Raw genomic sequence first — 72,089 nt, forward strand, 5'->3', positions numbered from 1 at the left:
GGCTTTATTTTAGTTTTATTCTTTTTAGATTGTTTATTATATATCAGCTTAGAGAAAATTAAGGATAATAATGATGTGTAATGTAAAATAAAATAGGTGGAAAGCTGAAAATGGAAACAATAGGGGATAAAGAATTGAAAATTTATGTGTGGATGAAATGATGTTGATATTGAATTAATGAATTGAAATATGAAATGGAAACTTATTTAAAGATGGGTGAAATAGATAATGATATGAGATGATATTATATAAGATTGATGGAAATCAAAGTATGACTATGTAAGTGTTATAATCCGGAATCATGTTGCTCACGTGAAGAGATGTGTAAAAATAAAATAAAAAATAAAAAACTTTTTGAAAAAAAAGAAAAGAAATTAGGACACTGGTCTAAAAGTCAGCGAGAGAACGTTGGCTATTCTGAGGCAGAAGCGTTGTTTCATTGAAATCATGCAAGATAGGGGAATGAGGGAAGCCAACTTTAATTGGATGAAGTAGGAAATTATTATCCCAGCTCAGAGAGAAAAATAGATTCTGCAACTGAAGCTCTTTCCAGATTGATGTAGAAATAAATTCAAAAGAAATGGAATCATACAGAGAAGGCTCATTGCAAGATCTTTCAACATTACGACGGTACAGTACATGCCAATTCTTAAGTAACCAGGACATCTCCTTTTTAAGGCGTGATTGCTTAATCTTTGTTCCCTGCTGGCCAATTTCTTCCTCAAACTATATTTGCCACATGACAAAGCTATACAATACATTCAATACACAGCATAGAAATGTCATTCTTCTTCTTTTAATACTAGTGGGATACTAATGGAATACTAACTGAGGTAATATGTTGGCGTAGTAATTGTGACTGAGATTGTTTGTCTTCTACAGAAAACTCTAGTGCAAATCTGAGAATTTAAAATATGGCCAAGGCATGGCTAAAAAATCTAAATGTAGACTTTCCTCATTTCTCAGGGTGGGACCAATCCGGGAACTGTAACTTAGGGACCTTCCTAAATTGCAGTTATATGACTATTTGCCAAGTGATTTGGGGGGGGGGGGAGTCAGGGAAAAAAATTATACCAAAACACAGAGATTTATAAAATAAAAAAACTATCTATCTATCTATCTATCTATCTATCTATCTATCTATCTATCTATCTATCTATCTATCTATCTATCTATCTATCTATCTATCTATCATTTATCTATTATCTATCATCTATCTATCTTTAAAGACTTAGTAAGACCACGCCTAGAGTACTGCATCCAGTTTTGGTCACCACATTATAAAAAGATGTTGAGACTCTAGAAAAAGTGCGGAGAAGACCAACCCGGATGATTAGAGGAGTGGAGACTAAAACATACAATGAATGGTTGCAGGAACTGGCTAGTCTAGTGAAGAGAAGGACCAGTGAAGACCTGATAGCAGTTTTCCAATATTTGAGGGGCTGCCACAGAGAGGAAGGGATCAAGTTATTTTCCAAAGCACCTAAAGGTCAGACAAGGAATAATGGATGGAAACTGGACAAGGAGAGATTCAACCTGGAAATAAGGAAAAATTTTCTGACAGTGAGAACCATCAACCAATGAAACCAATTCTGACAGTGAGAACAATCAACCAATGGAACAGCTTGCCTTCAAAAGTTGTGGGAGCTTCATCACTGGAGACTTTCAAGAAGACACTGGACTGCCATCCATCAGAAATGGTAGGGTCTGCTTGGGCAGGATGGTTGGACTATATGACCTACAAGGTACCTTCCAACTCTGTTAATCTCTGTCTGTCTGTCTGTCTGTCTGTCGGTCTATCTATCTGTCTATCTATCTATCATCACATTACCTTGACTGCCATCTCGCACAAAGTAACAGGGTAGCAATGAACAGTTGAATAAAACTGCAAATAGAGAAAGGACAAGCATTATAAAAATATAAAAAGTCATTATTAAAATGAGATTATCAATTTTTTAAAAAAATATACAAACCCAATGGAGAGAGCAAGAAGAATATTAACCAGAGTAGAGCCATCTAAGAATGTCTCCATTCCCAAGACCCCCAGGCCTGATGACATATATGCCTTAGGCAAACTTGCAAAAATAAGTGAATATGCTTAGAGGAATGTGCATCAGAATTATACACATGATTTTAAGTTAATGAGTCATATATTTGCAAAAACAAGATACTGGGAAAAAGTGAAGTAGACAGAATTGCAGAAAGGTAAACCTAGGAGAAGGAAAAAGGTGGATTTGAGAAATTGCTTCCCAGAAAGTTTCACCTGTTACCTGCACTGCTGAGACTAATACCTTCTTTAATATTCTCCAACCTGAGTTTGAAGGCAATATTTTATGATCAATCTCCTCTTTACTAATTATGAATAACCTCCAGATTTAGTCATCTCAGAATATTAAAATGTTGGAATTACACCCAGCATGAATAATGGATGTATTTGGATCTTATTTAAGGAAAAGTAGTCTTGAAAAAAATAACCCTCTTATTTATATTTTGGTTTCTTGATTTTATGACTAATTACATCATTTTTCTTTCTTAAAAATAATTACGTGGTGCCTATATAACAAAGAAGGGAGGGTGGGAGGGAAAGAGGAGGAACAATAAGATGGGGAAGGAAGGAAGGAAGGAAGGAAGGAAGGAGAATGTTATAGGGATATGCATATTATGAGTTTTTATTTTAAAATTAAATTTGGAAACCTCCTCTAGTCTATCGGTAGCCAAGTCATAAAATAAGAATCTACAAAAATTGCCCAGCAAATTTCAATATTTGAATTGTTTGGAGGCCCCGTAATATTTGCAAACCTCAGCTGGCCTAACCTTTTCCCTAGTAACATGCTTGTGCCTGAGAGAGCCGATCTCTGAAAGAATCTGGCTGTTTTCAACACCCATTGGCTGCTATACAAACAGCATGAAGAAGAACTCCCACAATGGGCAGAAGAAGAAAAAAATAAGTGTGTTATTATTATCCTCAAACCAGGACCAGATATAATTTCCTTCCCTATCTTTTGGATATGTGTAGTTTAATGAAAAGAAGGGCCAGGGGTGACATGATAGCAGTCTTCCAATATAGCAGGGGCTGCCACAAAGAAGAGGGAGTCAAGCTATTCTCCAAAGCTATTCCCCACTGATGGAAACTAATCAAGGAGAGAAGTAACCTAGAACTAAGGAGAAATTTCCTGTTAGTTAGAACAATGAATCAGTGGAACAACTTGCCTCCAGAAGTTGTGGATGCTCCAACACTGGAAGTTTTTGAAAAGATGTTGGATAACCATTTGTCTGAAGTGGTGTAGGGTTTCCTGCCTAGGCAGGGGACTGGAGTAGAAGACCTCCAAGGTCCCTTCCAACTCAGTTATTCTGTTAATTTTGGGGAGGGGAGTTCTATGTTAATAAGTCTGTCTTTAATTAAAGAAATCCTTTTCTAGTGTCAGAGTGTTCCAACATTGGAATGCTTTATTTTCATTTTTCAAAACCTGATACTTCTAAGCCAGCTGGGCAAAAATTAGAAGAGGGGGAATATTTCTGTCTTTCTAATTTGTTTTTCTTCCTCTTTAACTCTTTTGCTCTATTTGCATGTAATCCGAAGGAATGTATTTGGGCCAGCACTTGAAAGAAATTTCAAGTTATCAAGAAAAAATTAGAGATCCATTTATCTGGGATGATATATGGACTTTTGCCTTGGGCAGGGGGTTGGACTAGATGACCTCCACAGTCCCTTCCAGCACTAAGACTGAAATAGTTATCTGAGTGGATTGTACAAGACAACTGGAAACAGCTTCTGCTGCAGAAAAAAAGCAGAATTTGTTGCTGATATTAAATGGGTTCCGAACTATACTGTATGAGTATAGCCCCCACCAATTAAAATATACCCATGAGTGTAATATTTTCAAGTTGGGCTCCATCAGTTAAGCTCAGCTTTAATTGAGTAATATATTGCTTAACTAGAATAAAGTTCACAGCCCTGATTCTTATAAAAGAACTTTGCCAATGTTATCAAGTATCTGGCTGAAACTGATGGACTATTCATTAAAAAAAATATTTGCAATATGTCTGGGCCACGTAAGGAGGGATTCCTTAAAGAATAAAATACAGCACAGATAGGATATGACATCATTGCCAAATGTCATTTTCCCCCCATAATGGTTAGGTTACTCGAATTCTATTAGTCAAAGAGCAGAGCTGAAAATGTCTACTTGCATGAGGGAAAAAAATGCCGCCCATTTATTTTATATCAATTCTCCAATGGATCTGGCAGATTTGGGATTCTCAGAATTAAGACGGGGAATTACTTCAGTCGGAATATCTGATGAAACTCTATTTTAATATGGAATTTTGGCTAAGTTGAGCCATTTTGTAACTGAAGTTGATGGACAGGCCTTGGATCTCTTACAGCAGGGAGAATTCCATGGAAAAATAATAATAATGAATGGGTCAAAATTGTGTAAGGGCTGGTATGAAGGAAGAATAACGAGAGAGGCAATCAACTCTTCCGGCCATTCACTTTTAGGATACGCAGGACCAAATTCACGTCACATTTTCCTCTACTTTTCTTTGGCCGGTAATGAGACGAGCCAAGTAAGATCACGCTAAGATGATATGCTTTGGGATGAATAAGTCATGAAAAGCTTTAAAAGCACATACAAGATGTTTGTGCAGGATTCATAGCCCTCTGAACGATTACCAAAATATGTCTTTTAAAGCCGAGGGCAAGAGAGATTTAAAAGAGAGAGAGAGAGAGAGAGAGAGAGAGAGAGAGAGAGACCAAGAAAATTATCATCTCTTAACCAGCAGGCATGACTATAACCTTGGTGATACTTCATCACACCAGCTAGTTCAAGTTTTATTTTTGGTCATTAAGCTGCAGATCAGACGGAAACTGAGACAGCAGAGGTACCATTTACAGCCAGGCTGCTGAGTGTTCGCACGGGTTTGGGCGATCCTCTAACTAAGATTCTGTGCAGTTCGGCGAACCCGCAAATCCCACCCCTGGCTGGCCCTGCCCAACCTACCCTGCCCCTCCCAGGAGTCCCCACGTGGCCCATTTTGGATGCGAGGTAAGTACAGGGCTAGCACGGAGGCTCAGGGAGGGCAAAAAACAGGCCTCCCGGAAGTTCAGGAAGGCCAGAAACAGGCCTGTTTCTGGCCTCCAGAGGGCCTCCAGAGCCCGCGGGAGGCTGTTTTCGCCCTCTCAGAGGCTCAAGGAAGCCCCTGGAGCTCAGGGAAGGCAAAAACGCCACCTACGTTGTGGTGCAGGAGGTCGGCTAGGCCACGCCCACCATTACCATGCCCACCCTGCTTACATCCTTTCATTTAGTGACTGTTCGGACTTACAACAGCACTGAAAAAAGTGACTTATGACCGTTTCTCACATTTACGACCATTGTAGCAGCACCACAGTCACGTGTTCAAAATTCAGAGGCTCGGCAATTGGCTCATATTTATGATGGTGGCAGTGTAACATGCAAAATCAATTTATAGGGCGTGTCAAGTTTTTCAACTTTCAATTTCCAAACGTTAGGGCTGCTCAAAAGTTTGGGGGATGGTAAATATATGTTGGTTACTTTAATATAATATATTAATTATAACATTCATGATTTTTAATATAATTAATGTGAATATAATCTAGGTGTGCTTGGTAAGTAACTACATAAATAGTGTAACTTTTTTAACCTTTTGTTTCATGGGAAGCCAGAGTCCCTTAACCACCTTGTGACTAACTTAACAATGGCAGGGATTCCCTCAACAAGGTCATAAAATGGGGCAAAACTCACTTCACAACTGTCTTGCTTAGCAGTGGAAATTTTGGGCTAGTTGCAGTCATAACTTGAGGAGTACCTGCGTAGTCTCTTTCAAACTGGAACACCGGTAGTCCTTCATATAACCAGAGCTGGGGATATCTGTTGCTAAGCAACATGGTTATGAAGTGACTTGCAGCTGATTTTTCAACCTTTTCTGCCGCAGTTGTTAAGTGAATCATGAAGTTGTTGAGCGAATCCAGTCTCCCTCATTGACTTTGTTCGCTGGAAGCCAGGTGGGAAGGCCACAAATGGTGATTGCTTGACACCAGGACTCTACAATTATTGTAAATATATGTCACAAGCCCCCAAATTTTGATCACATGGCCATGGGGATGTTGTGTCATACAGTAAGTCATTTTTTTTCAATGCTATGGTGTATTCAAACTTGTTGCTAAATGAACGTTAAGGACTATGAGCTGTGGTGGCGCAGTGGTTAGAATGCAGTATTGCAGGCTAATTCTGCCGACTGCCATCAGTTCGATCCTGACCAGTTCAAGGTTGGCTCAGCCTTCCATCCTTCCGAGGTGGGTCAAATGAGGACCCAGATTGTTGGGGGCAATAGGCTGACTCTGTAAACAGCTTAGAGAGGGCTGTAAAGCACCGTGAAGCAATATATAAGTCTAAGCGCTATTGATATGTGAAATGCACTTCTCCAAAATATCCGATTTGCCCTTTCTTCTTTCCTGATCCAATTTAGCTATAAATTGTTCCTGGTCAAAACTGGATCTCTGGATCACATTGTAATATAGATCTTATCTTTTCTGGGCTCTTATGAATGTCTCTGACTACAAATGCTCAGGGAATCCAGATAGGAGGGAGCAAATCAGAATACAGAACAAATCAGCACCCACAATGTCTAAAGGCAAATGGTTCCACTGGTTAATTGTTCCCACTGTTAGGTAGTTTCTCCTTAATTCCAGGTTGCTTCTCTCCTTGATTAGTTTCCATCCATTTTTTTGGCCCTTTAGTAAAGTTACTGATCAGATCTTCGGACGGTCTTCTTATTGGATTAACCCTTCTTCTTCTTTTTTTTTTTTTAGACTCTTACAAAACACCAAACCATAAACTAAACAAGTACATTCGTGCATCATGCTAGCTTGCAAAAAAAAAAAAAAAATCACACTAGGATGTTTTTTTTTTTTTATGTGAGATTTATTCCTCACCTTTCTTTCAGGACCTCAAAGCAGCATCTTGCCCAAACCTATCTCCTGGGTTTTTAACTGCACCTTGTTTGGCACATGTGAAGATGGCCCAGTCTGTTGTACAAATCAAGGCAGTATAATAAGCTGTTGCACAGTGTAATTGAAATTTTTTCAACCCAAATGCATCATCTTGAGTGATGATGTCTACATTATACCAAGGAGATGGGTCGGGAGTCTAACCAGTGTCAAAATAAGTTTACTGTTGAGCTGAACTCAGTTTTTGATGACTTCAGCTTATAGTATGTACCCATCATTTTGTTGGCAACCATACAAAAGTACTTTGTCCTTGCTTTCTTCTGGGAGCTAGTAGAGGACATCCTCATATTAATGTGCGGCAGGGTTTCAGATTTAACAGGTATTAGTATTTTGAAGTGGATCTGGGTATTCACCTAGGCCTACAATCCTACAATCATTGAGGCAATGCTGGTTGCAGAGTCAACAGAAGGACAAGGTTCAGAAAGCATCCTGCAGAAAACACAGTTCCAACTTCTCAATCAGAGCTGAAGAAGCTTCTTGGATGAGAAACGAAACATCTTCAAAGAAAAACCAGGAAGTCCAGTTGCCTCTTGAAAAAAGCACTTTTGGGACAACCATGATCTGGATGACTGAGAAACTCCACAGATATCTGCCTGTTTCCAGGTTCACTATGAGAGTCATACTAGTGAGAAGAGGACTTTTGTGACTTGTGGACTTCAACTCCCAGAATTCCTGAGCTGGCCTGAGCTACAAGAACAGAGGAATCCTTCTTTAATATGCCCAGGTGAAAGGAGGAGGGTTCATGATGGCCAGGATTAAGTGAGGGGAGAAATCAGTTTATACAGCAAGAGCTACACAAGAAGCACTTCATGACCATACACCTAGATGTTGTCCTCTGAAAAACAAGCAAGTGAGGGAACACATATTACTGAACCCATAGTTTGGAACAAATTTATTCCTGCAAACCAGACCTAGGAATGGCAGTGCAGCCAGTTCGCTGCTTGGAAAGCTTGTAATGAAAAATGCACGTTATGATAATCACATTCTTGTGTGATTCAGTCACAATAGGCAAGGATGGGGTCCAGAAACTCCTTACTTTGATGTGTACAGTTTTTTAAAAAAAAAATTTTAAAAACTCAAAAGCTGTGTGCAAACTATATTTAGCTTCAGTTCACTTGCGGAGTCAGGCTTTCCTGCTGAGGCGCTACGTCTTGGCAGCCTGGCAAGATCTAATTATGGCTTGCAAAAATCTGGCTGTGGAAAAGCAATAGTACTATCCTTTTATTCATGGCTAAACAAGGACCTTCTGTTGTCCACAAGGCATGTCTGAAATGAAACCAGCGTGGGCTGGACTGTGGAAAAGAGCGCCTGGCTACCAATCAGCTGGTGTAGAATTACGAGGGAGAGGAGAGGGAGAGAGGGAGAGGGAGGGGGAGAGAGAGAGGGAGAGAGAGAGAAATGAAATGCGTCAGAAGGATTAGGATCCAGGTCTATAGCCTTCGGGACTCTTCGGGGTGGACAGGCAAGGAAAGTCCTTCCCTGAAATGCTCTTCCATTTGTGAGAATTAATTCATAAATAGAATCATGAACCTACTAGAATAGAATAGAATTCTTCATTGGCCAAGTGTGATTGGACACACAAGGAATTTGTCTTGGTGCAAATGCTCTCAGTATACATAAAAGAAAAGATACATTCATCAAGAATCATAAGGTACAACACTTAATGTTAGTCATAGGGTACAATAAGCAATTAAATCATACTAGGAAACAGTCAATATAAATCGTAAGGAAACAAGTGACAAAGTTACAGTCATACCGTAGAATAGAATAGAATAGAATAGAATAGAAAATAGAATAGAATAGAATAGAATAGAATAGAATTGAATTGAATTGAATTGAATTGAATTGAATTGAATTGAATTGAATTCTTTATTGGCCAAGTATGATTGGACATACAATGAATTTGACTTGGTGCAAATGCTCTCAGTGTACATAAAAGAAAAGATACATTCATCAAGAATCAAGAATCATCAGGTACAACACTTAATGATAGTCATAGGGTACAATAAGCAATCAAATCATACTAGGGAACAGTCAATATAAATCGTAAGGATACAAGTGACAAAGTTACAGTCATAGAATAGAATAGAATAGAATAGAATAGAATAGAATAGAATAGAATAGAATAGAATAGAATAGAATAGAATAGAATAGAATAGAATTCTTTATTGGCAAGTGTGATTGGACACACAAGGAATTTGTCTTAGTGCAAATGCTCTCAGTGTACATAAAAGAAAAGATACATTCATCAAGAATCAAGAATCATCAGGTACAACACTTAATGATAGTCATAGGGTACAATAAGCAATCAAATCATACTAGGAAACAGTCCATATAAATCATAAGGATACAAGCGACAAAGTTAGAGTCATACAGTCACAAGTGGGAGGGGGTTGGGTGATAAGGAGTGGCGAGAAGTTTAATAGTAATAGTAATGCAGACTTTATAAATATTTGGACAGTGTTGAGGGAATTATTTGTTTAGCAGAGTGATGGCATTCGGGAAACAACTGTCCTTGTGTCTAGCTGTTCTGGTGTGCAGTGCTCTATATTATCATTTTGAGGGTAGGACTTGAAACAGTTTATGTCCGGGATGTGAGGGGACTGTAAATATTTTCACAGCCTTCTTTTTGATTCATGCAGTATACAGGTCCTCAATGGAAGTCAGGTTGGTAGAAATTATACTACTTGATAAGATAGAAAATTGTGGGTTAGACCGCATCACCACCCGATGGATTCGTAACTGGCTGACCAACCGCACTCAACGCATGTAATCCTCAATGAAACTGCATCTACACAGAGGGAAGTATGCAGTGGGGTACCCCAAGGCTCTGTTTTAGGCCCAGTACTCTTCAACATCTTCATCAATGATTTGGACAAGGGGATAGATGGGGAACTCTATCTTCTACTCTTCCTGCAGCCTGTCAAAAGGAAGGCTGAGCAGAAGACAGCGTAACCCAGAGCCAAGTTAGACCTGATATATACCTACTCTCTCCTGCTCTGCAAAGTCCAGAGAGTAAGACTACAAGCAAAGGGTATAAAAAGCAAAAGAGCAGATGTTCCATGAACCTTCTGAGATACTTCCTACAGCTGTTTGACTGGAGGTGACCGGTTTTCCTTTGCTATCTGTATTGAAATAGAAGCTACACCATCAGCTGTCAGACCAGCTGCAGTTACGCCCTGCAGGTCTTGCCTTCAGAATTGGATCCCCTCCAAGCTTTTACCTAGTATGTGATTTTATGAAAATGTAGAGTAGAGGTATGGAACAATGAGCACATTTTGAGATCCTTAGCACATAATACAGGGATTGTTCTTTATGGCTTGTGAATGCCTCCCTCTTCTTTCCCAATCTGAAACTGCTTCTATCCGTAGGGGAAAATCCTCTACTGACCTCAATGGAGAATTTGCCTGCTGAAGAGAATGCTGACTGCAAGGTACGTATGTTAGATGACATGTTTTTATTACATAATTCCTTAGATCTATAATCTACCTGTCTTCCAGGACCTGAAGACAGTGGCCAGGGTGCTGCCTAAAACTACAATCCTATTGGGTTAGATGGTGTCAGGCACAAAGAATCGGGGCCACACATTAAGCTCCAGTTAAGCTATTTTATTATCCGTGCCTATACACAAGAATCTAGTCAACTAATATTTAGCACTAAATTGGCATTAGATAATGGAATTCAAGAGGGGTTGGATTTAGATTTGTGGGGACGTAATGATTCTAGGCTGATTACTTCCTTGGCTCTATCCACAGTTCGGCCTCTCCTTCTCCTACAGATGGATTGAAAAAAAAGTCACTGTCCCAAAATCACCCAATTTTCATAGCTGAGGAAGCACTTAAACCTGGTTTCCTCAGTTCTGCTCAGATACCTTACTCCAAATACTGTGGAATGGGTATGTTTTTAAATCACCTCTGTAACTTAGACATTGGTTTCAATTATTCTTTCGGTTTGAAGGTGTATCAACTTAGACGTGGAAATTATTTTCATATAACTTTGTGTGGTGTACCTTTTCCTGGATTGTGAGGTCCTATGCTCTGTCAATCACAGACTGGCCCAGAATAGGGAGCCCTAAGCTCATGTAATACCACGGCTGTGTGAACTGCACCACTTGCCAGTTTGCTTCTGGGTCTAATTCAAGATGTTGGTTATCACCTTCCACCCTTTATGGAAATAGGTCCAGGATATCTGAGGAACTATCTTACCCCAATAGGATTGGTCTATCCCATTTGCTCCAGCAGAAGAGATATGCAGTCTGTGTGGGTACACCATGCTCCCACCTTTTTCGACATCCTTCTTCTCCATCCGAAATGGCCTGAAGTCTTGGCTCTGCCAATTAGCCTGGGGTCCCAATGGAGTGTGATTTGTCAATGAGCAAAAGATCCCACCTCTGCCCTATTCATGTATTGGTCTCTTTTTTCTAATCTCTTGTTCATCTTCAGTGTTTTAGTTTTAATGATGAATATTTTTAATTTTAACATTTTAAAACTTTTTTAATGTTTTTAGTGCTCTCATTGTTTTAGGTTGTGCTTTTAAGATGTTGTAAGTTGCCCAGAGTCGCTAGACAGAGAAATGGGTGACATTTAAATGAAGTAAATAAATTTATAAATAAATAAATAATAAACAAATGGGCACCGTCATTTACAGGCTTGCCTAGTGGTGTCCCTCAGGCATTCACTCAAAGGGAAAAGAATAAGAAAGGAAGAAAACCCTATTTTGTTTCTGTCTCAAATTCCTTCTAGAAATAAGTCCAATAGATTATCAGTTCACTTGGTAGAAATGCGAGTTTCTTAAGATGAGCGTAACCCCTGGAATGGGTTGTACAAGGATTCTATTTCAAGCAAAAATTGTGATAAAGTTCATCATTGCTTAAGGACCAGTGGAAAGACTGAAGAGGTGGTTTCCAGCACTTTCAACAATTGTATAAACTTTCAACATCCCCAACCATGGTAGAAAAACTGAGTAACAATTAAAATGTTAATAGCTCAAGGGTTGGGTAAATTCTCAATAGTCAAAATGAGAACAGCACCGAGAAACCCTCGGAAAGAATGTCACACAGGAAGAGCAAACGAAAAGGAAATAGCTTTGGTTAAAAAAATTATAATTATATATATATATATTTAATGGGCTGAGCTTGCCATGCTTGTGACTTGAATCAGCTGGAAGAAGCTCATGATGAAAGTGGGATTCTGATTAGCAACTTCCTGGTTGGCATGTTAGTTCATAAAACATGCAAGTTTGGGCTAAATGGGGTTGAATGGTTACAGTTCAGTGGTGAGATTCAAAAAAAATTTACTAGCAGTTCTGTGAGCGTGGCTTGGTGGGCATGGCTTGGTAGGCATGGCAGGGGAAGGATGCTGTAAAATCCCCATTTCCACCCCACTCCAGGGGAAGGATATACTGCAAAATCCCATTTCCTCCCCACCCCACTAGCCTGCTTTCCAGCTCCATTCTCCTGCGCAACTAGCCTGCTTTCCAGCTCCATTCTCCTGGGCAACAAAAGAAGACCTAGCCAATCAGCTGGGACTCGGGAGGAAGAGAATAGATGGGGGCGGAGCCAGTTGGAGGTGGGATTTGCCGGTTCTCTGAACTACTCAAAATTTCCATTACTGGTTTTCCAGAACTGGTCAGAACCTGCTGAATACCACCTCTGTTACAGTTGATCGTTTTGTGGGAATCCAGCCATTCACATGTTGTGTGAAACAGTCAATTATATTAAGATCTAACATGGTTTATTTCCTTCAGCCTCACATGTTTTTTGAACACAGAAACTATACCCTTTTAAGCTGAAGCATGCCTGGATCCAGCCACTGAATGACCATAGCAGCAATTTATACAATATGCTTTTTACTATCTCCATGCAAAATTTCCATATCCCTGCAAGCTTTGATGTCATGCAGTCACTCCCAGTTCAATACCATCCAAATTAAAGTCTTGTCACCCACATCAGAAGGATGTCTAGTTAGGAAAGGCTAAGATCAATAAGAGCTAAGGATGTTTCCTCTGAAAAGGTCAAGATGCTTGGTTTCTGACCCTAGTGGTTTTTAACTGTCATGACCTAGGAATTAGACACTGACTCCGAATGTGAAGAAGCTGTTCCACCAGGACCAAGGAATGTCAGCCTCAGGAGACACAAAGTCAATGAATTACCTGAGGCTGATCAAAGCCAGGGACCTCCTGGACAGCTGGAGAATGATACGATGAGGATTATGCAAGGCATCCCAGCCACCACATCTGGTAAACAGAGAGGAGAGCAATTCTATAAGGCTCCTTACCAAGCATGGGAGTAAATCTCTTGATTGATGAATATCAGCTGTCTGTTGCTGTGATTTAAGAGGGAGCCCAGACCTATGATCCTTTGTCAGAATTAACTATCTGATCTCTGACCCTTGTATGATGTTCATGTAGGGTTTTTGCCTGTGAAGATTAGAATAACTTTATTGTCATTGTACAAGTACAACGAAACTGTGGATGCACCCCAGCAACTGTTTGCAATATAATAAAACCAAAGCACTTAAAAATGAAGATAAGAAAAATAGAGTACTCACGTCTCCATTTGCAATTTGAGAGTATAATATCTGCGAATATACACAAAATATACATCCAACATATAATAATTCTGACTTCTATACTGGCTGAAACCCTGACCTGGATCTTGGAACTCTGGACTGGACTTGGACTATTCTTATGCTCTGCCTGTTAAAAGCGAGACTGTTTTGTTTTACATTCCTTAGCTACTTCATTTTTGAGTAACTTGTTAATCTCCATGGCAACCATGTTCAAGTACATAATTGAAACCTGAAGCAGGACAGTTAACTGCCTGAATGTAACTCAGTGTGTAAACTATGTACAATCATGAGTGTAGGGGGTAGGGGGAAATAGGAGGTCAAGTGGGCAAGCAATATTTGCAATGACACCATAATGCATGTATTATCACTAGGGCATCTATGGGTGGCAATATCATTGAAATAAATAACATTTTCATAGCAGATTGTCAATATAGAAGTTCAGAGCAAGGTGTCTAGTTCATACTGCAAGAAGACCTCTAATGAGCTAGACTGACTCAGGTAGTGCTCAATGTACCGCCACAAATGATCCCGTGACGCTGCAGCGATCATAAATATGAAACACTTGTGAAGCATCTGCGTATAAATCACGTGACCAAGAAGATGCTGTAATGGTCATGTGTGAAAAATGGTCATAAGTTCCTTTTTTTTTCAGTGCCAGTCACTAAACGAACTGTTGTAAATCAAGGACTACCTGTATTCATGTTTGCAGATGACTATATAACGGTCACAGCTCATAACATTCTAGCCTTCATTCTTAAAAGCCTGTGTTAGGCCAAAAAAAAAGAAAACTTCCTACAGTAAGCCAGTCTCCCAGGAAATAGGAGGTTGCAAAATCATATCAAAAGATTTCATGGGTGAGGTTTCCGTGTTAGGACTTCATTCTCCAAATTCCCAGCGACTCACACTGTTTATGTTAGCACTAGCAAGCAACAATAGCCAAACGCCTAGCTAATTCATAGGAGATGTTAGGCACAAACCTAAACATTTTCTTTTCTGTTCGTGGATCTGATAAATAGATCATCTCCAAATGTCAACCGTCTTCGTTTTAAGGCATTTAATTGCGTTACGCAGCCCGTAAAGAAATATTGTCCTATTATTCAATCGTACTGATGTCATATCCAAGAAAAACTTTGGGAGGAAATGATACAGCTCAAAGTAAACTCTGTGTCTGATCTATGGTTTTATTTAACCCTGCTTTATATTTCCAGGGATATAAAGGCTACTTTGTCAGCAGACCCAATTTTTTTTTTTTCAATTTTCCAGAATTAGGCAAATCAGCACTTCCTTGAAGGAATGTTTTCAGAAAAATGGGGGTAACATTATCAAGGAAGAGAGAAGCTCCACAGACACTTCGACAAGCAGATTAAATTAAGCCCTGTATCCCAAATCACGGAATGCAAAGAGAGTCATGCAAGAGTCATGATGCCTTTAGCCATTCTTAGCATAATGACATTTAACTGGAAGAGAAAGAGAACTGGATATTATTTCAGCCCAGTGAATATAAACTACAAGCCCAACCCAAACACTGCGGAGTTTCCTTCATTTTTAAATCTTTCAGGAATAAAATTACAGCGTTCAACATTATTTCAAAATTGTAAAAACATTCCTGCAGTTATCTGATGCCTCGGTAATATGATATAATTTCCTTTGGACAAGAAGCCAGAGGAAAGTTGTAGCATCTCCACAGGACGGAGTTTATTTACAAACATTTGTATACAACTACTTAACATATACATGCAAAACATCCCTTAGTTACTTAGTTACCTCTTCAGCTTTGAGTAAACTGCTAATCTCCCTGACAACCATGTTTGAGGATGTACAGCTTCCTTTCCCAACCTGATGCCCCTCAGATATATTCAAACTGTAACTCTTACAAATTATGGATCAATTGTCTCCATTCATCTGGAAGCATCAGGTCATTTACTTTGCAGCAGTATTCCTCAAATCTTAACAACTTTAAGAAGTGTGGACTTCAATTCCCAGAATTCCTCTGTCAAGTCAACTGGCTGAGGAATTCTGGGAGTTGAGGCCCACCCATCTTAAAGTTGCTAAGGTGGAGAAACACCGTTTAGATTGCTTGTGCCTGTTTTGTATGGGGAAAAAAAGTCAGCGAATTATGCAAGCTATATTTAATCCTCACGGTTGGAAGATTTCTGGGAGACTGTTAAAAGTCTGAGAGAACTGAAAGTAGTTCAAGGTCACAGATTGCTGATCCTTTCTTTGTCCTAAATCAGACTTTGGTTCATTTCCTCAATGTGACCCAGTGCCCATGGGAAAAGGCAGAGGGTCTGTGTTTTGCTGTTGTCTAGTCAATTGAAGTGATAAATATATCATCAGCTACTGAGTAAGCTGGCTATGTACTAGATGCACTCTAACTGGCTATGTACTAGATGGACTCCGTGTATCCTAATCCTAAATTGGCAACATACAAGGTTTTTCCTAACCTTGGCCATTTTAAGATATGTGGACTTCAATTCCCAGACTATCCCAAAGAGCAATATTGCTTGGAGTCTATTCTGCGAGTTGAATCCACACATCTTAAAATGGTTGGGAAATATTGTACTGGAGCAGGGGTGTCAGACTCGATTCCATTGAGGGTCGCATCAGGATTGTGTTTGACTTTGGGGGGCTGGGGTGGGCGTGGCCATGGGACCACAGCCAGGTGGATGTCATTTGTGTCGGGGAGGGGCGCCTGTGGTGGCCCGAGAAATTTGCCAGCGAAAACGGGCTCCCAAGCTCCCTTTTTGGCTGCGATAGATTCTTGCAATCCTCTGACAGCAAAAATGGAGCTTAGGGGGACCGGGCACAGCCCTCCCAAGCTCCATTTTCACTGGCAGAGGCACCACATGCCAGTCCTTTGCTGTTTCCAAGGTAGCCTTACAGCCGGATCGGGCCAGCGGATTTTGAATTTGACACCCCTGCACTAGAGGAACAAAATTGATTTAAATGTTTACATTTTCCTTCTGACATGTGACTTCAAAAAAATGTAATTATTTCAAATTTGTACTCTGTGGGTGCTCTGCAGCCAACAGAAAAAAAAAGCTGCCTAAAATAGGTCTTATTTCTTAACAATATCCAAAATATGATTTGTTACAAATGTTGTTTATAAATTCAGGGCACCATGAACAAAATAGATGTTTGGGGGAAAAAATTACATCAAAAACATACTGTGCCCAACATTTTCGCCCTCTTGATCGCATCACACTCAAGTCGGAAGTACTGAAGCATTTCCGGGTTGAAAGGATTAGCGGGTGACATCACTGTTGCCTGGAGGACACCCAGTTGAGGGCTCTTCTCATGTCCCCAGCAAGAGCTGGAGCAAAGGATGGGAGCTCATCCCATCCCACAGCAGCATTTGGGTTTCAAACATGAGCTTGCTTCTAGTCAACCCAGCAACCTAACCACATGAGCCACTGTGTTCCTTAGTTCTCTTGCTATTTCTTAAAGTTTCCAATCTCTTACTGATATGGGAGTGTATGTGTATAAGTGTCTGTCAGAAAAGGGGATTTTGCGGGGTGCTTAAAATAGAGAAGTTGGCCCTGTCCTGAGCCACTGTGATGTTTGGAAAAAAATTGCACCAAAATATATGCATATTTAGTGGGCCCGACATTTTGGTTCTCTTGATATCTCTTAAAGTTTCCAATTTCAACTCCCATGAGCCTTAAAGGACTGTAAGTCTTTTCCAAAATAATTGGAGCACATCAGATTGCCCACCTCTGGCCTAGAACCATTTCCCAGGATTGTTTGAGGGATACAATTCTGGGAAAAATCTATCTGCTGCCTTAGACTCCCTGTAAGAAAGACACCATACAACCTCAACTGCTGAGTAGGCAGAAACCAATGCTTCTGAAGCATCCGTGTGGAGGCATCAAAGATACAAGATGGTGGTTGCAGAAGCATGATCAAGCTCCACTCCTTTCCACGCGTGTTGCATCTGCAATGCATGAAAAAAGAGAGAGGACTTCAAATCATGACCATTATCTTAATTTTCTGACAGGTCCATCATCAAGAAAACATCAAGGGTGGGCCGCTGCGGGTTCGCACAGGTTCGGGCGAATCCTCTAGCTAAGATTCTGCACAGTTCAGCGAACCCACAAATCCCACCCCTGGCTGGCCCCGCCAACCCTGCCCCACCCCTCCCACCCCACTGCACCCGTCCCAGGAGTCTCCACATAGCCTGTTTTGGATGCCAGGTAAGTACAGGGCCTGCGCAGAGGCTCGGAGAGGGGGAAAAACAGGCCTCCCAGAAGTTCCGGAAGGCGGGAAATGGGCCCGTTTCCAGCCTTCAGAGGTTCAAGGAAAGCCTCCGGAGCCCGGGGAAGGCGAAAATGTCTCCTCCCCCCTGCCATGGTGCAGGAGGCTGACTAGGACACACCCACCATGGCTCCTTCTATCACCTGAAACAAGGCTTCCCTAAATAACTTAAGCATGCCCTGAAATCTATCCAAGCTAGCCTCAGATTAGGCAGGAGTTGAAAAGATTTCTAAATGTCAAGGCTTATAACTTGACCGTCCTTCTCTTTGAAACAAGGTGGTTTGTACAGCCTTTTATGCCTGTCCGTGAACGTTCCGTTTCTAGGACATATAAAACCAGAGCGTTGTTTGCTTCAGCGGGGTCAGGTTGGAGCAATTATGCCATATCCTTCTCTCTCCCCACTCTGTTTTGCACCCAACCAATCGAGCACTTAAGATTTCACAACCTAGTCAAAGATATATAAACTGTCTTTGTTGTACGACATTATGACAGGAAACACAGGAGGGATTGGGTGCGTCTGATCAGGAATACTACGGGTGGAGTGGTGACGATAAAAAGTTTTATCCACCTGTCAAACCTTGGCGTATTTGACAAAGGTGGGTCCTTGTTTATGGTTCTGGATCAATGTCTCTCCTTGCTTGAACCTGAAACAAAACCAAAGGACACTCAAGGCAGTTTCTCAATCATATCAAAACAAGGTCAAAAATTGCAATGATGTGGCTTTGGTGAACTAGGCACCAGAGCAATTGCAGATACTCTTAAACAACTATTATTTCCATGGAAGGTTTTAGATTGTATTACGTGGTTCATGTTGTATGATTAGAAAAGAATAGATAAACAGAGTTGGAAGGGACTTTGTAGGTCATCTAGTCCAACCCCCCCACCCAAGCAGGAGACCCGCCTACACCATTTCTGACAAATGGCAGTCCAATCTCATCTTGAAAGTCTCAAGTGATGAAGCTCCCGCAACTTCCGAGGGCAAAAGCTGTTCCATTTGTTGATTGTTATCACTGTTAGAAAATTTATCCTTATTTCCAGGTTAAATCTCTCCTTGTTCAGTTTCCATCCATTATTCCTTGTCTGGCTTACAGGTGCTTTAGAAAATGGCTTGGCCCCTTCCTCTCTGTGGCAGCCCCTCAAATATTGGAAGACCGCTATCATGTCTCCCCTGGTCCTTCTCTTCACTAGACTAGCCATGCCCAGTTCCTGCAACTGTTCATCGTATGTTTTAGCCACCAGTACCCTAATCATCCTGGTTGCTCTTCTCTGCACTTTCTCTAGAGTCTCAACATCTTTTTTATAGTGTGGTGACCAAAACTGGATGCAGTACTCTAGGTGTGGTCTTACTAAGGCTTTATAGAGTGGTATTAGATCTTGATTGTATCCCTCTGTTAATGCAACTTAGGATTGCATTAGCTTTTTTGGATGCCGCTGGCTAATATTTAGTTGGTTGTCCACTAAGACTCCAAGATCCCTCTCACAGTTACTGCTATTAAGCCTGGTTTCACCAAATCTATATGTGAGCTTTTGGTTTTTCTTGTCTAAGTGTAGGACTTTACTTTTCTCTACATTGCATTTCATTTTGTTATTTTTCCCCTGCCCAGCTTCTGACATGAAGTATTTGGAGTAGGAGATGGGTATAAACAGAGTTAAATAGATGTTCTATTTAGGTATATGTTCTATCAATTTCCGGTGATAGATGTGTGCTGTTTGACTGAGAAGAATTTGGGGAGGGGAAGATTGATCAATATTATATTTTAGGCAAGTTGATACAGAATTTTATTGCCTTCTTTTTCCTCAGGCAAGCTAAAGTTCTAAAGTTTGCTAAAGTTCCCCCCTCCCCATATTTCTTTAAAGAATTGAAAGGTAGAAGAAGCAGAAGGTTTTGAAAGAAAGTCAACACTGAGACTGGAATTCTATAGAATAGTGTGGTCCGTGCTAGCATTGATGATGTAACCTAGTTGGGTAATGAGAAGTCTGCAAGAAAATAACCAAACTCAGAGAGCACCAAGGGCTCCACAGTTCAACGTTGAGATATAAATATTCTCTTCCATTGATATTCTACAAAACGTTAGCTTTTTAAAAAAAAATTACATAGCATTGATCCTGTTTAGTGCCATTGGCGGTGTTCACACAGCACACCCAACCAACACTACGAGAGAACTAAGGGCTGCCTTTTCATGTCTTGGTCAAGTTTTAAGTTTATCTAGTTACACTACCCTAGGGGAAGGGTACTGTAAAATCTCCATTTCCACCCCACTCCAGGGGAAGGATATACTGCAAAATCCCCATTCCCTCCCCACCCCACTAACCTGCTTTCCAGCTCCGTTCTCCTGTGCAGAGCAACAATAGATGACCCAGTCGATCAGCTGGGACTCTGGAGGCAGCAAATAGATGGGGACAGGGGCCAACCAGAGGTGGTATTTGCCGGTTCTCCGAACTACTCAAAATTTCCGCTACTGGTTCTCCAGAACCTGTCAGAACTGGCTGAATACCACCTCTGCTTCAGATGCTTTGGAAAATAGGTTGATTCCTTCTTCTTTCTGGCAGCCCTTTAGATATTGGAAGGCTGCTATCACATCATCACTAGTCCTTTTTTTCACTAGACTAGATATACCTGTTCTTCATGTGTTTACCCTTCAGCCCCCTAATCATCTTTGTTGCTCTTCTCTGCATTCTTTCTAGCGTCTCAAATCTTGTTTGTTTTGCAGTGAATTGGCAGCCTAAAGCTTCTGAGAATTGAAGTCGACACATCTTCAAGTTCCCAAGGTTGAGAAACACTGCTTTAGATCATCTCCAATGATCATGATGATGATGATCAAATCATCATCTGATTTAGAACAGCTCCAGGTGCCCTTCTTGGCAAGGGAAGGCAAGCGATGACTAAGGAAAAGGCCTGGTTTTTTTTTCCCTACAGAATATTTTTGAATATTTTTTCTACTGAATATTTTTGAATATTTATTCCTACCAAAGCATTCCTAGTAGCTACTTCATGATCATGCCAGCATGAAGCCAAGCCAACTTTCTTCCTATAGACCTTTTGATATGCTAACGCACCAATGTTATAACATCTGTAAGCTGTAGTGGAGCTTTTAAAATTAATTTTCTTGGTGCTGTGTTATGGTGTCTCTATTTTAGTTTCTTTGCTGATGTCTTAGCCTTTGTTTCAGTTTGCATTTGAAAATCCTTGGCTTTCAGATGTTTACTTGTGTATTTGTTTTGTCTGTTTTCTTATAAACATTGCAAGCCGCCCTAGGAAATTTCTCTGGAAGATGCAGAATGTTTGTTTTAAATAGGTAAATCATATATCAGTTGTCTTTCCTCATTTAGGAATGAAGGGGAACGTGAACATTGAATGGCGGGGATGGTAATGTGAATTGAGAATTTGGTCTCTGTCTTTATCTCTGTTCTACAAGTTGCAGACTAATGTTCTGAAAAAAAGCATTTGATTGAAAAAGTTGTAGCAAACAATATTGAGCACGATGGCCAATGACAAAAAAAACAACTTTCCCTTGTTCCCAGTGGTGGGATTCAAAAAAATTTACGACCAGTTCTGTGGGCATGGATTGGTGGGCGTGGCAGGGGAAGGATACTGCAAAATCCCCATTCCCTCCCCACTCCACTAACCTGCTTTCCAGCTCCGTTCTCCTGTGCAGAGCAACAATAGATGACCCAGTCGATCAGCTGGGACTCTGGAAGCAGCAAATAGATGGGGACGGGGGCCAACCAGAGGTGGTATTTGCCGGTTCTCTGAACTACTCAAAATTTCTGCTACTGGTTCTCCTCTGCTTGTTCCCATATTAAAATATGGCCTATCACATGTTTGAATTACAATCCCGTTAGTCCCTTTTCATTGGCCATCTGATGGAAGTTGAAGTCTATGTAGGGAAGTACTGTATTTGAGGAACTGGGAGATTCAGGTTGAAGTCAGCCCTCAGTTACTGAATCTTCCTGGAAGTCTTTCAACCAATCATTCTCTCGGTCTTAATCCAACCTACCTCACTGGGTTGTTGCTGTGGGGGAAAATGTGAGAGCCAGTTTGGTCTGGTGGTGAAGGCAACAAGCTTGAAACCAGGAGACTGTAAGTTCTAGTCCCACTTAAATTCGGCATGAAAACCAGCTTGGGTGACTTTGGGCCAATCACTAGGAGACTGTGAATCGTAGTCCTGCCTTATGCATGAAAGCCAGCTGGATGACTTTGGGCCAATCACCAGGAGACTGTGAGTTCTAGTCCTGCCTTATGAATGAAAGCCAGCTGGGTGACTTTGGGCCAGTCACCAGGAGACTGTGAATTCTAGTCCCGCCTTAGGCATGAAAGCCAGCTGGGTGACTTTGAGCCAATCACCAGGAGACTGTGAGTTCTAGTACCGCCTTATGAATGAAAGCCAGCTGGGTGACTTTGGGCCAGTCACCAGGAGACTGTGAATCGTAGTCCTGCCTTATGCATGAAAGCCAGCTGGGTGACTTTGAGCCAATCACCAGGAGACTGTGAGTTCTAGTACCGCCTTATGAATGAAAGCCAGCTGGGTGACTTTGGGCCAGTCACCAGGAGACTGTGAATTCTAGTCCCACCTTAGGCATGAAAGCCAGCTGGGTGACTTTGGGCCAGTCACCAGGAGACTCTGAGTTCTAGTCCCGCCTTAGGTCTGAAAACCAGCTGGCTTCTGACAAACAAGGAGGATGGGAATGTTGGCCGGCAGTCACAAGTCACAGTCACAGAATGCCTCACTTAACAACCCTGAGTGATTCACTTAACAACTGACAAAATAGATCGTAAAACTGGGTGAAGTCTTATGATGCCTCACATAAGGACTACACCAATTTTCTCATCTCTGTCATGACCATAAATAGAGGATTATCTGTATTCTGGAACATCCAAGGCACTATAACAGCTTTTTATCAGCTCTGTATAACACATTTATAGTAAATAAACACTGAAGTGTGGCTGTAATTTCTCCATCTCTCCACCAAACCTCTAATACTGGCTTAAGTATTCCCCCCACCCCTACCTTTTTTTTTTCCTTTTGGCCTGTGGATGGAAGATGTTAAGCCATCTTTCAATGCTGACACGCTGCAGACTTTCGCCATCCTTCCTGGGGGGGATTAAACGGAATCAACATTCACGGCACTCTGCAATCTGTAGTCAAAAAGAAGCATGAGCATATTTCAGCTGATTAATTAACACATCCACCCCCCTGTTGAGTAGCTGCCTCTTGAGGCACAGAGTTAATAACCCACCAAGGATGGCTGTCACAAAGTGGCCGATGTCAAATTCCTGGAGAAAAATGATTCTTGCCGTTTGGTTTTGCCTGAAGAAGGGAGGGAGATGGGATGGAGCTATGGGGAGATAGCTGTTTGTGTGGCGTGCCTCTTTTTCTTCTCAAAACATATTCTGAGCTCAAGGCACAGAATTCTGTTTCTGGATAGCCCACCGTTGGCTAAAGTCATCTGATAAATGCCTTCCAAACATTTTCTGTTGTGCTTCCTAGACCTTAATAGACTGTCATTCTCCCATTGGCAGCAGCTGGGCAATCTTATTTGGTACCAATAGAAGAGAGTATTTGTCGGTCAGAATTGAACTGTGGGGTCCTTGGTGCTCTCTGAGCTCAATTGTTTCCAGAATAACAGAATTGGAAGGAATCTTGGAGGTCTTCTAGTCCAACCCAGTGGTGGGATTCAACCAGTTCAGGAGAACCAGTTGTTAACTTTCTGAGCAGTTTGGTGAACTGGTTGTTGGAGGAAATCATTAAGGCAGAGAACCGGTTGTTAAACGATTTGAATCCCACCACTGCTCAAGCAGGAAACCCTATCCCATTTCAGACAAATAATTACCCAGTCTCTTCTTATATTAGAAGTTACAGTAGGCAGAACCATAGGCAAGTTTCAAACACGAGTTTAAGTTATATTGTTTATTTTTTTAAAGGCAGAGTTTTGCAATGTTTCAACGTTGTAGAAGGGTTATTTCCTATCTTGGCAGGGGATTGGATTATATCAGCCTGTCCTAGATTAGATGTTCTGTAGATGCTAGGACTCAATATGAACATATAAATAGAATAATATTAGACACAGGGACCTTGGAGGTCTAATCCAACCCCCTGTTTAAGTATATGAATGTCAGCATATGATGATATTCACCATAAAAGTATCAGCAGTAGCATCTATGGAGATTGTCAGTCATCCAAGTCATGATTGTCTTAAAGGTGCCTTTTCAAAAGGCAACTGGAGTATTTTTTTTTTTCCTTTTTCTTTTTCCTTGAGTTAGACGACATTTCGCTTCTCATCCAAGAAGCTCATCAGATTATGATTCTTGGATGAGAAGCAAAATCTTCTGCCTCATGGGAAGAGAAAAAAAGAAATAAAAACATAGTCCAGTTGCCTTTCAAAATAGCACCTTTAAGACTATCAACAGTCACATGCAACCAAAGTTACATGAACATTAAATTAATTTTGCTTTCTCATTCATGTGAATAACTGAATAAGCAGTGGGGATTTGGGAATTTCAATCCCAAAATTCCACAATTCAGTCCTGGGAGCCACTTTCAACAAGAAATGTTCAAACTTTGCCAGACCTAACCATTTTGCTAAAGTATGATTGGAAAATACCTATTTAAATTTACCAATTCTGCATCCTGAGATCACGTCACAAGGATCCACAGTTGCACAGTCCTGGAAAGACACCAAAACGTATTTCAGGATCTTCCAGAATTAGAATCTTTTTATTCGAATCGGCATTTGGGCGGGGTCAGTTTGGACGACAGAAATTGGACTACACAAGGAAAATTAACATTGGCAATGTTTCTGAAGAAAAAAAATTTCCAATCAACAGGCTGACTTAGATCCTGGATTCTGCTTTATGATTATCCAAGCTTTTATTTTATTAGTTGTTTTCCATCCAAGACTGGCGGTTAGAAAAACTGCTTTCACAACTTTTGCTTTCGCATTGATTCATTGGGTGGGTGACAATTGCAAAAAGGAAAAAAAGTTATAGTTGCTTTGCTGTTATTTCCTGTAAAATAACCTTTTAACACCTAGTTAGTCCAGTTTCTTTGATTGTAGTTCCAGTAGCTCTCAGGTTTACATCACTTTCACTTTGGTGAAATTGCTGAACCGTGAGCTACAAACAAGCCGCTTCCTTTCATCTCTCACCGGAAGGCATATTAAAATGTAAACCTGATCAATAGCATTCCTGATAAGAACGGCAGCTGCTCCTGGGATTGCTAGGCCGCAATGGCTGACATCAATGCCTGATGGGTTGCAAGATTAATGAAGAATGTTGCAGAAAAGTTTTTCCCATAATCCTAATGCTTGCCTTTAAAAATCTGGCATTGTGACTTAAGGAGAATGCAGTAGCCTTCAGCAGATCTGGTGGCATCTAGGGCAGGGGTCTCCAACCTGGGCAACTTTAAGACTTGTGGACTTCTACTCCCAGAATTCCTCAGCCAGCAAAGCTGGAGACCTCTGATCTGGGAGGCCTTGTTCAGCTGGGATGAAATTGAGTCCCTGCAATCTCTGAGGGAATATTGCACACTGCAAAGATTCTTTATTGATTTGTTTTTATTTTTCTTTATTTTCATCCTGCCTTTCTTATTTTTATAAGTAACTCAAGGCCACAAACTTACCCAACACTCCTTCCTCCTCCTATTTTCCCCCACAATAGCGACCCTGTCAGGTGAATTGGGATGAGAAGGAATGACTGGCCCAAAGTCACCCAGCTGGTTTTCATGGCTAAGGTGGGACTAGAACTCACTGTCTCCTGGTCATTGGCCCAAAGTCACCCAGCTGACTTTCATGCTTAAGGCAGGACTAGAACCAGAGGTGGTATTCATCAGGTTCTGACCAGTTCTGGAGAACCGGTAGAGGAAATTTTGAGTAGTTTGGAGAACCGTAAATACCACCTCTGGTTGGCCCAGCCCCCAACTATTCTCTGCCTCCCAAGTCCCAGCTGATCAGCTGTGTCTCCTTTTGTTGTCCTGCACAGGAGAACGGAGCTGAAAAGCAGGTTAGTGGGGTGAGGAGGGAATGGAGATTTTGCAGTATCCTTCCTCTACCACGCCCACCAAGACACGCCCACAGAACTGGTAGTAAACAAACTTGAATCCCACCCCTGACTAGAACCCACCATTTTCTGGTAATTGGCTCAAAGTCATCCAGCTGGCTGACTCTGTAAACTGCTTAGAGAGAGCTGTAAAGCACTGTGAAGCGGTTTGTGTGTCTCTAGATACTATTGCTATTGAGTTTTGCCCCATTTTGTGAGCTTTCATGCCAGAGACATTAAATGAATCGCTGCAGCTGTTAAGTTAGTAACACGGTTGTTAACTAAATCTGGCTTCCCCCCATAGATCTTGCTTGTCAGAAGATAATCCCATGGACACTGCAACAGTCATAAATATGAGTCAGCTGTCAAGCATCTGAATTTTGATCACATGACCAAGGGGATGCTGCAACGTTCATAAGTACGAAAAACAGTCATAAATTGAGTTTTTTTCAGTGCCACTGTAATTTTGAACGGTCACTAAATGAATATAAGATCACCTGTACACAACTAAAAATCCTCAATCTATGTGAATTCTTACCCCAGCCCTGTAGTACTAGTTGATGATCACTAATTAGGACTACAATGTCTCACTGGGGAAAATTGTCTTGGTGATGGAAATTTCCCTCTCCAGCCCTTATCACTTCCTGGATAGGTTGCAGGCTTTAATCCAAAACTTTATTAAAATACATGATCCAAAATGCAGGTTTTTATGGGAGAATTCATGTAGGCCTCTATATTTAAAATCAGGTTGTTTTTTTTAAGTTTTAAAATAGACTTTATTTACAAATGATTAAAACACAAACAAACATAGAAATATGTAAAAGTAAAAATAATATAAATAGAACAATAAACATATTTCTTTCTATTGCATTTGATACTAAGATTGGTAGCTCATAGTAAACAGTAGTAAGTAATCATTGGCAAGTATTCCTTATCCCTTATCAATTACCTATTAATTAATAAATAATATATTATTCTGCTATTACTATTGGATTATAACTGTATTGATTAATCGAATGGAGCCTTCATAATATTTATATAATAGACAAGAAGCTTGAAATCGTTATTATTATACATTCAATATATACAACTATAATATGTGTCCTGGGTTCATTTATCCTGTATACCTTTTTTCTTGCACTCTACCCAGCTGTACCACTTATCCCAAACCAAATAATACTCTGACTCTTCCTTCCCATTTAATTTGAGCGTGAGCCACAAATTAAAATCAGTTTTAAAGGCTCCTTTTTATATATTTCTAACCTTTCAAAGATTAGCGTGGGGGGGAAAATGAATTTATGAATGAATGGAAGCAAAAGTGATGCCGCCTTTTTAGACAGTTGATTTGTCTGTCCCTCAACAGGACAGAAATGAAGCTTCATACGCTAAAGACAACCTGGGAGTATTTACACACCGCCTTTTTCCATTCCCCATCCTGGGAATGCAGTCTGAAAAGGAGCCACCATCATCTTTAATCCAGAGGTGGGATTCAGCCGGTTTGTACCAGTTCAAGTGAACCGGTAGTTCCAGCGATTAGTTGGCCCCGCCCATCTGCCCCTACCCTAGTCTATCCTATATTTCCGCATTTTGCAGCCCAGCTGATTCACACGGCACAACAGATTTGCCACACCTCAACTGTTTTACTCACTGGAGCTGCAGCAGAAGGTAAGTTTTAAGAGCTGAAAAATGGGTGGTTTTCAAATGCTACGCACGCTCACCAAACCAGTTATTACACTGGTTGAATCCCACCACTGCTTTGATCTCAAAGTACAGACAGCAAGGAGTAAGAACCTCTGCTCTTCTACACCCAAGATCTTATAAATCCTTCAGCAACAAAAATCTAGTCACTTTCATTCTATCCCAGTGATGGCTCACCTTTTCGTCGTTGCATGCCAAAACTCATGCATGCATGCCTACACCCATAATGCAATGCGTGCACGACTCCCTCGCCCCTGTGCAGGCATGTGCAACCCTCCATGTGCAATGCATACCTCTATTCATGCATGCGTAGACCCTCCCGCACGTGCCCCCATGGCTTTGCGCATGCATGCGCATCTCCCGCGCATGCATGGCAGATACCGGACAATCAGCTGGCTGGCGAAAGGTGCACGTGCATGTGCAGTGGACCTGATCTGGGGCGACAGCTCACGTGCTGGCAGAGATGACTCTGCATGCCACTTCTGGCACGCGTGCCATAGGTTCGACATCACAGTTCTATACTCTCAAAAAATGGAGGCAAGAGGTGGTACAGGACTGAGTCACTCCTTAAGAACAACTGGAAATGATAGGTATTGGTCAATTTCACTGTGGTTGCTATGGGAGGTACACAACAATCATGAAGCCAATATGTTAAAAGTGGCCAAAACTCATGAGCCAGGAAAAGAGATGAAGCAAGAACTCCATCCAGTAGAACATGACCGCTGCCCCACATTCCACAAAACTCCAAAGTTTCCAGTTATTGGAAGAAATATCCATCTGGGTTCAGTTCCAAGAGGAAAGAAAGACACTGGAAACATGGAGGCTGCTTGGAAGGATGGTTTAATGGTGAAGCAGAACCACCAGTCACGTGTGATTCTGGGTAGATGACCACATGGAGTGGAGAGTGAGATATATTTATACCCTCTCTTGGGCCTTGCCCTAGAGCTTCCTGTTCCTGTGCAAGAAATGTATCCTATTGGTTGTCAGACTCCCAGGGGGCTATGCGGGGGTCCAGCTAACCTTGTAGGCTGTCTGTGTCCCAGGCTTGGTTGAATCTTGCTAGGTGATGATGTAATGAAAAGGGTTGTGTTCTGAAAGGGTGTTGGGCAATTCCTATTAGGGCTTAATGGCTTTGCCCTGTTTTGGATCTTGAGTGAGAGCTAATCCTATCACCCTGGAGCTGAAGGCCTTTTGTCTTGTAGATTAGGATGGCCAGTCTTTCTGGGGGTGTTAACAAAGGTGGGGGCTGCTTTCCAAGAGCACGTTTCTCCTTTTCTCATCCAAGGAGGTATAATATTCTTTTTAATATTTCCTAGAATATTTCATTCTTCTAGGACAGGGGTGGGTGCTAACTTTCCACAACGCTGAAAAGTAGCTTCAGAGAAGTCCCATAGCTGGGTTAGAAGGATATCAAGTCAGCTGCTGGGGAACATAGCACCATGGGCTCCATAACATCTGGTTTGGAAGCATCCTACTTCTTCTGCGAACCAAGGGAGACATTGATTATTTTGTTTTAAAGACATCCGTTCTCCTTTCTTTTCAGTTACCCAAAACCATGAGCTTCCTGTTCCAACTTTATCACCAATGTGGCCAACCGAAAATGAAAGGAAAACTGTGCTGATAGGTGTTATCTCAGACCACAATCCCAGATTGCCAAGAACTGTTCAAAGGAGAGAAGGGTTAATGTTTGTTTTGTTTTTTCAAGATTAGCCGTGTGTCTTAGGTAGATAAGGTCAAGGCAAATGCAATGAAGATAAAATATCTGTGTTTCTTTACTTCCCATTTTTTTTCCATCCCTATCTCTTCAAAGGTGCCGTGCATAAATCTCTTATCTAGTTAACCCAAGGATGGGGACCATTAATTAATTTACAGTTTCCTGCAGCCTGCATTGTTCATTCAAAGAATCATATAACTGGGGAGAAACCTCAAACATTTTCGAGTACTACTTTCCCAGCCTGGACTTTCATTCTGACGTGTGGCTTAATTCTAGAAGATGTTACCTAGTTGGGGAATGAAACAACTGCAAGAAAAGAACCAAGCTCAGACAGCATCAAAAACTTCCCCTCTAGAATTCTCAACAATAACTGTCTGACTAGGAGTTGAACATGGAACTTCTATTCAATTCTAATGAAAAGAAGGACTAGGCATGGTATCTTAGCAGTCTTCCAGTGTTTGAGGGGCTGTCACAGAGAAAAGGAGGTCAACCTATTCTCCAAAGCAGGGGTCTCCAACCTTGGCAACTTTAAGACTGGTGGACTTCAACTCCCAGAATTCCTCAGGCAGCAACGCTTGTGGACCTCAACTCTGCAAAGCTGGCTGAGGAATTCTGGGAGTTGAAGTCCACAAGTCTTAAAGTTGCCAAGGTTGGAGACCCCTGCTCCAAAGCACCTAATGACAGGGCAAGATGTAACAGGTGGAAGATCATTTAAAGAAAGGTCCAACCTAGAACTCTGGAGAATTTCCCTGGCAGTAAGAACAAATAATCAGTGGAATGGCTTGCCTCCAGAAGTTGTGGATGCTTCATCACTGGAGGTTTTCATGAAGAGAGTGGACAGCCAGTTTTCTAAAATGGTAGAGGGCCTCTTGCATGATTAGGGTGTTGGACTAAAATACTCCAAGGTCCCATCCAATCTTATTATTCTACTGTATTTTCCATGTTTCATGTTCAGTCCTCATACCTGAAGGGCATCTAATCTAGGGAACGCTGATATAAGCTAATCTCCTGCCAAGATAAGAAATAACTTTGAAAGTTTGTGGGTGTCTCTCTTTAAAAAATAAAGAAACAAAAACACTATCAGAAGACAATCCACCATGTTCCAATACAGTTTCTTCATTATTGAACAGGTTTACTCAGTTTCAATTCTTGCCAATTGGACCAGCTGATTCTTTTCCTACTTTCTGAACAACAGAAAATATGTTTTCTTCTGTCACTTATAGAAGAGCCCGTCCAATTTCTGAAGAAATGCAATATGTCAATGGAGATTCTCAGTCATCCAGGTCACGGTTGTCCCAAAGGTGCTTTTTTCAAGAGACAGCTGGACTTTCTGGTTTTTCTTTGAAGACATTTTGCTTCTCATCCAAGAAGCTTCTTCAAAGAAAAATCCAGAAAATCCAGCTGCCTCTTGAAAAACGCACATTTGCAGTATGTGTAATTATTCATCCTTTCTTCCATTTCTGATGCAAGCTAAGATGTCCTAAGCCAAGGATATAAAATCTGATGACCAAAACTTTGTGCACAGCTCAAGGTCCTTCAAATAATTTGATTTACACGGGGAAGAGAGAGAGGGGAGAAGAGAGAGAGAGATTGAGGGAGAGAGTTGAGAGGAGGGGAGAAGAGAGAGAGAGAGAGATTGAGGGAGAAAGAGAGAGAGATTGAGAGAGAGAGAGAGATTGAGAGAGAGAGGGAGAAAGAGAGAGAGAGAGATTGAGAGGAGAGACTGAAGAAAGAGAGATTGAGAGAGAAAGAGAGATTGAGAGAGGGGGGAGAGAGAAGAGAGAGAGATTGAGGAGAGAGAGAGAGAGATTGAGGAGAGAGAGATTGGGAGAGAAAAGAGAGAGAGAGAGAGAGAGAGGACTGAGAAGAGTTGGGAGAGAGAGAGATTGAGAGGAGAAAGAGAGAGAGAGAGATTGAGGAGAGAGAGAGAGAGAGATTGAGAGAAGAAGAGAGAGAGATTGAGAGAGAGAGAGAAGAAAGAGAGAGAGAGATTGAGGGAGAAAGAGAGAGAGATTGAGAGAGAAAGAGAGAGATTGAAAGAGAGAGGGAGAAAGAGAGAGAGATTGAGGAAGAAAGAGAGAGAGATTGAGAGAGAAAGAGAGAGATTGAGAGAGAGAGGGAGAAAGAGAGAGAGATTGAGGGAGAAAGAGAGAAAGAGAACATGCTGCTTACTTTAAAAATTCTAACTGGCTTACATCTACAAAACTGAATAAATAATTATTAATGGACAAATATTATACAGGGACATGGTGCCCAATTCTACAGCCATCCTCCAGTAATTCATTGGCAGCCTTATAATAGTAATTTTCTCTCCAAAAACTCCGCATAAAAAGGCCACTTTTTGCTGCTTTATTGAATGACAACAAAAGAGGCAATCCTGACCTCATAAAGCAAGCAATTCTACAAATGCTCTAATTTCCCCAAAAGTAGGAATACCCAGCACACCCCTCTCAACTTGTACATATTGATCAGGCCAATTCTGTCTGGAATAGACTGTTTGTCAGAATAGACTGGAATAGACCGGAAGTAGCAAGGATTTTAACCATAAGGGCTGTATAGTTAAAGTCCAACAACGACCAATAATCAGGCGGATCCATGCCATTTTAGGGTCATCCTGATGTGTTGGTTTGTATCAGTCTGCAAGTGGACACCTGTGTTTTGGAGCTGCTGTACTTTCCAAGTCAACTTCAAGGGCCGCCCCATCTAAAGCAAAAGTACTCTAACTGGGAGATGACAAAGGCCTCTGTAATCGTAGTTAATGCCTTCCGGTACAAGGAAGCTGATGTCTGTCAAATAATCTGAAATTCAACCGAACAAACTACCACTTTTAATCTGCTGGATAAGATTGTACAGGCCGTCCTCGACTTACGACCACAATTGAGCACAACATATCTGTTGCTAAGTGAGACAGTACTTGTTCAGTGAATTTGTCTCCATTTTACAATCTTGCCACCACTGCTAAGTCTTCATTGCAGTCGTTACGTTAGTAGCACGGTTGTTTCTGTGAATCTGGTTTTCCCTGTTGACTTTACTTGTTGCAAGATCCCAAACGGGGGATCACGTGATCCCAGGACGCAGCAACTGTCCTAAACATGATCCATGAGCCAAGCACCCAAATTTTGATCATGTGACCATGGGGCTCCTTGCAACGGTCGTAAGTGTGAAAAAATGGTTGTAAGTGTGAAAAACGGTCATAAGTCACTTTTTTTTTCAGTGCAACTTCGAAAAACTTATCTGTTAGGGAAGGATTCTGATCTAATTCAAATTGGCAGCTGGATTCAGATGGCAGGATGTCGTTTGATGTGATCGTTTGACTTCATCTGGAAAATCCGGCCTTGATTCAATCTGACGTTTCCACTTGAAGTGTTGGACTGAATTGATGTAATTTTCTAAATTGATTTTGTAAAAAAAGGGCCTTTGTTCATTAGGGTGCACCAAACAGCTGACTCCCGTCAACTACAATGAATTGTTCCAAGATCTATTTCACAAGTATTATTACCAAGCCAAAACAACCAATCTTATATCAGCACATCTGATTTTGGCTTATTTTAAACATATTCAGAGAAGATCATTTTAGAGGTTCTGAGCACCTACTGGCCGTAAGTTCGTGACAGTGGTAGAGTGGATCACTCAGTGACTGACCCAATATTATGACCTTTTTTGCAGCAGTTGTTAAGTGAACATCATGGTTGTAAAGTAAATGTTGTATTGTAAAGCAAACCTATTGATTCCACTTTCCACTATGTATTCAAAATGGACAGTGATTTGTGTGTGTGTGTGTGTGTTTGTTTGTGTATATAGCATGTGTACATATGTGTTATGTATGTGTTTGGGTAGATACAGTGTATACTTTCTCTTGAGAGCAGGCAACAGAATTTCATTTTTAATGTGGACCAGTGTGCTCACATTAAAAACATGACAATAAAGTTTATCTTACCTTATATCTTATCTTACCTTACCTTATCTTACCTTGCCTTATCTTATAGTCTTTCCTTCCTTCCCTTTCCTTCCTTTTCCTTTCCTTTCCTTTCCTTTCCCTTCTCTTTCCTTCCTTTTTCCTTTCCTTTCCTATCTTTACCTTATCTTACCTTGCCTTATCTTATCATCTTTCCTTCCCTTTCCTTTCCTTCCTTTTTCTTTCCTTTCCTTTCCTTCTTTCCCTTCCCTTCTTTCCTTTCTTTTTCTTTCCTTTCCTTTCCCTTCTCTTTCCTTCCTTTTTCCGTTCCGTTCCCTTCCTTTTTCCTTTCCTTTCCTTTCTTACCTTACCTCCTCAAGGTAGAGCTGTGTTTGCCAAAAAGCATTAAATGTTGGGTTTTGGCCCAAAAAAATGGTAAAATACATTCACAGGACTGCAGGATGGTGCTAACAATGGTAAATACGAGTTGGTTCCCTAGCAACCGCCATCCAGTCACATGAGCACAGATTGGGGTAGCTTTCAGAAGTTTAGACCCTGGACATAAGTACCTTAAGTGGGGATCCCTCATAAATTTGAACCATCGCAAGCTGAGGACTATCTATGTGTACTTAGATCTTCATTAAGCTTTCCGTATACCCACATTGTCTTCTGCTGCCCTCAAGGGAATCGTGTGCGATTGTACTTTCATCAACTCCTTTTTCTAGAAACATCCATCCATCTTCATCTTCTTTTATTAGCTTCTCCTGCCCTGAAATTTTGATCATTGTTCTGAGCTCACTGAAATTATTATTTATTTATTATTATTTTATTATTTTATTATTATTATTATTATTATTATTATTATTATTATTATTATTATTATTATTATTATTATTTACATCTAAAACATGCATGTCGTGACATTCAGGCTTGAGCTTCTTTTAAAACAGAGCATGTCAGCATTACTCAGTAAATTTCTTCAATCTTTTCCATTGTTTGTGCTTGGCTCAAAGTTCTTCCTCACAATCCATTTAAAGTGCTATCCAGCCATTGTAGATCTGGCAGAAAAGGATAATGGCCTAAAATATGCCAAATCTCTGCCACGTTGCTTCCCTCCCCTCCCAACAAAATTTTACCAGCTGGCAGGAAAACATCCTTCAATCACTTTCAATCATATGTGAATTGTTGGGTTTTTTAAAAATAATTTTATTATTTTTAAAAAAAACTAAAAATGAATAAAAACTAATATTCAAGAAAGAAAATAGAAAAGAATAACAAGAGAAATAGCAGATAGAAGTGCAACAGAATATTAATAAAAAGAATATTATATAAATTATATATATAAAATAATAAAATAATGAATTCTGACTTTTTTTAACATATTCAACTATATATTTTTACCCTATGATTACAAAATTAACAACCATATTTTTTTTAAAAAAATATGATCTATAAATATTGCTAGTCACCAAATCCATTCTGTCATCATTTCCTTTTTTTCTGCTTTTTGCAAAAAGACCCAAAGAGGCGTCCAAGCAATATTAAATGTTCTTGGTGTCTTTTTTCTAATCAGAGCTGTCAGTTTCTGCCAACATTGCTAATTCCAGCCATTCTTCCAATATAGTTGTCATTGAGCCTCCCACTGTTGAGCATACAGAAGTTTTGCTGCCAATCATATATAACAGGACTCTCCAAACTTAGCAAATTTAAGATTTGTGGACTTCAACTCCCAGAATTAATCTATTGATTGATTAAGAACAATTAAATGCTCCAACACTGGAAGTCTTTAAGAAGAGATTGGACAACCATCTGCCTGAAATGGTACGGGGTTGGACTAGAAGACCTCCAAGGTCCCTTCCAACTCTGTTATTCTATTCTATGGTAGAAGTTGACTTCTTACGGCTGTGGAACCTGTCAATGGAGGCAGATGTATGGATTCTTGGTGTTGTACTGGGAGCAGAGCCAAAAGGATTATTGTCTAATACTGCTAGACAAAACTATTCCTGACTCTATGGTTACAAAATAACATCCCTATTTTTAAAAATCAGTTCGCTGACTGATGATCTTTTGACAGATAGCTGCGTAAAAGAGGATTTTCAGAAAATTTCAAGAACGGCCCACTTATAAAAAGCAAATTGTTCCATTATTGGTAGGGAGTAAAATGGTTGAAATGAGAGCTGGGGAAAGAAGCGGAGGAAAATAGTACTTTCTCTTCAGATTTCCTATATTGTTGTGGAAAATAATAGTCAACACTGGAACCCATATCATTAATCTGATTTGGGGGGAAATCCCTCCATTCTTTGGCTCGATTGAAAGGTGACTTTCTGCCTTCTCAATGCAATGTTCTGTTTTTATAAGCAAATTTCAAAGTTCCTTAAACCTTTAAAAACATCTAAAAATACACTGCTGATAACATAATGATAAACAGCAATTAACAAATATTATGTCAAGTATATCAAACAGGCTCCTCATATAGAAGTGTTCTTTTTTATGCCACTCGATACGGCTGCTTTAAACCTCCTTGCTAAAACAAAAGTGAAATATATGACTATTTGTGCAAGTTGGAGGGTATCCCTAGGCTTAATTTCATTTTGTTTTTGGCAATACTTTAGCACAAAGTTTAAATCCCAAAGTGAAGCTGGAGACCGTTGCTGTAGTTCCTCAGTGGCCATTTCAGCAAAATAAGAGTTTTTGTTTAAACCCTAGCTTTTATTAAACAGCCATGTGTTATTTTAAAGACTGCCCAGAGAATGACAGCAACTAATACATTAATTTGTGGAAGGCAGTGCAGAATGGAGCTTGTAGTGTTATTTTTTTTTAAATTCATGGTGTCCTTACACTAATTCTATGTTTTTTTAGTATGAGTGTAAAAAAAAAAACATAATAAGATGGATATGACTGAAACCCACTACTGGGGAGTGACATATCTCTCTTCTTACTAGATTTTTGCTAGTAGAAATGAATTGTATTCATGTCTTTGTTTTAATTTTAGTAAATGTTTGAAACCTTCCTTCCTTCTTTCCTTCCTTCCCTCCCTTTCTCCCTCCCTCTCTTTCTTCATCCCTTCCATTCTTCCTTCCCTCTTTTCCTTCCTCTGTCCCTCCTTCCTTTCCTTCCTTCCTTTCCTTTCTTTCTCTCCTCCCTCCCTCCTTCTTTCCTTCCCCCTCCAATTTTTGCAAGATGGAGTGTAACACACCCCCTCCAGATTGTGCAAGTTGGAGTATATTTCTAGGGTTAATTTCTTTCTCTTTTTTTGGCAATACTCATACAAAATTTAAATCCCAAACTGAAGCAAGGGTATCCCTGTGGTAGTTCCTTAATCCGCAAGTCAGCAAAAAAAAAAAAAGTGCTTTTACCACCCTATCTTTTATTAAACACCTTCTTTCTTTGTTTCTTTCTTTCCTCCCTCCCTCTCTTCCTCAACCAAGACCCTGTAGGAAGTTAGCACCCACCCCTCTGCTAGAAAAATGAAATATCCTAGGAAATATTTAAAAGGTAAAATATTTCCCCTAATGGGGAAGTAGAAACTCAGAGAAGCAGAAGCTCACCCCCAACATTTGTTTATGGGCGGGCCATTAAGAGTATTCTACATAACAAAGGCCTCTACCCATCTCACCACCTGGCCTGGGAAGTTGCATCAGCCAGCACTTGGGTGAAGCCATATGGTCCAGATAAAGTTATCTAAGACCCCCACCCCTGGGCATCTGACAGCCAATGGGATACATTTCTTACACAGGAACAGGAAACAGTAAGGTGGGGCCCAACGGAGGGTATATAACTAAGGGTCTCTCAGCATCTTGCCCCTTCTTTTCCCTCACCCAACATCTTGAAGCATGTGATCGTCCTTTTCACTTTGGAGCTCCAAGCCACATGGTCCTGCCCACCATTAAACCATCTTTCCAAACCGCGTCCATGTTTCCAGTGTCTTTCTTCCCCACTTGAAACTGAACCCGGAAGGATATTTCTTCCAACAGTTCAAAGTCAACTATTGGCAAATGCTATGTCACACAGTCACTTTGCCCTGCAAAACGTTTTGAATCAGGCAGGGTAGACTATCTCAAGTGGAAAAAAAAACACTTCCTCTTTCATTTTCTAAGAAACTATTCCCTGGACAAAATACAGAAGGAGAGAAGGGGGGGAAAGGCAGGCCGGTTTGACCAAAATTAAGCCATAATTGTCCTTTTATAGGATGATGAATGAAACTGCATCCTAACTTGAATTACAACTCAAGAAAAATGTACCAACAAATGGGAATTGATTCTTAGGCAGCGAAAGGCTGCCTTCTTGGCCTTTCTCTTCCCGAGATAATAAATTAGATATAAAGCCATTTAGCTGATAGATAATGAGGTTTATGCAGCTAATCAGTCAATCTTGCATGGAATACTGCTGACAACGTTGTCCGTGTTAAGCCAATCTTGACTTGTTACGGCTTCTGTCCTCTTCTCCTTCTGCAGACTGTCTTATTCTTTGACAGCCTGAATGGAGCTGGACTCTCAATTCATAATAGAGCTGGAAGGGACCTTGGAGGTCTTCTAGTCCAACCCCCTTCCTCAAGCAGGAATATTGTATTGTATTGTATTGTGCCATTTCAGACAAACAGTTGTCCAAGCCTCTTCTTACAAACCTCTAGTATTAGAGCACCCATAATTTCTGGAGGCAAGTCATTCCAATAATTAATTGTTCTGTCAGCAAATTTCTCCTTAGTTCTAGGTTGATTCTCTCCTTGATTAGTTTCCATCCATTGCTTCTTGTCCTGCCTTTTGGTGATTTGGAAAATAAGTTGACCCCCCCCACTTCTTTGGGGCAGCCCCTCAAATACTGGAATGCTGCTATCATGTCTCCCCTGGTCCTTCTTTTCTCCAGACTTGCCATACCCAGTTCCTGCAACCGTTCTTCGTATGTTTTAATCAGCAGGCCTTTAATCATCTTAGTTGCTCTTCTCTGCACTTTTTCCAAAGACTCTCAAACAATTTGGTCCCCGTTGCTGTGGAAATGTACTTTTTAAGTCTTTTATTTATCTGCCTAAACAGACAAGACAGACAGAGACTTGACAAAAGCCAGCTCATTGATGTCCATGCCAGTGGTGGGATTCAAAAAAATGTACTACTAGTTCTATGGGCATGGCTTGGTGGGCATGGCTTGGTGGGCATGGCTTGGTGGGCGTGGCAGGGGAAGGATACTGCAAAATCCCCATTCCCTCCCCACCCCACTAACCTTGCTTTCCAGCTCCGTTCTCCTGTGCAGGGCAACAAAAGAAGGCCCAGCCGATCAGCCGGACTCGGGAGGCAGAGAAGAGATGGAGGCGGGGCCAGTCAGAGGCGGTATTTGCCAGTTCTCCGAACTACTCAAAATTTCCGCTACCGGTTCTCCAGAACTGGTCGGAACCTGTTAAATAACACCTCTGGTTCATACCCTATAGAACAGGGGTGCCAACTTCATTTCATTGAGGGCCACATCAGTGTTGTGTTTGACCTCGGGGGGGATGGGGTGGGCAGGGTGGGTGTGGCCAGGGTGGGTGTGGCCAGTTCAACATCACTCATGTTGGAGGCACCTGTGGTGGACCGAGTGCTCTGCCAGTGAAAATGGGCTCCTGGGAAAGTGGGAGGGGGGAATTTATTTGAGTATATCTAATTAGACAAAATAAAATTCTTTTGCTGGTTCAAGGTCAGGTAGTGTTGCGCATAGTGAAAAGGAAGTCTTACTTTGGGACGGATGGTGATTGGGCCATGTGATGTGGTGATGGGTATAAGGGATGGATTTGTGGTTTTTACTTATGGCAAGGAAGCCCGGAACTTCAGATTTGGGATAATGTCAGCATTCCAGCAAACCTCCATTCCAACCAATAACTCCGAGACAAACATCTTTAGTATATAAAAATAAAGCCAGGAAGATGCAGAATGGAGCTTTGAAATGATCCACAAATGAGCTGAATAAGAGCTAGTCTGGTGTTATGGTTAAGGCATCAGGCTAGAAACCAGGCGACTGGAAGTTCTAGTCCCACTTTAAGCACAAAACCAACTGGGTGACCTTGGTAAGTCACCGTCGAAAAGACAGACTGTTGCTGAAATCTTGCCCAGTAAACTGCAGGGGCATATCAAGGATGACCCAAAGGAACCAAATAATTTTTTTTTTTGAAAGGTTGAATAATACTTCTATAAGGAAAACGATAAGCAGAAGGCGAAAAATATTTTCTTTTGACTGAGCAAAATTATTCCCCTCCTCTATCAAAGGGCTTCAGCCTGCATGCAAAATTCCAGTTTGCTTAGTTCCTGCTGCTTTCTTTTTTTAAAAAAAAAAAAGGATTTATTTTCCCGCCTTTCTCAGAAATATGCAGTTAGATTCTTTTCTTTGATTCAGCGATTCAGCCAGCTATAGGCTTGTTGCTGCTTTCTGTAAATTCCTATTTTCAGAGGAAACAACTCTTTGTCCTAGAGGTTTCCTGTTAGGTGGGATCTACCAATGCTTCATGCAATAATAAGGATATTACTTGATCATTAGGGGCGTCATTTTGTGCCAGAATTAGGCCTGCATTGCCAGTGAATCAAGTCTTGCCTTGGAAGGCTAATGTTAGGCAATATGGGATGAGATACAATAACTTTCTGCCACCATTACAGGCAGTGCTTGACTTACAACCATTGGTTTGACGTTAAAATGGCACTTTAAAAAGTGACTTATGAACTGTCCTTGCAAGGTATTTTGTTCCATGTCTGGTGGCTATGCCCAGAAATTAAAGAATACTGGATTAAAATACAAAAATGGCTAAACGAAATCCCCCACTGTCGAATAGAGTTGAAGCCTCAATTGTTTCTCCTGGGGATTATTTAGGGTAAATACCCCGAAAAGATTAAATATTTGACTATACATATTATTATGGCAGCAAGAATTGCACTAGCACAAGCTTGGAAAATGTCTAATATACCGTCAGATTGTTAAATAATCCAAAACATTTTTGGGGGGGGGCAGAAATGGATAGAACTGAATAAAAAGGAAGACTCGGAGTATTATGCAACCTGGAACAATTGGTATCAATGGATAGACAGTAGAAATATGAAAGGTACAGGTTAAAAATACATTTTTTTTCTCTGTGTTGTATATGTATATGATTAATGAAAACCTGTTGAAATGGATGGACATTTGGAATGTGTGAATATAGCCAAGATTTGTTTTTGTACTGTCAGAGAATGATGGTGAATTGTACCAACTTATTTTCTTTTTATAGATATATTTGTATTTTAATATTTTAATTTCAATAAAAGCTTTATAAAATTAAAAAAAAACAATAACATTCTGCCACCATTACAGGCAGTGCTTGATTTACAATCATTGGTTTAGTGACCATTTGAAATTAAAATGGCACTGAAAAAAAAGTGACTTGTGAACTGTCATTGCTCTTAACAATTGCAGCATCCCTAGGATCACCTGATCAAGATTTGAGTGCTTTTCAACCAACATGTATTTACAATGCTCGCATCGTGCGGATATGTAATCACCATTAGTCATCTTCCTAGCTGGCTTCTGACAAGCAAACTCAATGGAGGAAAGCTGGATTTGTTTAACGACTGCATGATTCTCTTAACAGCTGTCATGATTCCTTTAACAACCGTGACAAAAAAAGGTCGTAAAATCAGGCGCAACTCACAACACTTTGCCTTGACAATCTGTATCTGTGATGCTAGTTGGTCTTTGGAAATAACATTGAGTTATTTCCAAAGGACAGTGAGATGGATGGATGAATGGATGGATGGATGGATGGGAGGGAAGGAGGGAGGGTGGGTGGAAGGAATGAAGAAAAGAATGAAGGAGGGAGGGAGGGAGGGAGGAAGAAAAGGAAGGAACAAAGGAAGGAGGGAGGGAGGGAGGGAGGGAGGGAGGAAGGAAGGAAGGAAGGAAGGAAGGAAGGAAGGAAGGAAGGAAGGAAGGAAGGAAGGAAGGAAGGAAGGAAGGAAGGAAGGAAGGAAGGAAGGAAGGAAGGAAGGAAGAAAGAAAGAAAGAAAGAAAGAAAGAAAGAAAGAAAGAAAGAAAGAAAGAAAGAAAGAAAGAAAGAAAGAAAGAAAGAAAGAAAGAAAGAAAGAAAGAAAAAAAGAAAGAACTTTGCCAATGTTCTCAACAAGCATTCAATTATGGTATCTTCTATGGATTTCAAGTCCATTCAAGTTCTGGTCCCATGACTGTAAGGTAGCTGCAGTGATTACAGATGCAAGAACCAGTTGTAAGTCATGTTTTTCAGTGCTGTTGTAAGTTTTAATGATCGCAAAAGAAATATTTGTAAATTGAGGGCTACCTCCATCAATATTCTTGGGGGGAAAGTTGCTTGTAATTCTCTGCTCATGGTGAACCGAATCCAGATATTTCTCCATTACAGAAACACACTTAAGAATAAACTTTTTGTGGAAATCAGCCTTGCCCTGACCCAGTGAGCCATCCAGGAGCAGATTTGCTTAAGTAATTAAGAGAACACCCTAGCAATTCCTTCTATCTTACTCCGGTTTGGGTAAATATTGACTTGATTTTAATTGTATTACCCATACATTGTATGGTGGGTGTTTTATATTTTGTATACTGCCAAGAGCTGCATAATTGCAGGGGTAGCTTAATCACAATTGACAATTTTAATCACTTGTATTATATACATTGAATTGTAAGCTGGACACTTCACGTTTCAGTACTCTGTGGAGAATTATGTGATTGCAATGGTGGAAAAAATCTAATAAATAAACAGAGAACTGTAGAGAACTGGTGTCTCTGATTTACTTTTTAACAGGGCTTCTATAAACATGCACACATGAGAAATGGTTACAGTGAAGTTTATCAACACTGGTCTTTATTGGGGGCTGCATGCCTTACATGGAAAAATAATCACAATGATCTTGAGTATGCATATCATGCATTTAATCCGATTTTTGAAGTAAGCCATTTTTGGGGAGCTTTGCATATTATGTGGCACCATAAATCTGGGCCACGTGTCCCAGATTTGCACAACACGTAAAACAAAACAAAAAAAACGTACCGATAGAATGTACCCAGTAGGAAGGAAACTAACCTGGTTAAGTACCGCGTGCAAACATAGTTAGGGTTTCAAGGTAGAAAGGAATTTCACATGCAAAATGTGAATATTGAATGAAATATTCAAGTAGCTTAAAGTGGAACTGATTTCTTTTCCTTCTGTTTCTTGTTTCTTTTGCTGAAATGTCCCCACCACATTGTGGCATCTCAGAACTATTGGCTGTGTGGACACAGCATGCTGGACAAGGTTAAAAGGAGGTTGGAAAGAGGTAGTCATCGACTTAACGACCACAATGGAACCCATTTTTTTTAATTATTAATTTTTTATTAAACATAACAATTAAAAAACATTGAACGTAATGGACTCATTTTGACATAACTTTTGGTGATCATTCTAGTGAAATACAATAGAATATAGATCTTATATATATTTATACATATATGTACACATATATACATTTATTCATCCTTATTTACATCTTCCAACACTCTTAGTATTATTTAAGTCTCAGGATCACAGATGTCCTCTTAATGATTCTTTTCAATCTTGAACCCTTCCTTTCTGTCCCCACCAATAGTACAATCTATTCCAAATGATATAATATTCTGATTCATCCTTATTTTTCATCTCCAGTGTTAGCCTATCCATTTCAGCGCAAGTCAAAATTGTATTTATTACTTCATCTTCACTAGGAATTTCTTTCTCTTTCCACTTCCGGGCAAATACCATTCTTGCCGCAGGGATGACGTGTATTGTCAAATATAACTCTTCCTTATTGTATTTTTTTGGGTTTAATTAATGGAACCCAAAATTTCTGTTGTAAAGTGAGATGGTTGTCCAGTGGTTTTGCCCCCATTTTACAACCTTTCCTGCCCTGTTGTTAAGTGAATCACTGCAGTTGTTAAGTTAGCATCGTGGTTGTTGAGTGAATCTGGCTTCCTCATTTGACTTTGCTGATCAGAAGGTCGCAAAAGGAGATCATGTGATCTCAGAATACCGCAACTGTCATAAATACATGCCAGTTGCCAAGTATCTGAATGTTAACATGACCGTGGGGATGATGCAATGGTCATAAGTGTGAAAAATGTTCATAAGTCACTTTTTTCAGTGTCATCGTAACTTTGAATAGCAATAACAACGGCACTTAGATTTATATACCATTTCATAGTACTTTACAGCACTCTCTAACTCAGAGGTCTCCAAACTTGGCAACTTTCAGACTTGTGGACTTCAACTTCCAGAATTCCTCAGCCAGCCATCGTGGCTGGGGAATTCTGGGAGCTGAAGTCTACAAGTCTGAAAGTTGCCAAGTTCGGAGATCCCTGCTCTAACTGGTTTATAGAGTCAGCATATCATCCCAGCACTCTGGGTCCTCATTTTACCAACTTCGGAAGGATGGAAGGCTGAGTCAACCTTGAGCTGGTCAGGATTGAACTGTTGGCTATGGGCAGATTTATCCTGCAATACTGCGTTTTAACTACTGCGCCACCACAGCTATTTGAATGGTCGTTGAACGAACGTTGTAAGTTGAAGGACTGCCTGTAGTTTGAGGTTCACCACTCAATGGGGACCCAGAATAAGAAGATTAGGACGCCCCTTAGGAGAGAGTACGGGATTAAGGAAGGGGAGATTAAAATCATACCGTCAAAATAATGTGTCGGATACCAAATTTCTGCTGTATGATCTGTTGCAGGTTCTGAATTGCCATCATTGATCCAGAACAATGTTTCACAATCTCAACAACTTTAAGATGTGTGGAATTCCAGAATTCCCTACCCAGCTTGTTTTTCTATATATTTCTTTTCTCTTTCCTTATTATATTTGTCAGAGTATAATCATGAACTGGAATAGAGCATGGTAACAAGGTCAGCCAATGAATAGGCATAGCAACTAAGTCAGCCAATGACGACTGTTTGGAAACTGAAACTAGAAGTAGCCTAGGCATGGCTCTATATTAAGCTCTGCAGCTCTGAAGCTATGTTAAGCTCTGCGTCTGTCTATTGGAAATGAAACTGCTTCTCTCCTCTGCTGTGTGTCTTGCTTGCCTGATGACCTAAAGTGAAACTGGTGTGTTTCTGAGCTCCTGAGTTGCTGTTCTGCTCTGAACTTGTAACATGAGTTTGAGTTTGCTCCATGTTGGAGAAAATCTACAACTGGTATTGTAAAAATTACTTTATATGTTTATAAAGAAGTTAAATGAAGCCTTCGTCATCTGTGTTCACTTTTCTGGTGCTGAATTTACACTACAATAAGCTGAACAATATTCTTGCTTTTCTCCTTTTCCCCCCCATTTTCCTTGCATCTTTTCCTCCTTTCTATTCTCTTTTCCTTCTTTAAGTTTAGTTGCTACTGGATGTTACTATATTATAACCCAAATGCTTAATGAAAATATATGCACTAATTAGTCATACTCTCAAAATTTTGATTTGAGGCTTTTTACCCAAATCCCTGCCTTTTCCTCCATGAGAAAGGGCTCCAAAGCATGGCTCCCAAGACTTTTCCCCGTACTGCTCCTGAGGAAGTGTAAGCTGTAGTCTGGCTCAGTTCCTCAAGGCAATTGCAGAACTGTATTGTGGTTGTAGATTTGCCTTTTATGAGTACGACACCCTGGAATTTCCACATAGTCCGATGATAATTTGCAATGCCTTCGTGTAGAGAATGAGGGGACTGAAATCTCCCCTCCAATGAAAATGTCAAGGCCACACTAGTCAAGAGCAATAACAGATGAAGACGGAGAAATAGTGGTCTACCATGCCTTGGATTGCCATACCCCTCTTTTCTCTTTATTTAATAATGGATGGAATGAAATCCATTGACCTTTTTGAGCTTTGCTTACGTTTGGGTGCAGCAAAAGCGTTAATTACACCATTTCTGTTTTATTGAGCAGCATTAGCATAGAAATAGGCCATCAATAACCAATTACTATCTGTGGCTCAGCAGGCAGAGAACTGTAGTAGGATGTGGGGCTGGAAGGCAAAGAAAGAAGGACAGACAGACACACAAAGAGAGGGAGAGGGAGGGGGAGGGGGAGTGTGTGTGTGTGTGTGTGTGTGTGTGTGTGTGTGAGAGAGAGAGAGAGAGAGAGAGAGAGAGAGAGAGAGAGAGAGAGAGAGAGAGAGAGAATAAATATTGCCCTTCTTAATGGATGAAACATTTGATATCTGGGCCAGGAATTTACAAAAATGAAGGCAACAGAATCAGCCAGTTAATATTTAGGGCTGTCTTTCTCAACTTTGAAAGCTTTAAGATGGGTGGATTTTAATTCCCAGAATTCCCAAGCCAGCATGGAGTTGACAGCTATCCATCTTAATGCTGCCAAGGTTGAGAAACACTGATTTAGGCATTGTATTGTATTGTATTTATTGCATTGCATTGCATTGAACTGAACAACTGAACTGCCACCCATCTTGTAGCAACGATCTGGTGCAGCTTCCTAACAAATAAATATATTTAAAAGACTAAAACTAGAAATCCCAATCAAGATATAGTTAGAAGATGGGGAGGGAGGGAACAGGATGAATAGGATGGGGAGAGAGAGGCTGTGGGGTGGCCTCTTAATTCCTCAACCACCTCCAATGTGATACTTGATAAAAAAAAGTGTCCATGAAAAAGACCCTAAACAAGATGGATAGAAGACATCAGCAAGTATTACAGAGTCCACTGACAAAAGAAAGCTCAGGACCATATTGATTGGAAGAGGCCTTCATCCTCCTGCAGTGGACAATGGCTAGAATGAAGAGGAACCAATATCATGAATTTCACCTTGGAAGCAGAGCAGCAGCCAGTGCAGCTAAAGGAGCTGTGATGTAACATAGGTCATGCTAGGGAAGAAGATTTTCATAGGAAGACCTTTGGTGGCCTAGTGGTTGGAATGCAGCATTGGAGGCTAACTCTGCCCACTGACAGCAGTTTGATCCTGACCAGCTCAGGGTTGACTCAGCCTTGCACCGAGGTTGGTAAAATGAGGACCCAGATTGTTGGGGGCAATATGCTGGTTCTGTAAATGGCTTAGAGAGGGCTATGAAGCATTATGAAGTGGGTATACAAATCTAAGTGTTATTGCTATTGCTATCCTAAGGACGCCAAGGATATCAAAATCCCATCGCAACATCAAGAGCCAAAAAGCACCCAATGCAGCTGTCCTAAAGTTGCTTTTTCAAGAGGCAACTGGATTTCCTTGATTTTCTTTGAAGACATTTCGCTTCTCATCCAAGAATGAGAAGTGAAAAACATCTTCAAAGAAAAACCAAGAAAGTTCAGTTGCCTCTTGAAAAAACAACTTTGGGACAACCATGACCTGGATGAATGAGAATCTCCATAGACACTTGGTGCAACTATTTCTTCTTCTTTTTTTTAAACAATTTTATTAGTTTTTAAAAACAAACAAAACAAACAAAACATAAAAACATCAGCTTTCTTTCATAAATATATACAAACAGTGTGTCGGTTGGTTTACCAGTTTTTGTGCATTCATTTCGTAGTCTCAATTACAGTTACGTTACATAATAACTCATATTATCAATCAAAAATTATATATTCTAGTATCACTATTAAACAATCATTTGACTATAATTTTATTCATTCATACTTTATGAGATAACTATAATTTACTTAGTTTATTTTATAACAAATCATATAGTCATACCAAATCTATCGTAAAAACATTTTATAGATATGATATCAAATAACAAAGAAAAGAAAAAATATCTTTTTATATATTCCTTATTATCTAAAATTCTAAATATTCTATTATTGTATTTTATCATCCAACCATTGATAGAAAAGGTCCCAAATTTTATAGAATTGTTTATCCTCTTGTTCTCTAATTTCAAATGTCAATCTACTCATTTCAGCACATTCCAATATTTTCTTAATAATTTCTTCCTGCAATGGTATTTTCTCATTTTTTCAATTTTTAGCAAATACAATCCTAGCAGCTGTTAATACATTTACAATCAGATATTTCAAGTCTTTACTGTATGTATCAGGTAAGATTCCCAATAAAAGATCTCTGGTTTCAAATCTATGTGTTTCTTTGTCATTTTTTCCAACCACATGCGAATTTTAGTCCAGTATTTTCTAGCGTCCTCACAAGTCCACCACATATGGTAATATGAGCCAGGTATCTGATGACATTTCCAGCATTTTTCAGATTTATTCTTGAACATTCTTGCTATTCTTGTCGGGGAAAAGTGCCACCTGTAAAACATCTTATACAAATTTTCTTTATAAGCTATTGACATTGTCATTTTATAATTTTGAGAAACAGTGCAACTATTTCTGTAGCTGTGAATTTTGCTGGATTGGATTGGACAGACTGAGTTAAGATGAGCCGGATGCTACTTCTGGAAACCCTGAATTTCAAGGCAGTAGCCAGCTCAGCAGTTTGCTAATCATCTTGTGCCGCCCATCAATCAGTAAGCTGGAAGGTTATGCTAGCAGGAAAGAGGATTGAGTAAAAGTGAGCTAAAATGCATGGTACTTTGGCTCTCCGGGAGCTCTAACTTGGTTTCTCTTGTCTCTCCCTCTCCCCTCAAAGAAGGACTGGGGTGGTGTTAATTGGGAAACTGGTATAGATATATCCAGGGGTGGGATCTGACAGGGTTAACTACCAGTTTGGTGATTAACGATGTGCTTCCCTGCATGCTGCTGGCGCGCGCCTGTAAATCGTCATCAGCACGCTGTGTGCAGAGAAGCAGCCTTTGAAAAAGCCCTTTTTTCCTGCTTTTTTAACTGCAACTGTGCCTCACACGCAGCTGAAGTTGAAAAAAAATCAGGAAATAAAGGTCAGGTCAGAGCCCAGGTGGGCGGGTGGGCAAAAACATCAGCAAACATAGAACGGTTCTATGTCTGCTGTTCTTCAGAGCTACCGGTTCTACAGAGGTGGACAGAACCAGTAGAAACCCATCCCTGGATATACCTGAATGAAGGAAAGGGTTAGGGTTAGGGTCTAAAATCTGATTTTAGAAATTTGTGTCTGCACAATGTTACAAAAAAATAATAATAATCACATACTTCCAGGTCTATCCCTCAAGGTGTCAGGGTTCCGGCAGTTACTCCAATTAAATCATGAGCCTCGAGCCACACTCCCAAAACTAAAGAGGATTTGTTTGAAGCTACCATTCTACGTGCGGCACTACCCTGGGCGTAGCCAACTCTGAGATACGTAATTCACTTTAAGAGTTATGCAGTTTGGCCTTGATCAGGGGTGGCAAACTTGATTTCATTCAGGGCCGCATCAGGGTTGCGTTTGACCTCGGGGCGCCCGGGGGGGACATGGCCAGTGGGGCCAACTCAACATCACTCAGCAAGACTCCGGTTTTGGCTGCAATGGCCTCCTGAAGCCCTCTGCCAGCAGTCTCCCCGAGCTCCATTTTCGCTTGCAGAGGGCTGCAGGAGGCAGTTGTGGCTGAAAACGAAGGTCGGGCGTGCCAAACTCCATTTTTGCTGGCAGAGGCAATGCGGGCCAGTCCTTCACTGTTTCCAGGGTGGTCCTGTGGGCCAGATTTAATCAGCCACATGCCACATCTGGCCCGTGGGCCTTGAGTTCAACACCTCTGGTCTAGATAGTTTTCCATTCTCCGCGGCCCTTTGTGCAATGGGGGACATTATAGAGCTGCTGTGTGAACATTTCAACTGTGGGGTGAAGCATCCTAAGTCTATGGATATAGATGGTGTCCCCTCACCTGCAGAGATTAAGTGGGAAAGTTCTCGTCACAGAACAGAGGTTGGGGAATAAGCAACCTGAACAATTTACATATGGAAGGAATTTTTAAAACATCCCCTAGGGTTTCCCAAGGAACCCAAGAGAAACAGGCAAGCTAAGTTCTGGGGAAGACTGCACAATAGAAGAATGGAGCAAGAAAGCTCTTCTGGCTTTTAAAACAAAAAACAAAAAAAAATGAAGAAATTGGGGCTGAAAACTGTGTTGTCCCAGGCTGAACTCTGTCAACATGGACTGCATTACATGGGTGTCAGGTATAAAACCAAGAATAAGAATCCTTCCAAACTGAATTCTTTATTGTTTCACAGGTAAAAACAAAAGCTTGCCAGACTAAAGACTTTCCTGTTTGCTTCTATAATATCCTCTGTGATCTATTAGGGAGGAGTCTGTCAGGCACCAACAAACCAGGTCCACACACAAAGAGGCTGTTAAACTAATTTATTGCTAAAAGCCTCTGCTTAGGAATCTTCTGAACTAAGAATCAGCACCTGGTTAGAGTTAGATAAGGGCCAATGGCCTTCAAGGGGAGTGGACTTCATTTGTGGCTAGGCAGGGATTTTAGGTTGCTCCCTCTTTTAACTCTGCCCCAAAGTTTTACCATCCCTTCTTCTATAGAGCCATCCTCAGCCTCTTTCTCTCACACATCGTATCTGGGCTGAGTTGCCCCTTACTCTTCTGCAGTCACCTTTTATCTGTATACCACCCTGAGTTTCTCTGTGTGAGAGATGGGCAGTTTTAAAAACTAATGAAAGGGAAAGAAAGAAAGAAAGAAAGAAAGAAAGAAAGAAAGAAAGAAAGAAAGAAAGAAAGAAAGAAAGAAAGAAAGAAGAGGAAGAGAGAGAAGAAGAAGAGAGAAGAGAGAAAGAAAGAAAGAAAGAAAGAAAGAAAGGAAAGAAAGAAAGAAAGAAAGAAAGAAGAAAGAGAAAGGAAGAAAAAGAGAAGAGAGAGAAAGGAGAGAGAGAGAGAGAGAGAGAGAGAGAGAGAGAGAGAGAGAGAGAGAGAGAGATGGATGCTGTCATCCTGGCCCAACCGGCATCTTACTGACGATTCCTTTTTAACCTCCTCAGCAGGAAGTTCATGCACAATAAAAGGCGACGACAAAGGCTGAGGCATCCCACTCAGAAGGTACAATGAAAAGGAAGATGGTATCAATAGTATCGTACTCAGCGGGGCCTTCTTTATTACCAGGGCTCTTGTCAAAAATAGATGACTACGCTTAGAAGAGTCATGCTGAAGCCATCCCAAAAAAAGATTTTATAGTCACTTGGGGAAAATATAACCTGTTGTTCTGTACAAAAGGCAATTGGACTTTCTTGGTTTTTTTTTTTTTTTTAAAAATCTTGGAAAATAGCAATAGCACTTCGACTTATATACCGCTTTACAGTGCTTATTACAGCTCTCTCTAAGGCTGTAATGGAAGGCTGAGTTAACCTTGAACTGGTGAGAGTCAAACTCCTGACAGTGAATTCAGTGAGCAGTAGCAATAGCAGTAGCACTTTTTAGACTTATATACCGCTTCACAGTGTTTTACAGCCCTCTCTAAACGGTTTACAGAGTCAGCCTCTCGCCCCCAACAATCTGGGTTCTCATTTTACTGACCTCGGAAGGATGGAAGGCTATTCGAACTCCCGGCAGTGAATTCAGTTAGCAATAGTAATAGCACTTTGACTTATATACCGCTTCACAGTGCTTTTACAGCCCTCTCTAAACAGTTTACAGAGTCAGTCTCTTGTCCCCAACAATCTGGGTCCTCATTTGACCCACCTCGAAAGGATGGAAGGCTGAGTCAACCTGGAGCCTGGTGAGAATCGAACTGCCAAATTGCAGTCAGCCGGCAGTGAGCAGAAGTAGCCTGCAGTACTGCACTCTAACCACTGCTCCACTGGAGCTCTTTTGCTTCTCATCCAAGAAGCATCTTCAATTCTATTGTTCTGTATTATGCTTCCAGAAAGGGAACATTCTTGGACAGGATCAACCAACAATAGGTAGCTGGTTATCTATATCCATTGCGAAGTACAATCCAGAAGAACCAGACTGTATTCCAAGGAGGAAGGGAGTAATTCAGATATTCCTCTCCTGAAAGAAACAAGAGAATAGCAGAGTTGGAAGGGACCTTGGAGGTCTTCCAGTCCAACCCCTTGCTTAAGCAGAAAACTCTATACCATTTCAGACAAATGGTTGTCCAATCTCTTCTTAAAAACTTCCAGTGTTGGAGCATTCACAACTTCTGGAGGCAAGTTGTTCCACTGATTAATTGTTCTAACAGTCTGGAAATTCTCCTTAGTTCTAGGTTGCTTCTCTCCTTGATTAGTTTCCACCCATTGCTCCTTGTCCTGCCCTCAGGTGCTTTGGAGAATAGCTTGACTGCCTCTTCTTTGTGGCAGCCCCTGAGATATTGGAACACTGTTATTCATGTCACCCTTAGTCCTTCTTTTCACTAGACTAGACATACCTAATTCCCGCAACCGTTTTTTATATGTTTTATTCTCCAGCCCCCTAATCCTCTTTGTTGCTCTTCTCTGCACTCTTACTATAGTCTCAACATCTTTTTTTATGTCGTGGTGACCAAAAACAGATGCAATACTTCAAATATGGTCTTACCAAGGCATTGTAAAGTGGTACTAGTGACACATAGCATTTCTTCCTGCTAAAATATGACAGGAAGGGAGTGTAAGAAAGAGAGAGAGAAGCATCAGAACCCAAAGATGTTTATTTCAGGAGGCAACTGGACTTTCTTGTTTTTCTTTGAAGACGTTTTGCTTCTCATCTGGATGGTTTTTCTTTGAAGAAGCTTCTTGGATGAGAAGCGAAACGTCTTCAAAGAAAAACAAGAAAGTCCAGTTGCCTCTTGGAAAAAAGCACCTTTGGGACAACCATGACCTGGATGACTGAGAATCTCCATAGACAAAAGCATCAGAAGGACATCAGCATCTGAAGAGAAAATGCACTTAGGGAGATATTTTTTTGCAGCCGAAGCTGCAGATAATGCTAGAAAAATAAAGTCCTCTAGATGTTTTGTTTGTTCAAGGCTGTGTCATGCAATCAAAGGAAAGGAACTTTTTGTTTCATAAATTTCTTGAAAAGAGGACATTTGTTTGTTTTGTTTGTTGGATGCATTTGTCTGAAAGGCTGACATAGGACTCAGATACAACTAAATTATGATAATGGCAACTCAGGACAACATGAATCAGCAGTAAAATAGACACCAATCCCACAGTATCAATTAACCTTCTGACCCTCAGACCTGGGAAAACTACTATGTTTTCAAGCTTTTATGGAATGCCACCAGGATTGGGGCCAACCAGTTAGTGAAGTTCTCAGTGATCATGTGTTGAGTGATGAGGTGACCACGATTATGGTTGGGTGGATAGGCAAGCCCCTGTTGTTCTTTGTGCAATCACCTCTCCTGTAGCTTGTGGCCTCTCTATTTTCCCACACTTTTATTCCATCCCAAAGGAAGACACCAGAAGAGAATTCTTCCTAGGCCTTGGAATGATACAAAAAGTCAAAATGGCAGGCAATCCATGTGTCACTGTCAAATGACATGGCTGCCCTAAAAAAAAAAAAATGTAACCACCCAAAAAGATATTAAATCAGCCCAAACTTTTCTACTTGTAATCTTTCTTTAAAGCCAGAAAATAAATGTTTACTGGCTTTAAAAAAGATTAAAAGTAGAACATCCAAATTAGAAGGAAGGAAGGAAGGAAGGAAGGAAGGAAGGAAGGAAGGAAGGGAGGAAGGAAGGAAGGAAGGAAGGAAGGAAGGAAGGAAGGAAGGAAGGATGGATGGATGGATTTGGGGAAAAACTTCCTTCCTTCCTTCTCCTTCCTTCCTTCCTTCCTTCCTTCATTACTCTTTCTTCTTTCTTTCTTTCTTTCTTTCTTTCTTTCTTTCTTTCTTTCTTTCTTTCTTTCTTCTTTCTTTCTTTCTTTCTTTCTTTCTTTCTTTCTTTTTCTTCCAATCTAATTTCAAAGTATTTAACATTCAGGCTTGTGCAGCTGGTTTGCAAGCAATTACTCTTTAAATTCTCTTTAATCCATGCCAATCATTTCCCAGTGTTGATCATTACCCCCAAGCTTTAATTGCCTTTGCTCACTTATACGTTGTTACTTTTAAAACATCACAGATTAACAGGAGGCCATCAGCTACACAACCCTTTGGAAAATTAAAAGGTGGGAGGAGAAGGGGAAGAATCTAAGCTCCCTGTGAATGGAGCTGGGTTTCAAGGCCACCTGAACTGTACTTCGCACCTCTATTTACTAAGTAACAAGTATTCAAAGGGCCGCCTTTCAGATCACTTGGGTTTTACAGTATGATTACTATGGAATTATGTGCATAGGTGTACACCTCGTGGTACAGATGTAGTAATAGATGTAAGTTCAAGATTAAATCCATGTCCTTGCTTTCTATATTTACTCAGTCAACTGCTTCCTTTCCTTCCCTTTTCCTTCCCTTTTCCCTTCCCTTTTCCCTTCCCTTCTCCTTCCCTTCCCTGTTATAATATAATTCTGTTTGTCAACTTTCTTGCCAGCTATGGGGGCAGTTATAAGTTTCATACTAAAATAGAGAAGAACATTTTTCCTTTAGAACTGTTTGATTAGCATTGTTTCTTTCTAATTATTATCTGCAAGATACCACTGCTTATTATTAGCATCGGATATCCCTATCCTAAGAGGAATCAAGCAAACCTATCAAAAGGAACCTTGTAAAGGTCTGGCAGACAGCAACTTGTAGTGAGACAAACACATCAAAAGAGTCACTTAAGGACAAAATTCAAAGGACGCCTTCTATTTAGAAAACTGGAGTACACATAGACTAGTCTGATTGTTTATGGCCTTTTATCCACCCTTAACTAGCTTCCTTATCACCAAGTCATGATGTACTTTATCAAATGTTTTGCTAAAGCAAGATATATTACGTCTGTAGCTTTCCCACAATCCATTAAGAAAGTTATTCAGTCAAAAATTTAATTAAGACTAGTCTGACAAGATCTGACAACAAGTCCCTGCTGATGTTGTTTTCAAGGTGTTTGCAAATCAGGGTGGTTTTTTTTGTGTGTGTGTGTGATCTGTTCTAGAATCTTCCCAATCAATAATGTCAAAGTGATTGGACTATATTTTGTGATATTTTGTGGTTGTTTCCATTTTTGAAGTCCTTAGTCTAGGGATACTTAAACAACATTATACGTGGCTTATTTAAACAGCTTAATTTATTTAAAAAGTACAAAGTGTGCACCGTTTATTTCCTTTCACACACATCCTTGTGTTTTTCTAAGGTTGGCTGCCTTGTGAGCTTTCCGGTGCTGCAATCTCAGTCTCCTAGCAACGAACAAGTCAAGGAGGCGCATGTGCATGGAAACGCTCACACACACACACACACACGCACACATTGTATTCAAACTGAGAAGAGCGAATGGAGAAAAGGAAGGTTATTCTTGTAAACCCTTTGCAACATCATGACAATTGCATTTTGCACAATTGCCTTTCAGGATTTCGATGCACAAGACAGATGTCCAGCGCCAGAGGTGGGATTCAGTAGGTTCTGACCAGTTCTGGAGAATTGGTAGCAGAAATTTTGAGTAGTTTGGAGAAGCGGCAAATGCCACCTCTGATTGACCCCGCCCCATCTATTCCACGCCCACCAAGCGACGCCCACAGAACTGGTAGTAAAAATATATATATTTATTTATTTTATTTATTTATTTGATTTGTCAATCGCTTACAAGATAATAGGTATAAGTATATACATAGTTATGAATACATGAAATGGGTACATATAAGAAAAATAAAAGAAACAATAGGACAGGGATGGTAGGCACGTTGGTGCGCTTATGCACGCCCCCTACAGACCTCTTAGGAAAGGGGTGAGGTCAATAGTAGACAGTCTAAGGTTAAAGTTTTTGGAGTTTGGGGAAGAATTTGAATCTCACCACTGCTCAGTGTCTATCCAAGTAGACCAGGGATGCACTTTACATTTCTTTCACATGTTCCATAGGACTGGCAAGAAAATCCCAGCTACTACACCCAAGAGTACATGAAGGATGGGGGGAAATAGGACCAAATTAAAACTCCCTAAAATGTAGGTGAAGAAGCAAAGGTGCAGTAGAATAGAAGTGAGGGATGCTGTGAGACAGGCAGTCCTCGACTTATAACCACAGTTGAGCCCAGAGTTTAGGTTGCTAAATGAGAAATTTATCCAGTCAGCTTTGCCCCATTTTATGACCTTTCTTGCCATTGATATTGAGAAAAGAATTTATTTGTGTGACCCTATTTGTGTTGCTCCATTTACAGGGATAAAGTCTGTCAGAGTATATTCATGAACTGGAATAGAGCTTACTAACAAGGTCAGCCCATGAGAGCTGAATTGAGGGCTGAAACTTAAAAGAGAGAATCTGGGCCTGGTTTACCTCTGTTCTGTGCTCAGCTCAAAAGTGAAAGAGAAACTAAATTGCTTGCTTGCCCAAAACTAGAGCTCTGCTCTCAACCTGTACCATGTCTGCTTCTGTTTGAGTTTGCTCCATGTTGGAGAAATCTACAACTGGTATTGTAAAATTTACTTTATGTGTTTATAAAGAAGTTAAATGAAGCCTCAGTCATCTGTGTTTACTTTTCTGGCGCTGAATTTACGCTGCAATACTCTGAACAAAATCCTTTCCCTTATTTTTTAAAATATGTTCCGGGGAGTCATCAGCTTACGACCACAATTGAACCTAAAATTTCTGTTGCTAAGCCAGAACATGGTTAAGCGAGTCTTGCCCCTTTTTACAACATTTCTTGCCATCATTGATATGGGAGGAAATTGATTCTCCTTGAGTGCTGTCAGGATGATGTGAAAGGGGATAAAAGCGTTTCTGCTACTGGTTCTCCAGAACTGGTCAGAACCTGCTGAATACCACCTCTGTTTGGAAGGTGAGAAGGTAGCGTGTGTTTGTTCACAAGTGCCTTTGTGTTGGTGTTGATTCCAGGTGGTGGTTTGGACAAGTCCTTGTAGTATTATTATTTTTTAGTTAACAAGGAAGATATTTTATTCTTTAACTGTAATTCTCGAATTGCTATTCCTTAATCAGGACCATTGTGTGGCAGTATCAACCTGCCTGAGCAATGGGGGCTGCAGATCAGTCTTCAGTGGCCAGTCTGTGAACTCCAATCCTCAGTGGGGTAAGGCTGTACAGGGACAGAAGGCACTTGCACCCCTTCAGACCAGTCAGACACTTCCAGTTGTGGAGGTGCAGTGAATTCAGGGGCAGGCGCTGTCCATTCACCCTGGAAGTCCTCCTTGGTAACTGCTTGATCAGCTGCAGCCTGTTCTTCTTTTCCAATCTCTTCAGGATCTCGGTAGAAATAGAGATCAGGCATAACTTCCCATGGATGCTCACGGGAAATAGTACCACGCATTCGCAGGACTTCCTGAGCCAACATCCACCACATTAGACTGAGTGAGACCCCTTGTTGTTGCAGGGAATAGCAATATCCACATAATGTAGGAGAGAATCTGTACTGCACAAGGCAATCGGAGGTGGTATTCAGCAGGTCCTGACCACTTCTGGAGAACCGGTAGCGGCCATTTTGAGTAGTTCAGAGAACCGGCAAATACCACCTCTGACTGGCCCCGCCCCCATCTCTTCTCTGCCTCCCGAGTCCCAGCTGATTGTCTGGGGCTTCTTTTGTTGCCTTGCACAGGAGAATGGAGCTGGAAAGCAGGTTAGTGGGGTGGGGAGGGAATGGGGATTTTATAGTATCCTTCCCCCAGGAGTGGGGAGGGAATGGAGATTTTGAAGTATCCTTCAGTGGTGGGATTCAAAAAGTTTTACCACCGGTTTGGTGGGCATCACTTGGTGGGCATCACTTTGTGCGCATGCACACACTTTGCGTGTGCATGCGCACGAAGCGCACACTCTGTGCAGCAGCAGAGGTGCTCCAAGTCACGCCCTGAAAGCCTGCACTCTCCCGGTCACCTCAGCAGCTGCCACGTGGCACTCTGCTGTGCCGCGCAAAGCAGCTGCGCTTCAAAAGTAGAGGATAAAGGTGAGTATGGAAGCCCGGGCGGGTGGATGGACCCAACAGCAGAGCGGTGGGGAGAACCAGTTCGGTCTCTGCTGCTCAACACCGCTACCAGCTCCGCAGAACCGGGCCAAACCAATAGAATACTACCACTGGTTTCCTTTCTCTGGAGTGGGGTAGGAATGGAGATTTTACAGTATCCTTCCCCTGCCATGCCCACCACGCCACGCCCACAGAACCGATAGTAAAAAATAATTGAATCCCACCACTGAAGGCAATGGTGGGAATGTTTACATAAGATGCTTCAACCAGCGGCTGAAGATTAGCTCTTGGATCAGTGACCACCAAGTATTCTTGAAAGGTTTCAGAAGTACTTTGCCCTTGTCTTTTTCCTAGGGCTGAGGTGGAGGGATTGTCCCAAGGTCACCCAGCTGGCAAATTTAGAACTCCCCGTCTCCCATTTTCTAGCCTGGTGTTTGTTTGTTTGTTTTTTTAATTTTTTATTGAAAATAAACATTAAAAATATTGAACGTGGCGGTCTTCTTTGATGTACATTTCAGTCAAAACATTTTACATTGGAAAAGATCAAAAGTTATAAACATTTATATACATATACATATATATATTTAAGCTTTGTACCATTTTAGTTCTTATTCTTATACCTCAGGTATAAGGTCTCTCACCTCATTTCTATTTCATCTTAGATTCTTATTTCAGTTTTGTGAACTCCCTTTCATGTCCCTCCAATAATAAAATTTGTTCCATATTTTATAATATTCTGATTTATCTTGTTCTTTCAATTCTAGTGTCAACCTATCCATTTTAGCACATTAAAAAATCTTATCAATCATAGCATCTCCACTTGGAATTTCATTTGCTTTCCAATTTTGAGCGAATAACATTCTTGCTACTGTAATTACATGTATAATTAAATAGGTATCAGCTTTAGCCTGGTGTTTTTAACCATTGCACCAAACTGGGTCTCATGGATTTATTGTTTACAGGTGGTTCTCGACTTATGACAGTTCGTTTGGTGATCCTTCAAAGTTATGACGGCACTGAAAAAAGTGACTGATGACCCTTTTTCACAATTATGGCCTTTGCACTATCCCCATCATGGTCCCATGATGATTTCCTGGTTCATATTTATGACGATTGCAGTGTCCTGAGGTAATTTGAACCCTTTTTGTGAACCTTCTGAGGAACAAACCCAATGGGAAAGCCAGGTTTCTTGAAGAACGGTGTTACTAATTGAACAACCGCAGCGACTCACTTAACAAAAGGTGGCAAGAAAAGTCATACAATGGGACAAATCTCACTTCGCAAATTTCTCACTTAGCAACATAAATTTTGGGCTCAATTGTGGTCGTAAGCCGAGGACTTCCTGTACAGTTATACTGCATTTAGAAGTTAATTTCACAGTACCCTTCAGCCATCTTTGTTGCCTTTCCGGCTGGGTTCTGATGGGAGTTGTAGTGCAAACATCTGAAGCAAAGGTCTCCAACCTTGGCAACTTTAAGCCTGGCGGACTTCAACTCCCAGAATTCTGGAAAGCAAAGCTGGCTGGAGAATTCTGGGAGTTGAAGTCTGCTTGACTTAATATTGCCAAAGTTGGAAACCCCTGATCTGAAGGATATTTTTCAGTATCTTAATTCAAACTTAACTTCTGTGAACCTCATCCCATATTTAAGAGGTTCCTAAGGGAGTGTAAGTCCACTAATGTGCCTATTGTCCCTATCACAATTTAGTTTTTTTCATTTTGTTCATTCAATTTTTTTAATTTTGTTTCCTATATATAATACATACCTTGGGGAAATCTGTCACATGTTGGTGCTTTTGTTGCAGACATTTCATTACCAATCTAGGTAACATCATCAGTGCATTGATGATATTACGTAGTTCGGTAGTGAAACATCTGCAAGAAAAACACCAAGTTCAGAGTATGCCAAGGAGTCAGCAGTTCAACCCTGAGCTACAAATATGCTCTTAAATCTGTCTTTTCCAGTTTCTTTTCCAAAGCAATAATTGTCTTGAATCAAACAGTGCATTTGTGATTTAATCCTATGTATATAGTGACATTTTTAAACTATTTAACTTACTAAATGTTTTAGATAGGTTTTAGACTAGGTATTATTATTATTATTATTATTATTATTATTATTATTATTATTATTATTATTATTATTATTATTATTAGCTTTCAAATTTCATTATATTCGTGGAGTGCAATGACAATAAAGGTATTCTATTCTATTCTCTTATGCCATCCTGGTTGGTGTGATTCTAATAACCCACCTGGGACACCTTCCTACAAATTTCTTTTGACTAGGAATGATCAGCTGATCATTTCAGGAACAGGATTTTCCTTTGTCAGTGAATCATTCATGAAAAATCCTCTTGGGAGGAGGACTCAATATCCCTTGAGATAACAGTGTGCAGCAGCCTCCAAAAAAAATCAATGTAATCCTAAACAGCATTACAAAAGGAGCAGAATCAAGATCACGTGAAGCATTAGTACTACTTTACAAAGCCTTAGTAAGACCACACTTGGAATACTACATCCAGTTGGGGTCACCACAATATTAAAAAAGATGTTGAGACACTGGAAAGAGTGCAGAGAAGAACAACTATGACTATCATTAAGTGTTGTACCTTATGATTCTTGATGAATGTATCTTTTCTTTTATGTACACCGAGAGCATTTGCACCAAAGACAAATGTGTCTAATCACACTTAGCCAACAAAGAATTCATTCATTCATTCATTTGTTCGTTCATTCATTCAGGGACTGGAGGTTAAAATTTATGAAGAACATTTGCAGGAACGGGATATGTCTAATCTAATGAAGAGAAGGATTAGGGGTGACATGATAGCAATGTTCCAATATCTGATGGGATGCCACAATGATGAGAGGGTCAAACCATTTTCCAAATCACCTGGAAGGAGAACAAGAAGCAATGGATGGAAACTAATCAAGGAGAGAAGCAACCTAGAACTAAGGAGAAATTTCCGGACAGAACAATCAATCAGTGGAACGACTTAACTCCAGAAATTGTGAGTGTTCCATCACTGGAGGCTTTTAAGAAGAGATTGGACATTGATTTGTCTGAAATGATGTATGGTCTCCTGCTTGAGCAGGGGGTTGGACTAGAAGACCTCCAAGGTCCCTTCCAATTCTCTTAATTCTATGTTCTAATGGGAATATGAGAAACCAAAGAGGCTGCAAACACCTAGAGAGAGTTGGACAGTCAAAACAAAATCAATCCTCCCTGCATGCTCTCCTTGACATAAAGTTATTCCGGAAATAGATTTCCTCAGTGTGAGGGTACCTAGGTTGCAAAATCCAAAACAGTAAAAGGGAGGAAAGATACTCTGTTATCTGGGCTAATGAGAAAGACGTCCAGAAAACTTTAACAAGACCCACAGGCTGTCCATCAGAAGACCATCAGTAATTAGACTCACCAACAATCCTGAAGTTTGCAGTAGCTGAACCAATCAGCACATAGATTTTTGTCTTCCAAAATAGCACCCTTATCATGTTAATTGTGTCTTGCATTAATACTCCTTCTGTGTTTCTAATCCCAATTTACCCATTCCTTTTGTACTGTATTTCCCATAACACAGCTTATCTGGTTGATAAGATCAATGAATCCCACTGCTTAGTACATGAACAGCTGTGCTTACTCATTAGATTTTTTTTAATTATTATTATTATTATTAATGGGGATCCTTGCTGACTGAAATGATAGTCTACCAAGAAAACCTGCATACATATACATCCCAGAAAAACAGCTATACTAAAGCAACAAGCTTTAATTATTCCTATTTTAATCTGTCAGACTTCCCAAACTCTTGAGGACCAGCTCTGCTTCAGCTGAATCCAAACATTGATCTCTCTCTTGATTTTGAAGATAAGAGGATAACAAGATATCCAACCTTTGAAAACTTATTCACTAATCTCTTTGGAGTAGTCATTCCCCTATACCTAAATTCACTGTGCCCAGTCAGTAGTTACGCCAACACAGTTCTAGGCTGCAAAAACAGGGATAGAAGCAAGATCACATGAAGTGTTAATAACCACTTTATGCCTTGGTAAGGCCACAATTGGAATACTGCATCCAGTTTTGGTCGCAATGTTAAAAAAAGATGTTGAGACTCTAGAATAAGAGTCTTCAAATTTGGCAAGTTTAAGACTTGTGGACTTCAACTCCCAGAATTCCTGAGCTAAAATGACTGGAGGAGGAATTCTGGGAGTTGAAGTCCACAAGTCTTAAAGCTGTCAGGTTTGAAGACCTTAGCTCTAGAAAGAGTGCAGAGAAGAACAACAAAAATGATTAGGGGACTGGAGGCTAAATCATATAAAGAACAGTTGCTAGAATAGGGTGTGTCTACTCTGATGAAAAGAAGGACTAGGGGAGACATGATAGCAGTCTTCCAATATCTCAGGGGCTGCCACAAAGAAGAGGGAGTTGAGCTGTTCTCCAAAGCACCTGAGGGTAGGACAAGAAGCAAAGGATGGAAACTAATCAAGGAGAGAAGCAACTTAGAATTAAGGAGAATTTTCCTGACAGTTAGCACAATTAATCAGTGCAATAACTTGCCTCCAGAAGTTGTAAATGCTCCAACACTGGAAGTTTTTAAGAAGAGATTGGATAACCATTTGTCTGAAGTGGTGTAGGGTTTTCTGCCTAAGCAGGGGGTTGGACTAGAAGACCTCCAAGGTCCCTTCTAACTCTATTATTCTATTTCTATTTCTAAAATTTCCTTGGATCTCAGATACGGGACAAATTGCATGATTCAATCACACCCAACACAGAAGTGCAATGACCAATAATGGCTAATTTATTTGCTCTCATCCTTAAAATAGTCTCAAAAATAACACAGTACGGTAGTGTAACTGGATCTCCTGAGGTGTAAAGCCACCAAAATGATTGCAAAATTGCTCTCAAATACAGTTCCTGATTATTGTTTGCACCAGATCAAACAAGCATTATGTTTCAGAGCTTCATATCAGGAGGACTTGATGCCTATTATTTTTCCAGCATGTTTCAAAAGACTGATAAAAGTCTGGTATTTGCCTTCTTTCACAGCTGGATATCCTGTATGCAGATAATAAAAAGGATGCTGCATTTAAAATTAAACCTTTTCACTTTCTTGTGCTAATTTTGCAGTTTTTCCAGAGAGACCTCTAGGCATTAAGACATTAAGAAAACTTCTCTCTCTAGGAAATCCTTTGGATGACATAAAATGATTATTTGATTGTTTCTCCAGCTATCTGATATCTGATTTTTCCCCCCTCTTTCCCTGTAGCTTTTATTTAAAAAAAGAAAAAGAAAAACAATCATATTTTCAGGGCTGCTGTTTTTAGTGTGTGTTTTTAATTTTAACTTGAGTGGCATTTATTGCTTTGTAATTTTTTTATGGCACAATTTATTGTTGTCGAGCCAAGTGCCTTGTTATATTTCAGAGGGAAAGACATATAAATATAAATTTATCTTGGTAGGTTGCCTGCTTTCTGGGCCTGCCCTACTGTGATTTTTAAACCACCAAAACAGCTGCTTAAAAACATGTAGGCTGGTGGAAATATAAAATGTCATTTAAAATATTTTAGAGGCCCTTTTACTGCTTATAACTATATAAAGAACCTTTTCATCAGCCTTCCCTTACTTAATGCCGTCCAGGAAAGCTGGATTTCAATTTCCAAAATCAATGCAAGCTAGGAATTCTGGGAAATGAAGTCCAATTCATTTAAAGACCTCCTAGCATAGAGAGTGGCCTGGACAGTGATAATCTCAATCTCCTCTGCTTGCTCTTTTCATCTTTTCTTTCTCTTTGAAATATTTATCCTCCATTTTATAGGCTATGCAGGGTTAAGGAGAGATATCTTAGAAGGAAAATTACATGTCGGGTGTGCCCACTCAAGAACAGCACTTCCTCTAAGATAGCATAAGCATAGCTTGCATTTCAAAGTTATCTAGGAGATAAACTCACCTTCTTACAACTCCGGGTTTAATCTGAAGGCAGGAGTAGCCTTTATATAAATGGGATTATACGGGAAGATTTTGAGGATGGAGGGAGGGAGGGAGAGAGGATGGAGCCTGGAATCTATTTATTCAGGTTTGCTGCTTATCGGTCTCTTAAGGGTTGCTTAGACATTTAGCACCCTTTTGCAGACAATGTCATAAATAGGAGTCAGTTGCTAATTTTTGATCATATGGCTGTGGGAATGAGGCAATAGTCGTAAGTGTGAAAAACCATCATAACAGAAAGGAATAGTTTTGATCACACTATAAAAAAAGATGTTGAGACTCTAGAAAGAGTGCAGAGAAGAGCAATTAGCATGATTAGGGGACTGGAGGCTAAAACACATGAAGAACCGTTACAGGATCTGGGCATGGCTTAGTCTAGTGAAGAGAAGGACCAGGGGAAACATGATAGCAGTCTTCCAAGATTTGAGTGGTTGCCACAGAGAGGAAGAAGGGGTCAAGCTATTTTCCAAGGCACTTGAAGGCCAGACAAAGAATAATGGATGGAAACTGAACAAGGAGAGATTCAACCTGGAAATGAAGATAAATTTTCTGACAGTGAGAGCAATGAACCAATGAAACAGCTGGCCTTCAGAAGTTGTGGGAGCTTCATCACTTGAGACTTTCAAGAAGAGATTGGACTTGCCATCTGTCAAAAATGGTGTAGGATCTGTTTTGGTGGGGGTTGGACTAGATGGCCTACAAGGTCCCTTCCAACTCTGTTAATTTGAATAGAGTAAGATTTGGAAAGGATCTTGGAGGCCTTCTAATCTAATCCAACCCCCTGCTCAAGCAGGAAACCTATACCATTTCAGACAAATGGTTATCCAATCTCTTCTTTAAAACTTCAAGTGTTGGAGCATCCACAACTTCTGGAGGCAAGTTATTCCACTGATTAATTGTTCTAACCGGCAGGAAATTTCTCCATAGTTCTAAGTTGCTTCTCTCCTTGATTAGTTTCCATCCATTGCTTCATGTCCTGCAACAAGGAGAATAGGTCGGTCCACTATTCACTTTTTTGAGCCCCAAGTTGATTTTTTTTCAGTGCTGCTGTAAGTTCAAACCATCATTGCACAAACCGTTACAAATCAAGGATTCCCTGTTCTCAATGGGGAATGATGGGTTCAAATGAAATTAAATCCAGAGTCACAGATGTCCTTGGCTGACATATCCACCCATGCAGCAAATGGATAAGACAAAAGAGCAGCATTTTTCAACCAATTTGAAATTCCTGCTTTTGGGATCTCAATCAGGATCTCACTGATAACAGTGAGTCCTTCACAAGGAATCACAAATGGTGACTGGGTGCTTAAAGGCTGAGTTAAGGTTATTTTAGTCTTATCATTAGATGCCATTATGAAATAAATGCATGTTATATCACAAATGCATGTTATATCACAGTATCAGATGTCACTACAATACCACTTTGGCTTGAACTGCAATATGTAGGACTCCACATTCTAAATATCAGCGTTCCTTGAGAAGGATTTCCTCTTTTTAATCTAATCAAGGGGACAACTAATTGTAATGATAACGACAGGAAGCAACAAGCAGTATTTTGCTCATTTACCCAAACCTTGTGGCAATGTCTAAACCCTGATCGAATTGCTTGAATTTTTCCCCCCAAACAAATTCATTCCAGTTGACTGGAAGCCGAGAGCCTGCATATCGCTGTGGGGGAATATCACTGTGATATACAGTATCAATACAATTAAATAAACAATAAATGAATGAATAAATTCTTGGCAGATCAGGCCTTATCAACCAATGACTTTTAAAAGAGTTGTAATCCACCAGAGTCATTGACTGAGATATAGATGTTGAAAATAATAATAATAATAATAATAATAATAATAATAATAATAATAATAATAATAATAATAATAATAATAATAATGTAATGCAATTATGGAAAGGAGCTAATATCCCATCAGAAGATTTAGTTATACCAAAAATATTGGATTGCACCGAAATGGACAAGCTCACGTAGGAAATGAAAGACAAGGAGGATTCCGAATATTATTTAATGTGGGATAAATGGTATGAATGGCTAAAAAACAGATAAAGAGATTAGGAAGAAGGATTATAGTAAATAAAGCAAGACACCTTAATAGAGTGTTAATGTAGGTATGTATATAACAATGTATGTAAGATGCATGTATTTGTCGATGCCAAAATGTTACAAATATAAGTGAGATTTGTATTTTTGAAAACCACAATAAAAACATTTAAATAATAATAATAATGCAATGCAATGTACATGTAATCAGATAACAGATAATCTGAGTTGGAAGGGACCTTGTAGGTCATCTAGTCCAACCCCCTGCACAAGCGGGAGACCCTACACCATTTCTGACAAATGGCAGTCCAATCTCTTCTTGAAGGTCTCAAGTGATGGCGCTCCCACAACTTCCGAGGGCAATTTCTGTTCCATGGGTTGATTGTTCTCACTGTCAGAAAGTAATCCTTGACTGTAATCCTTGATTTATGACCATAATTGAGCCCAAAATTTATATGGCTAGGTGACACACTTGTCAAGTGAGGTTTTGCCCCATTTTATGTCCCTTCTTGCCACCATTGTTAAGTGAATCACTACACTTATTAAGTTAGGAACACGGTTGTTAAGTGAATCCGGCTTCCCCATTGACTTTGCTTGTCAGAAGGTCGCAAAAGGGGATCCTATGATCCTGGGGAACACAGCAACCGTGATAAGTATGAACCAGTTTCCAAGCGTCCAAATTTTGATCATGTGACTGTCGAGATGCTACAACCGCCATTAGTGTGAAAAGCGATCATTAGTCTTTTTTTTTTCAAAGTTGGAACTTTGAAAATCACTAAATGCCAATAAAGGAGAATATTTGCAGCTTAGGGTTGAAATAAGTGACCCTTGATGCTCTCTGAGATTGCTTGTTTTCCTGCAAGCGTTTCATTACCCAAACTAGGAAAATTCATCAGTCCTCCATCAGTTTTGCACTAAGTGAACTCTTGTAACTCAAAGACTACCTTTAATATAAAATAATAAAATAAAAAATAAAAAAAACTCTTGTTCTCTGCTCTAGCCTACTAAGCTTATTCACCAATTTGAATTCTTCACCTTCCTTTTCTTTTTCTTTTCTTTTTTAATTTTAAAAAACCTTTATTGAGATTAAAATATTAAAATACAAATAAGTCTATAAAGAAAATAAGTTTGTACAACATACCATCATTCTTTGACAGAACACAAATCTTAGCTATATTCATTCATTTCAAATATTCATTCATTTCAACAATTTTGAATTAATCATATACATATACAAATTTTATATCTTATTTCTAATCTATATGTTTCATATTCCTACTATCTATCCATTGATACCAGTTATTCCAAATTGAATAATATTCTGAGTCTTCCTTATTGTTTAATTCTGTAGGGGGTTTATCCATTTCTGCACACTCAAAAATATTACGGATTATTAAACAATCTGTCGGTATAGTGGCCATTTTCCAAGCTTGTGCTAGTGCAATTCTCACTGCCGTGATAATATGTATAATTAAGTATTTAATCTTTTTGGGGTATTTTCCCTTAATGATCCTCAGGAGAAACAATTCAGGCTTCAATTCTATTTAATTGTGGGTGATTTCATTTAACCATTTTTGTATTTTGGTCCAGTATTTTTAAAATTCTGGACACAGCCACCAGACATGGAAAAAAGGTACCTTGCACTTGTTTACATTTCCAGCAATTAGGGTTTAATTTGGGATACATCTTTGCAAGTCTTGTTGGAGCTAAATGCCAACAGTAAAACATCCTGTATTGGTTTTCTTTATGGCAGATTTTGTTAAAGTGTTGTTTTTTTTTATTCCACATTTGTTCCCAATCTTCTAACTCAACTTTGTATCCAACATTTCTGGCCCAAGCTATCATTGGTCCTTCACCTTCCTTTTCATCCGAACCTTTGCTATAGGAGCTCAAGGGGCTGCTTTTAATCTGCCTCGGTTTCATCATTATTCTACCAGGGGCATCCACTGGTGGGATGGGTTGAATTAATCTTTAGGAAGTTAGCACCCACCCCTCTCCTAGAAAAATGAAATATCCTAGGAAATATTAAAAAGGCAAAATATTTCTCCTAAAAAGAGTAGAAACTCAGAAGCAGAAACTCACCGCAGAAGCTCACCCCACCTTTTTTTTTTTTTTTTTTGTTAATGGGTGGGCTATTAAGGCCTGGACCAGAGTATTCTACATAACAAAGGCCTCTACCCATCTCACCACCTGGCCTGGGAAGATTGTATCAGCCAGCACACAGGTAAAGCCATGTGGTCCAGACAAAGCCTACAAAGTTAGCTAAGACCCCGCCCTTGGGAGTCTGACAGCCAATAGGACACATTTCTTACAGAGGAACAGGAAACACTAAGGTGGGGCCCAACGGAGGCTATATAACTAAGGGTCTCTCAGCATCTGTGCCCTTCTTTTCCCTCACCCAACATCTTGAAGCATGTGATCGTTCCTTTCACTTTGGAGCTCCAAGCCACGTGGTCCTGTCCACCATTAAAGCATCTTTCCAAACAGCCTCCATGTTTCCAGTGTCTTTTTCCCCACTTGGAACTGAACCCAGAAGGATAATTCTTCCAACAAATCAAAGGAGTCAAAATGGTAGCCCTCATCACCCAACCAAAGTCGCATCCCATTTTTGGGTGCACATGTAACACATGTAGGGGGGAAAAAAGAAATTCTGGGCGTTGAAGTCCACACATCTTAAGAGTTGCCAAGAGTTGAGAAACATAGCTCTAAAAACACAGTGTTACCTCCAGATTTGTTTTTAATCACGTTGGTTCGTCCCAGCAGTGTCTTCAATATGGGTTATTCCTAAAATCCTTAGGTAGGAGCTGCCAGGGGGTTTGGGGAGTTGAGGTTCAGCACTGCTGGAGAGCCACAAGTGAAGAAATTCTGATTTATAACCCACCTTTTTCTCTTATTGCTCCTGAAGCCATTCTTAATTTTCCAGCGTTGTCTTCTGAACGCATCTCTTCTAAGGCAAGAGAAACATATTTCTTTTACTGCCCATACCCATATACAACAGTTTGATCATCTTTATTCAAAAAGCATTTTACAGCACAATAAAAAATAATGCTCTGGCGAGAGCCACAACAGCTTTAAAGGAAAGAGCGGGTGTGTGGAAACACACACCTCTCTTTTCTCTTGTTATCTCCCAACCTGCACTGCTACGAATCGCATTTTCTTGGCTATTTGACTCTCAAATGCTCACATTTTATGAGAGAATTGCCATAAACTGGAAAATGTTGGGTGACAGCTCCTGGCTTGGAGAAAGAGCAGTCCTCCACGGGCCTGTATATATCTCAAAAGCCGAAGAAAAAGAACCAACATGAAGCCACAATACACATAAAACTCTAATGCGCTCCCAAAATTACCTCATCTTTTATTTAGAGGTTAGTCTGCCCTTGTCTTTCTTTATAGCTCTTTATATGACTGAATGGGGAAGACAGACAAAATAAGGCGGCTGTTGTTACCAGGTAGAGACTTTGCAGCCAGGACTCTGCCCACAAAAGAGGAAGGGAGGGAGGGAGGGAGGAAGAAAGGGAGGGAGGGAGGAGTGGAGGAAGACAAAAAAGAAGGAAGGAAGGGAGGGAGGGAGGAGAGAGGGAGGGAAGAGTGGAGGAAGAAAGAAAAAGAAGGAAGGAAGGGAGGGAGGGAGGAAGGAAGGAAGGAAAGGGAGGGAGGGAGGAGAGCAGGATAAAAGAGGAGAGAGGGAGGGCCAAAGGGAAGAAGGAATGAAAGAGAAAGATGATGAAAGAAAAAGGAAGGAAGGAAGGAAGGAAGGAAGGAAGGAAGGAAGGAAGGAAGGAAGGAAGGAAGGAAGGAAGGAAGGAAGGAAAAAGGAAGGAAGGAAGGAAGGGAGGGAGGAAGGGAGGGAAGGAGGGAGGGAAGAGTGGAGGAAGAAAGAAAAGGATGGGAGGGAGGGAGGGAGGGAGGGAGGGAGGGGAGAGAGCAGGATAAAATAGGAGAGAGGGAGGGCCAAAGGGAAGAAGGAAGCGAAAGAGAAAGATGATGAAAGAAAAAGGAAGGAAGGAAGGAAGGAAGGATGGAAGGAAAGGAGGGAGGAGAGCAGGATAAAAGAGAGAGGGAGGGACAGAGAGAAGAAGGAACGAAAGAGAAAGATGATGAAAGAAAGAGAAAGGGAAGGAGGAAGAAAGGAAGGAAAAGAGGAAGGGTTAGAAGGAAGAAGGGATGAAAGGAAGAGAGGGAACGATGAAAAAGAGAAGAGTGGGAGGAAGGAAGGAAGATTAAAGAGAGGGAAGAAAGAGAGATGGGAAGGAGGGAGGGAGAAGATGAAAGAAAGAGGGAGGGAGAGAAGAGGGGAGGAAGGAAGAAGAAGGAAGGAAGGAAGGAAGGAAGGAAGGAAGGAAGGAAGGAAGGAAGGAAGGAAGGAAGGAAGGAAGGAAAGAAGGGTGGAAGGAAAGGGAGGGAGGGAGGAGAGCAGGATAAAAGAGGAGAAAGGGAGGGACAAACAGAAGAAGGAACGAAAGAGAGAAAGATGAAAGAAAAAGGAAGGAAGGAAGGAAGGAAGGATGGAAGGAAAGGAAGGGAGGGAGGAGAGCAGGATAAAAGAGGAGAGGGAGGGACAGAGGGAAGAAGGAACGAAAGAGAGAAATATGATGAAAGAAAGAGAGAGGAAAGGAGGGAAGAAAGGAAGGAAAAGAGGAAGGGTTAGAAGGAAGAAGGGATGAGAGGAAGAGAGGGAATGATGAAAAAGAAAAGAGTGGGAGGAAAGAAGCAAGATTAAAGAGAGGGAAGGAAGAGAGATGGGAGGGAGGTAGAAAAGAGTTTCTCATTATCACCACTATATCTAATTTTACTCTTACAAACTATTTTCTGCTTCAACCCAATGATGTTTTATAGCAATAAGCAGTGACTTGTGGCTCCTTTTCTTAATTTCTAAAAAGCCACCAGCTCTTAATTTGGAGCACTAGTAAGAGCAACATTTTCTTCCCCCAGAACCTTGTCGGGCAGAGGGGAAGAGGAAAAACAGAGAGGGAAAAAAGGGGATGGGATATTTCCTAAGATAATTACAAATCATTCCCAAAATGTCAAAAGAAACTGAACTCTGGGAACAGTCATCACAATTCAAGAAAGAAACTTGCACGCCAAAGAACAGCAAAGTTTGTCTCAAGATAGCAAAGGAGGACGTACATGAAAATAATAAAAGATCAGAAACAGAAATGCTAATAAATTTTCAAATCCAGATAATTTGTCTACTTACTTGGCCAAATTATATATTCTAAATTTAATTTATTTCCCCTTCTCTCTGTTGGAAGTTAAACCTACCCCTCTCCTAGAAAAATGAAATATTTTAGGATATACTAAAAGGGCAGGCTATTTCCCCTAAAAGAGAAGTAGAAACTCAGAGAGGCAGAAACTCAGCCCCCTCTCCCACCTTTGTTAATGGGCCATTAAGGCCTGGGCCAGACTATTCTACATAACAAAGATCTACCTCCTTCAGGCTGAGCCATTTAATTGCCCTTCATTGCACCACCCATCAAGATTCAACCAAACTTAGCACACAGACAACCTACAAAGCTACCTTTGACCTCTGAGATCAACCAATCAGGATACTCTTTCTGTGCCCCAGGGAGTTCAAAGGTCAGAGAAGACATAAAACCCAGAGACTCTAAGCATCTCTGCCCTTTTACTGCCCAGGAACCCATCCTGTTCATCAATAAACCATCTTTCCAAGCAACTTTCATGATTCCAGTGTCTTTTTACCCAGTTGGAATTGAACCCAGAAGGATATGCCTTCCAACATCTCTTTTTGGTATTTTTTTCCTGAAAATGAGAGCTTACTGTACATCATCAAAGAAAACACAATGTCCAAAATATATGACTTGGTTTCTTTCACTACAATACTGATGTTTCTTTCTTCTATTAAATTTTTGCCTTCTTCTTCTCGTCTATAAAAATGGAGAAAGACCCTTCCCCAATTCCTTAAGAGTTCAGTAGCTTAGAATGCCAATTGCAATTTAAAGCACTATAATCATCAATCAATCTATATATATAAAAGCAAAATACCACTCACGTATCATCACAAAATCTCCAGAACCGTAAAGCCTACAAACTTGAACCGTAAAGCCTACAAACTTGAAATTTGGCACGTATGTTTTTCTTGGCTTCTAGGTGGTCACTAAGAAAGGATTTTTCGAAATGACCATCAGAGCATTATTATTGTTGTTATTATTATTATTACTATTATTATTATGGAATAAACATCAAAACAGTTGAACACAGTGCAACTTTCCTGGCAGTTATTTTGCCATACATGCTATAACATAAAACCACATATAACAATTGATCTCTTCCTTATTCTATTCTATTAGTATTTCGTATATTATTATTAACACGCTCTGATGCTAAGGAGTTCTACTCCCCCTCGCCACCTGAAAAGAAATCTGTTCCAAAGGCAAAACACAAGCAGAGGAGTTTCAGTTTCAGTTTCACAGCACCAACCAGCTTTAGGACAGGACAGTTGAGCGAAGCCACGCCCAGGCTCCTTGCTGTCTCCTTCTTGCTCACACAGCAAATACTCTTTCACTTTCCAAACAGCCCTCAACTCTCTCACACACTGACAGGACGCTAGCCTGGTGAATACCGATGGATGCTGGTAGGCAGAATTTTTTCCCCTTATTTTCCTCCCCAAAAACTAAGCCTGACCACATAGTCTTGTTGTGAAGTACGGGTATCAAGCTAGTAGAATTATAATGATAATATGAATGAATTACACTTCTCCGTTCTCTATAGCAACCAGTTCAATGAGTAAAACAAGATAGATAGATAGATAGATAGATAGATAGATAGATAGATAGATAGATAGATAGATAGATAGATAGACAGACAGACAGATAGATATAGCCCCCAACTTACAACAGTTCATTTAGTGACCAGTTACAACAACACTGAAAAAACTGGCTTACAATAGGACCATTTTCACACTTATGACTCTTGAAACATCCCCATGGTCACATGATCAAAATTCAGATGCTGTGTAACTGACTTGTATTTATGACGGTTTCAATGTCCCGGGGGCACGTCATCCCCTTTTGCGACCTTCTGACAAGCCAAGTCAATGGGGAAGCCAGATTCACTTAACAAC

Source organism: Notechis scutatus, chromosome 3 (genome assembly GCF_049901735.1).
Source record: "Notechis scutatus isolate UNSWTSFEM ecotype Mainland chromosome 3, rNotScu1.2, whole genome shotgun sequence".
Taxonomy (NCBI): domain Eukaryota; kingdom Metazoa; phylum Chordata; class Lepidosauria; order Squamata; family Elapidae; genus Notechis; species Notechis scutatus.